The 72,089-nt window shown below is 38.7% G+C and overlaps 1 protein-coding gene, 1 long non-coding RNA gene and 1 pseudogene across 2 annotated transcripts; 1 reads left to right on the top strand and 2 right to left on the bottom strand.

The window, feature by feature from the left end:
• Positions 1 to 3,721: 3,721 nt before the first annotated feature.
• LOC144318223 (adenylyl cyclase-associated protein 1 pseudogene) lies at positions 3,722 to 5,435 on the bottom strand (annotated as a pseudogene).
• Positions 5,436 to 14,136: 8,701 nt separating this feature from the next.
• On the bottom strand, positions 14,137 to 44,823 carry ACADM (acyl-CoA dehydrogenase medium chain). The gene is made up of 12 exons (XM_077905069.1): positions 44,691 to 44,823; positions 40,692 to 40,779; positions 37,744 to 37,841; positions 37,558 to 37,627; positions 36,698 to 36,798; positions 35,714 to 35,794; positions 27,822 to 27,952; positions 25,622 to 25,730; positions 20,963 to 21,103; positions 20,251 to 20,346; positions 16,094 to 16,342; positions 14,137 to 15,147 (listed from the first exon to the last, which is right to left on the bottom strand). The coding sequence occupies exons 1-12, from the start codon at positions 44,718 to 44,720 to the stop codon at positions 15,076 to 15,078; spliced, it is 1,266 nt and encodes a 421-aa protein (XP_077761195.1). The 5' UTR covers positions 44,721 to 44,823; the 3' UTR covers positions 14,137 to 15,075.
• A 1,120-nt stretch (positions 44,824 to 45,943) lies between these two features.
• On the top strand, positions 45,944 to 60,656 carry LOC144318287 (uncharacterized). Its single transcript, XR_013384134.1, has 2 exons — positions 45,944 to 46,095; positions 60,413 to 60,656. It is a non-coding gene; the product is annotated as an uncharacterized LOC144318287 (long non-coding RNA).
• Positions 60,657 to 72,089: the final 11,433 nt, after the last annotated feature.

Genomic DNA, 72,089 nt, shown 5'->3' with positions numbered 1-72,089 from the left:
TCAAAGACTTAGTAGGATAAATAAAGTAAAATATCTCATTAACAATTTAAATAGTATTGATTGTTGAAATAATATTTGGGCATATTGGGATAAATAAAACTAAATTATTAATTTCATCTATTCCTTTTTACTTTTTTCTCTCTTTTCATTTCTTTTTTTGTTCTGTTTTCTTTTTTTTTTTTTTTTTTTTTTTAGTAATCTCTACACCTTATGTGGGGCTCAAACTCACAACCCTGAGATGCAGGGTTATGGGAGCTGTAGCTGCATCTGCTTTGTTCACCATTACATATTATATAAATGAAAAAAAGTTTCTCTTTACCTATAATTTTGTTCAAAGCCCATATTGTGACTATGAACACAATTTCATCACCATTCAGCATCTAAACTGTTTCCAGTCTGTTCTAGCATCATTAAAATGTCACAGAATAGAATTTCCAAGGGACAAACAATACCATATTTTACCTAAGATGCCATCGATTATAAGATATATCCCAATTGCAAAGATAAAAAGTTTGGAAAAAAAACAACCGATGGCTAGTAACATAAAACCTTATCCAGATTTTGAGATGTTAAATATGAAAAAATGTGCACTTTGCAATCAATGAAATATAGTAATTGAGTCATTCTGAAATAGCAAATGTAGAAGTAGAATATTACTTGCTCCATACCCCATATCCCACTTCCAAAATTATATTACTTTCTATATATTGTATGATGTTTCTGGTATCTCTGCTCTTCCATTTTCTGATTCAGTTTAAGCAAATGACATCTTGTCTAGTCTTAGAATTACATGTCTTCATAACTAAGTACTACCAATAGTAAAAGGAACTGGATAGGTAAGGTGCAGGTATAGAAGAAATAGAATTAGAAAACCATTTATTTTTTAAAGATTTTATTTATTTATTTATTTGTTTATTTATTTATTTATTTATTTGAGAGAGAGCAAGTAGGCGGAGGAGCAGAGGGAGAGGAACAAGGAGACTCCACGCTGAGCTCAGAGCCAACTCAGGGCTCAATGTCATGACCCTGAGATCACAACCTGAACAGAAATCAAGAGTCAAATGCTTCTTTTAGGTGGAAAACAATAACTTTATTTGTAACAAGAGCTGATATTTGTCCAGGATACATTATAATTTACTCTATTTTGTAGTGAATTGCCATTTCCTGTTCACTTGTGTTTTTCTCTTGGTAATTGAGTCTATGACACTGTGGTATATATATGCTATTATCAAAGCCTACTAAGACAGCTCAGTTATATGTATGGTTTATATTTTTGTGATATGTGATTTTATGCACTAATACTTATGTATTATAATCTATTAAAAATATGGCCAATTAATTTTCTTTCTTAAAGCTCTATACATTAAAATATGTATGTCCTTTAAAAAAAAAAAAAAGTCCATGCTTAAGTGGCTGAGCCACCCAGGTGCCCCTGAATCCATTTAGAAGAAACTTTTTAAGTAAAGTTGGAGATAAAAAACATTTAATACTATAAAATCCTGAGGTGGGAGGGAATGGGTTTTTAGGCGATGGGTGTTAAGGAGAGTACTTGTGATGAGCACTGGGTGTTGTATGTAAGTGATGAATCACTAAATTCTGCACCTGAAACTGATATTATACTGTTTTTTTCACTAACTGGAATTTAAATAAAAACTTGAAACTAAATAAATAAGAATAAAAATATACGATTCTATCCTTTAATTATAAACTGTTAAAAAGTCGTTTAGTTGTTCAATTTATGAGGCATCAAGGTTTTAAGGTTTAAATTGGTTTTAATGTCATATTGGTTCCCTCTGAGATTAATGACTTAAAATGTTTCACATGTAATTCTATATTTATATGCATCACTTTTTACCATTCTGAAAATTATAATTTATCAGTTTTAGAAATCATCTATTTAGATAGTCAAGTATATCAACAGAAAGGGCCAAGCATCTGCATTGGGCTCCCTGCTCAGCAGGGAGTCTGCTTCTCCCTCTGCTCCTCCCCCTGCTTGTGATCTCTCTTTCAAATAAATAAAATCTCTAAAAATGTATGTATAAACATGGCCAAAATTGTGTGCTTTATACAAAGAACCTGGAGATTTGCCAATGTTGTGTTCCTCAGGGGAAATAATGGTTAAATTCTCGTGAAACAGTTAAGTACTGTGCTTTCACTGAGATTTTTTTTTTTTTTTACTTCTATTCTATTATTGGGTCTAGTAATTACCTATAACCTTCAATCATAGTCATTACAATGGAGTGAATATTTCCATCCCCCCCAAATTTATACATTGAAATCCTAGTCCCCAATGTGACGGTATTAGCAAATGAAGGCTTTGGGAAGTAATTGAGTCACATAAAAGTGGATGGGATTAGTGCCCTGTAAAAAGGGACCCCAGAGAGCGCTCTGACCCTATTTCTGCCATGTGAGGATATAAGAAGTCAACAGTCTATCACACAGAAGTGGGCAGGTGCTCTGATAATGGACTTTCCAGCCTCCAGAACTTTGAGAATTCAGACATTGGTGGTGTAGGCCAGCCTATTGTTTTGTCATTGCATCCTGAACTAACACAGTCATCTAAGGATAGTTTCTGTTTTACTCTGATGCCAGCTCGAAGGCTCTACTCTAAGCTACAGGCCAAAGCTTGTGCTTTCAGGGATAGTCTCAAAGTCTCAGGGGCAGGATCAGATACTTTGAACTATTGATAGATACTTCAGTAGTCTGTACTTTTGGGTACAGACTTCCAAGTGGACATAACTTAGACAAATTTCTCAGCACACCATTATACTAAGTCAGGATTTCCAGAACTATTTAGTCTGGAAGAGAAGCTTCTTCTTCTTTCTTCTTCTTTCTTCTTCTTCTTCTTTCTTCTTTCTTCTTCTTTCTTCTTCTTTCTTCTTCTTCTTCTTCTTCTTCTTCTTCTTCTTCTTCTTCTTCTTCTTCTTCTTCTTCTTCTTCTTCTTCTTCTTCTTCTTCTTCTTCTTCTTCTTCTCCTTCTTCTCCTTCTCCTTCTCCTTCTCCTTCTTCTCCTTCTTCTTCTTCTTCTTTTTGGTATTAATTTTTTTCTATTTTCTGTATAACTTTAAGTACATAAAGGTTTATTTCCACAGACCTCAGGAAATGGGTAGAAGTCAACAGGACAATCTCTCTTCCCACCAAAAAAATTGCATATTTTGGGAAGTGTCTTAGAGAGAAAAACTAATTTACATCAGCAGTGCTGTGCAAGATTCTTACATAAGACCTAAAACCAGGTTGCGGTGGAGACTTTAGTCCTTTGATCAGGTGCCTGGACAGAAACCCAAAGCAGTTGAGCATGACAGGGCAAAGGAGGCAATGAAGGTGGACAGGCACCTAGCATGGAAGGAGGAAGGAATTCCAGATTCCTCGGAATGGTGTGTTTTCCTCTTTTTTTTTTTTTTTTTTTTTCTTGTCTAAGTTGTCTCTATAGGAAGGTGCTGGGCAGGGACCCCAGTGAAAGGAAGGGGCCAAGACTCAGGCCCACGCAGGATGGAATGCAGATGAAAAGGAATGCTTAGAGGAAACAATGTTGCTGGGAATGCTAGATGGCCAAGCTTCAGCCTTTGGTCCAGGGCAACCCCTGCCTCACTGGTCAGCCGTGAAAAATTAGTTTGGTTAGAAGAACTGGCTAGAATCACACCAGCCTCTGCGACCTTCATGCTCAGTGTTAGAAAAAGATGAACTTGCGTGAACATTCTGATGTGTTCATCCCTGGGGACTGCTTTATTCTTTCGGAAAGACTATTTGTTGGTCAAATAACCCCCAAAGGCTGAAAGCTAAAACACACTGGTCCTGGGGTGTGGTTCCCTAAGAATGGACTGGCGGTGTGGTTGGGGTGATAGGGAAAAGCCGTACCTTCCTACAGAAGATCAGCTGACCTGCTCTCCTGCCCCAAATCTCAGTGAAGGCAGGTAGCTGGGCTTCTCAGAGCAGAGAAGCAGTTTAAGAGAAGAAAGGTAAAGGAAATCTAGAAAAGAACCATCCTGATGCAGATTTATCCCATGGTGTGAGGGGGAGGACAAAGAACCCAGCGGCGCTTCGCTTATCCAGCAATTTCTGTCACTGTGGTGACCAACTTCTCCCCATTCCATAGGGTCCTGGGAATTCATTACAGTCACCGCCTTCGGTAGGAATGAGGACATTCATCTCAGATTTGGCGCTGACTATCTCGCAATCCAGGGAATTCTTGCTCAGGTCAACATGGCAGCCATGTGTTTTGTTGATGGAAATGGTTGGCACTTTACCCATTACCTGAACTTTGACATCCCTCCTATTGATTATCTCCACGATGCCCACCACGTCATCGAACACCAGACCGAGTTTCTTACAGCTATCTACCGTAATGGAGTTTATTTTGCCCTTGATTTGCAATGTTGTGTTGACACATTTGTATGTGCAAGCCACCTGCTTCAGCTCTGTGTCATCAATCACCAGGTTGGAAACATTTCCCTGATTTTCCACTCCCCACTTCTTGCCCTCCAGCTCAAGTACAGCTGGCTCCCTCTTTGTGGTTGGCTTGGGGGATGGGCTGACTCCTGGTTTAGGTGCAGGCAAGGGTCTGGGGCCGCTTCGTACTGGGCCACTCTGGGCCTTCAGGGTGGGGTTCTTGTGAGTCTTCATGTCATCAGATACACGTTTCGGGGCACGCGTGATGTCTCCCCCTGATTAATCTGTGCAAACAGTGCTGAGTGGGAAGCAGACTCATCTGAGCCTGCACTGGTGGGGACTGCTGTGGGGGGGCCTGGTGGGGGACGAGGGGGACCCAATCCAGCAGAGGGGCCCGATGGCGATCCACTCAATTCTTGTGCCACAGGCCCCGTTTGGCCCCAGGCCAGTCCGGTGGTGTGGAACTCCTTACTGGAAGCCTGTAGCTCTGTCCATAAACTCAAGTAAGCTTTGACCCAATCCACATGCTTCTGCCCGACGTCTCTGTACTCCTTGGGGACTCGGTCTGCGTGAAACAGGGCAGCACCTTCATTTCTTTCACACAGGGCCCAGGCTTGGGAGCCATAGCCACCCACCCCAGGGCCTGGATACTCTCGCCGACAGCTGACAGGTGACTGAACAACCTGCTGCCTCGGTTCTTGCCCCGGAAGGTTATCGCTTCTTGGATCTGCTCTGAGACGGGCGCCAAGTCGGAGCCTACTGCCTGCCGGCTGCGCACACCGAGAGGCTGGGACCAAGAGGGCTCGCCCCAACCTCAGAGCTGTGTGGGCCACGTCCGCTTGTTCCTGCACACCCCCCGGTCCCGGTACTGACCTCGGGGCACTCTGCCACAGGACCGGCAGGGGTGCGTCAAATGCTTGCACACATGGAGCTGCTCCTGCTTTGGACGCTGTCTCCATCCCACAGGCGTGGCACAGGCTCGGGTCAGTGGCTCCAGGGCCCACTGCCCTCTCTAGTCTTTCCACCAGCTTTTGCACGTCGGCCCCCATGTACCACCTGCTGGGAGTCCCACCTCACCTCCCCTCCTGACTCAGAAGGGAAGCTTCTTGAAAGCAGTTTACTGATTCAAGATCCAGCTGAACAATTACAGAGAACTGGATGAGCCAATGAGGGGAATTTAATCACGGTTACTTATTTAGAATAGTGGTTGGGTTTTTTTTTGTAAGACTTTATTTATTTATTCATAAGACACAGAGAGAGAGAGGCAGAGACACAGGCAGAGGGAGAAGCAGGCTCCATGCAAGGAGCCTGATGTGGGGCTTGATCCCGGGGTGGGGGTGGGGGGCCCACACCCTGAGCCAAAGGCAGACGCTCAACCACTGAGCCACCCAGGCGTCCCTAGAATGTTGTTCATGTAGTTGTAATGTTCTGTTTCTGTGACTATATGAGGAAGCCCTTTTCAATTTTTTTGGCTCTCTTCAATTTACTGGGCTGTGCTTTTGTAAACTGGAAGTCTAAAATGGTGTCTGATTCTCACGGAGTTCCTAGAACTGAGAAACATTTTCTGAATTTCCTTACATTCTATGGCAACATTCAAAATGAATCTGTACTCAGGTTTAACAGGATATAATTGAACAAATTAATTGTGTAACCAAGGCGATACCTGGTGTGTCATATTTGAGGATAATTCTCATCTAATCAGATTTGATAAGCACATTTTTTAAAAAACAAGTTGACTGTGTATGTTGAGTCAATGTTTACAACGTTGTCCTGGTAAAACTGGAATGATACAGGGTTCCAGTTTTATAGGAAGTAAGGAAAGAGCCCTTTTAGGCAAGCCAGGAAACTTGGTAAATTTTGGAGATGCTGAGAAGAGAAATTCACCCAAATTCTTATGTATTACCAGAGAACTTTGGTGCAGAGTTTCTTGGGTTTGGTTCCACAGCCTTGAGATACCAAATTATAGAGGCTTTTAAAAGTCTGATTTGAGTGTCCTTATGAAAACTTACAGACAGAGGTTAATCCTGCAGCTTTAGTAATCGTTCAGCACAGTATGTCTCTGGATTTGCAAAGTAAATTCAAGGAGGCTTACATGGTTAATTAACACTGTGGCAGTAATCTGCCCAAACCTAATGAAACCTATATTTTTGTATCAAGAATAATCTCAGCAGGTTATTTATAATAACAAGGAAGAGGCTGTCAAGAACTTGGAAATGGATAAAAGGAATGACTGAGCGTCCTTTTAGTGGAGAGCGAGGTATTATTTAATGGATCCTGAGGGTATTATCTGAAGGGGTATATACCTGTGATTGTCTTCCTAGAGGCTAGGCTGTTTTACAACTCTGTAAAGTTAGAAGTTAAATTATAGACAATGGATGGTAATGCAAATGAATAATGAACTATAGCTGATTCCTGTGCTCCATGGAAAAGATGAGCCCTTTAGATTTTTTTTTTTTGCTCTGAAAGTTATTAGTTTTATATCTCTTAGCAAATTCTTTTTAAGAATTTCAAACTGCCTGTATGTGTTTTTCAAATTCTCCCTTATATCAGTTTTGACATCTTAATGAGTTCCCTTCTTCATTAATGAGTTAAATGAAATCTTTAACACATTTTTAAAGTTGTTTCCTGTAGGATTTAATCTACAGTCTCCAAAGACCTTTTGTAGTATTTTCATCATGGGTAATGCATTCGAATTAATGGACTTCATTCTAGAGGCCATATAAAGAACCATTTTTTTTTTTAAAAAAAGATTTTATTTATTTATTTGGCAGAGTGAGAGATAGAGAGCACACACAAGCAGGGGGAGTGGCAGGCAGAGGGAGAGGGAGAAGCAGGCTCCCCGCCAAGCAGGAAGCCGGATGCAGGGCTGGATGCAGGGCTCAATCCCAGAACCCTAGGATCATGACCTGAGCCAAAGGTAGATGCTTAACCAACTGAGCCACCCTAAACAGCCATTTTTAAATCTGGAGGAGGGTGGGAACAATCCTTTCTCCCTTTATACAAATTGATGACTGTGGCATATTGCTTAAATATTTACTAAAATTTCCAGAAACATACCAGCTATGTTATAAAACATCAATTCAAATGTAGGTAACTAAGAATTGTTTGTAGTAACTAAATTGTTTGTAGTCTAGGACTCTCCCCAGGCTGGCCGTAATGACCCTAGCCAGTCAGTTTATATAAGTGGCAAGAAATCAAATATATAAATATTCATTCTTAGTCTATCACTGGATCAAAGAAGCAGAGAGAGCTAGGGTACAGGATGAGAAAAAAATGAAACATGACAGAAGTAGAATTGAAAGGTAGAAAAACAGTATTTCATGAATTTTTAAGGACTATTTGGATCCTAGATCCTTCCTAAAACTGACTCCATTCCTATCCTTAGGACCCATGAGGACTTCAAAACACTTAAAATACATTTGCTCGCTCTTTTCATAAAGTAGCTTAAGTTCATTTGTGACTAAAAAGTCTTGATAGTTATTACATAATTGCTTAATACTTATAATCAAGGGTATCTTAATAAATATCTTCATCATCATATAGCTTTGGAATACATTTATATGTCTGGAGGCCTTATGTTTAAAACTTGTATGTAAATTTTTGGAGTTATGTATTGTAAGTCCAAATCTGCATTTTGAATATATTCTATTTTACTTATAATTTCTGTGTAATACTTTGTTTCTCTTTTTGAATTTTCATTTAAATTCTAATTAGTTAATATATAGTGTAATAGTGGTTTTAGGAATAGAATTTAGTGGTTCATCACTTACATACAACACCCAGTGCTCATCATAACAAGTGCCCCTCTTAATACCCATCATCCATTTAACTCACCCCCCATCCATTTCCCTCCAACAACCTTCAGTTTGTTGTCTATCATGAAGAGTCTCTTATGGTTTACTCCCACTGTCTTTTTTTCTTTTACGATAGGTTCATCTGGTTCGTTCCTTAAATTCCACATATGAATGAAATCGTATGGTTGTCTGTCTCTGACTTATTTTGCTTAGTGTAATATACTCTAACTCCAACTACATCCTTGCAAATGGCAAGATTTCATTCTTTTTTGATGGCAAAGTAATATTCCATTATGTGTGTGTATAGTATATTGTCCATATTGTCTGTGTATATATATATCTATACATGTATGTGTGTGTGTGTGTGTGTGTGTGTGTGTCCACCACCTTCTTATCCACTCACTGTCAATGGACACTTGGGCTCATTTCATAGTTTGGCTATTGTTAATAATGCTGCTATAAATACCAGGGTGAATGTAGCCCTTTGAGTCTCTATTTTTTTTTAAAGATTTTTTTTTTATTTATTTGAGAGAATGAGGAGGGAGAGCAGCAGAGGGAGAGGGAGAAATAGACTCCCAGCTAAGCAGGGATCCCATGCAGGGCTCAATCCCAGGACCCCGGAATCCCAACATAAGCCAAAGGCAGATGCCTAACCGACTGAGCCACCCGGCACCCCTTGAATCTCTATTTTTGCATCCTTAGGTAAATAACTAGTAATGTAATTGCTGGGTCATAGGGTGGCTCTATTTTTAACTTGTTGAGGAACCTCCTTGCTGTTCTCCTGAGTGGCTGCCCCAGTGTGCATCCCACCCACAGTGCAAGAGGGTTCCCCTTTCTCTGCATCCTTGCCAGCATTTGTTATTTCTTGTGTCGCTAAGTTTAGCCATTCTGACAGGCGTGCGGCGGTATCTCCTAGTGGTATATTTGCATTTCCCTGATAAGCGATGTTGAGCATCTTTCCATGTGTCTGTTAGCCATCTGGATGTCTTTGGAGAAATGTCTGTTCGTGTTCTCCCCATTTTTAACTGGATTACTTGTTTTTTGGGTGTTGTTTGGGTGTAAGGTTAGGTTGTATATTTGAGACTTTTCTTGTTTCTTGAGGTAGGCTTTATATCACAATGTACTTCTCTCCTAGAACTGCCTTTGCTGCATACCAAAGGTTTTGAACCGTCGTGTTTTCATTTTCGTTTGCTTCCATGTATTTTTAAATTTCTTCTTTAATTTCCTGGTTGACCTATTCATTCTTTAGTAGGATGTTTTTAACCTCCATGTATTTGTGGTCTTTCCAAGTTATTTCCTGTGGTTGACTTCAAGTTTCATAGTGTTGTGGTCTGAAAATATGCAGGGTATGACCTCAATCCTTTTGTAGTTGTTGAAGGCTGATTTGTGATCTAGCACGTGATCTATTCTGGAGAATGTCCCATATGCACTTGGAAAGAATGTGTATTCTGTTGCTTTAGGATGAAATGTTGTATGTATACATTACCTTAAGTCCTTCTGGTCCAGTGTGTCATTCAAAGCCATTGTTTCCTTTTTGATGTTTTTGCCTAGAAGATCTGTCTATTGCTATAAGTGAGGTGTGAAAGTCCCCTACTATTAATGTATTATCAATGAGTTTTTTTGTTATTGTCTATTATCTAGATATCTATCATCTATCATCTATCTAGATCGATAATAGACAATATATTTATATAATTGGGTGCTCCCGTTGGGTGCCTCTTTACAATTGTTAGATCTTTTTGATATATTGACTCATTATGATATAGTGTCCATCTGCATTGCTTGTTATAGTCTTTGGTTTAAAATCTAGTTTGTCGGGGATCCCTGGGTGGCTTGGTGGTCTAGTGCCTGCTTTCAGCCCAGGGCGTGATCCTGGAGTCCCAGGATCGAGTCCCACATCGGGCTCCCTGCATGGAGCCTGCTTCTCCCTCTGCCTGTGTCTCTGCCTCTGTCTGTCTCTCATGAATAAAAAAAATTTAAAAAAAATAAAATCTAGTTTGTCTAATTTAAATATGGCTGCTCTAGCTTTCTTTTGATGTCCATTTACATGATAAATGTTTCTCCATCTGCTTACTTTCAATCTGCAGGTGTCTTTCGGTCTAAAATGAGTCTGTTGTAGGCTGCATTTAGATGGGTCTTGTTTTTTTTATCTTGTGATATCCTATTTGAAGCATTTAGTCAACTTATATTCAGAGTGATTATTGATTGATAGGAGTTTAGTGCCATTGTGCTACCTATAAAGTTGGGGTTTCTGGTGGTGTTCTCTGTTCCTTTCTTATCTTTGTTACTTTTAGTCTTTTTTCCTCAAAGAGTCCCTTTTAATATTTCTTGCAGGGCTGGTTTAGTGGTCATGAACTTCTCTAGTTTTTGTCTGTCTGGGAAACTATTTATCTTTCTATTCTGAATGACAGCCTTGCTGGATAAAGTATTATTGACTGCATAATTTTTTTCCATTCAGCACTTTGAATACATCCTGCCATTCTCTTCTGGCCTGCCAAGTTCTGTGGACAGACCTGCTGTGTGCCTACTCTGTCTTCCCTTGAAGGTTAGGGGTTTCTTTTCCCTTTCTGCTTTCAGGATTGTTTCCTCGTCTATGCATTGTGTGAAGCTGTCTATATGTCTCAGTGATGGCTGCCTTTTGTTGCACTTAATGGAGCTCTCTCTGCTTCTTGGATATCTGTTTCCTTCCCCATATTGGGGAAGTTTTCAACTATAACTTGCTCAAATAAATCTTTTGGCCCATTTTCTCTCTCTCCTTCTTCTGGGACCCCTATGATAGGAATGTTATGCTTTAAGAAGTTGCTGAGTTTCCTAAGTCAACATTTGTGATCCAATACCTTTCTTTTCCTCTTCTTTTTGGCTTCATTATTTTCCATAATTTTATCTTCTATATTACTAATTCATTCATCCTTGTCATTGCCTCCAGTTGGTTATGCATGCTGATTATAGAACTTTTTGTTTCAGTCTATTTTTTAATTCTTTTATCTCTGCATTAAGGGATTCTCTAGCATCTTGTTTTCCTCAAGCCCTGCTAGTACCCTTGAAATTGTTGTTTTAAATTCTGGTTCAGGCACCTTACTTCTATCTGTATTGATTAAATCTCTAGCTGTGACTTCTTTCTGTTCTATCTTTTGGAGTGAATTCCTGTGTCTTTTTTTTTTTTTAGGTCACTGTTTTTGTGTTTAAGAATGTGTGCTAGGCTATTGTGTTTTGGTTGTTCCTCCCCTCAGGTCGGTCCTCTGCAAAAGCTAGATCCTATTTCTCCTAGACCTAGCTGAAGCTATGCAGCATTCTATGATCATCAGTAGACTTGTACACATGAGGGGTTTGTGCTGGTCTCCTAGGGCAGGGGCCTGCATGGCCAATTGTCAGGTAGACTTGTTTTAGGGGAGATGCACCTGCAGGATGCAGGGGAGCAGGGCTTGGTGTGAGTGGCTCCAGCCTCCACTGCGGGGTGCTGTGTTGCTCATTGAAGTTGGTCGGTGCTGATGAGTGGGGATGAGAGGGTGGGGTAGGCACTCTTCCCCAGAGTCTGTGCCTTCTACCTTCGGGAATCCCTCACAGAAGAGCAAATAATCACTTGTGTCCCCCCAGCTTCCACCAAATCCCTGCCTTCAACCTGTGTCCAAGCTGATAGGTGGCACAGTAGTCCTATGTTTTATCTCAAGTGTGCAGCTGGCTTTCAAAACTCCAAATTTTGGGTGGTGTGGGCCCACCGTGGTCCTCTGGCGGAGGGCCGCAGTGCACTGTGGCTGGTGCTGGCTTGTCTTGGAAAACAGCGGCATGACCATATGGCAGCTCAGAGTTTATGGTAATTCACAGCAAAAAGCCAGCACCAAAGTTTGCTGTCCCCAAGCAGGGTTTTTGTTCCTGTGCTAGTGAATAGGGCAACACATTGGCGCCACCAGTTTTTTGTCCCCCGAGAGGCTGTGCCACTCCAAGAAGGGGAACTGTTTCTCCCTGTGCAACCCGGGGATCCTCGGGCCACGTTGCCCACTCCCAGGTCTGCACCTTCCCTCCTCACCAGAGCACCACTCAGCCCACCAGGGACGATGCTGGCGATGGCCTAGACTTCTAAAACTTCAGACTTTGAGCTCTGCTTCTTTAAAAACTTGCAATAGCCAGCCTCTCTCATTTTCCCAGTCAGTGGTTTTGGGGAAGAGTTTTTCTCATGCAGTTCCCTATGTGCTGCTTTCACTCTTTCCGTGATTAGGGCTCCTTCCCCTCCAGTTCTTTTCTCCCCCAAATCAACTCTGCAGCTCCTGCCTTCCATGAGGTGGCCATTTTTCTATGTGTGGATGTGCAGTTTGCTCTCTTGGTCCTCATTACTTGGGTGTTTAGAACGATCGGATACTTACCTAGCAGTGTTCGAGGGACGAGGCAAATTTCGGGTCTCCATTCTCCTCCAGCATCTAAACTCCCATCTGTGTGATACTCAATTTATCTTTTTTTTTTTTTTTAATTTTTTTTTGTGATACTCAATTTAATTAGGAAGTCTCTAAAACTCCTTACCGATCTCTAGCTGTGCCATTAAAGTACAATTTCATAATTAAGCATGAAAAGGAAGTCTTTTAAATATATTTTGTAAAAGATTAGATTTTTTGTTTTAAGATTTTATTTATTTGACAGAAAAGAGAGAGAGAGCATGAGCAGGAGGGATGACAGGCAGACAGAGGGAGAAGCAGGCTCCCAGCTGAGCAGGGAACCTGACGCAGGGCTCAATTTCAGGACCTGAGCTGAAGGCAGATTCCTGACTGAGCCACCCAGGTGCCCCTAGGTTTTCATCTTCTTAAATGTAGCAAAAGAAGAAATGTATTTGGCCTTTGTCCCCAGTCCCTGGCTCTGAGCTCCTCAAACCCCTGGAATTTTCCGAGTGTCTGTTGTTATTTATAACCAAACCTTTCCAGAGATGATATGAGTTAATGCCAATGAGGTGACTTAGGGGTGGGGCCCCTAGTTGGGAATTTAGGATGGGGCTGATGACCAAAGACTAAGTATTTAGGTGGTGGTGTTACAGACTGAACGGTGTTCCCACAAAATTCGGTGGTTGAAGTCTTAATCTTTCCCCATGTGACTGTATTTGGATATGGGCTGAGAGAGAGATGATTATGGTTAAATGAGGTCATAAAGGTAGGGCCCTAATCTAATAAGACTGGTGTTCTTATATGAAGAGAAAAACACCAGAGCTTTCTCTCTTCCTACGTATGTGCACAGACGAGAGCCGTGTGAGAACACAGTGAGAAGCTGGAACTCTACAACCCAGGAAGAGACCTCACCAGAAACCAACCTAGACAGCACCTTGATCTTGGACTTCTAGCCTCCAGAACTGTAAGAAACTAAATTTCTGTTTAAGTCACCCAGCCTGCAACATTTTGCTATGGCAGCTATAGCCCACTAATACAGGTGGAAACTCTCAGCTCCATACTTGACCTCTAAGAAGGAGATAAGGGCTGAAGACCCTCCATAAAAACTCTTGAATACGAAGAGGTCCAGGAGTTTCCAAATTGGAAAACACACTGAGGTACTAGGAGGGTGGTGCATTGGGAGGAGGTATGAAAACTCAGTGTCTTCCCCTATACCTCACCCTATACATCTATCTCTTCCATTGGCTGTTCTTCAGTGTGTCCTTTATAAGCCAGTAAAGTATGTCAAGTGTTTCTCCTGAGTTCTGTGCACCATTCTAGCAAATTATTGAATCTAAGGGTGGGTCATGGGAATACCCAAATCTGTAGCCCAATTAGACAGAAATGTAGATAGCCTGGGGACCCAGGACTTGTGACTGGTACCTGAAGTGAGTGTAGTCTGGCAGGACTGAGCCCTGAAGCTAACTATCTATTTGGAGTTTGCATCAGAATAGGACTGAATTATAGAAGATTCCCAGTTGGTGTCAGCAACACCATGTAGCATAACATATTTTAGCAGTATCTGATGTTAACTATTACAAAGAGACATCAAATTCACAAACTTTCTTACATTATTTAATATTTATATCTTTTGAGATGCCCATAATACCATCTGGTGAAACATGAGCGGGTAACTTTATGCAGTTCAAAATCAGAACAGGACTTTTTTTCAACACAGTAAATATATCAAGCATACATTATTACACAAAGTAATGAAACTTCCTGAGAGAATACAGATATATGAATAAGCACTCAACAATTTTATTTGTTTCTTTCCATAATGTATGCATGTGAAATGAGATTGTATACAATAGACCAAAGCCTACCCAGGTACCAGGAATCATATAAAAATATTTTAAGGCAAATTTTATGAACTTATTTCTAAATAAGGCAAGTGAAATGTAGATTCGGAATTAAACAAGATTTTCAATAACTTCTGGTCATTGTATGGTGAGAATATGAACATTAAATTTTTTACTATTACAAAACTGAAAATGAATGCTTCCCAAATTGTAGCAAAATGAACTCCCCTAATTAATTCCACCAAGTCTAAAAAGACACTAATAAGTTATTTAATGGCATCCAAATCCTATAATACTTTCTCAATGTAAATTTTGGAACATTCTGAATACTTTTATAAGCCCACTTTTCAAAAATGTCCTTGGAAAAATATTGAAATCCAAAGAACTTCTGTTACTTTAAGTGGTTAACATAAGAAAATAAATGTACTTTTCTAGGTTAATACAAGTACAATAGTACTAAAGATAACACATAATTTTAATGAAACCAAATCTTTTTGAGAAAAAGTAAGTCATAAAGTTAAACAAAAGTGGAAAACTGATACTAGAATCAACTGCATAGATTTAGTTTGAGTGCTTATTTTAAAGTTTTACCAGAAAAAAAATCTTAAAGCTCTTTCTCTTCTTCCAAGATTAAAACAGTAGATTGTGTTCTAATAATTCAGCATTAATCACATTTCTATAGCCATCTCTTTATTTTTTATACCTGCCAATGTGTTCACGGGCTATAATAAGTCTTTGAATTTGTGCCGTTCCTTCATAAATCTGCAAGAGAAAAGGATACATATAGGTGAAATATCTTTAGTACATAAATACTTTGATTACTAAATATTTTGGACAGTACTATAAACCCCATTGCAATAACAAATTGAATCAAACCACATATGGGGTCTGTAATCTATAGAGATTCCGAAACCTGATTTTGTGAAGCCCATGAAAATATATTCTCTAAAGATTAAATTATAAAATGTCATTTACCAAAATTTTGGGAGAGTCTTAAAAACATTCCTAGTAGCCAGCCCTTACTTCCAGTTTAAACCTCTAACCCTAGCAATTTGTTATATATAGTTTTCTCAGATGAACTTCTATCAAATGATTAATACCACTTTATCACTGTCTCTTCATGTTGTTTTACTCCCAAATATGCTTTCAGTTAATTCAATAGTTGTCAAGCAAGAATAAAAATAATTTATCTTAAATGATACACATACTTTCAGGAGAGCAAAGGGTGGATTACGATTAGCTAGGATGTTAAGACTCAAAGATGGGTGATCCAGACACATATGTACATGTCTGTACCATTTACTTTTAGCCTATTCTCTCTTAAGGCATATACTTAAAGGTAACATTCTTCAGTGTTAATTAGTTTTAAAAACTTCAGTTTACAGCCATCTATGATAGTTCATTATTTTTAAAAAAGATTTTATTTATTTAAGAGTATGTTAGTGGGAGGGGCAAAGGGAGAGGGAGAAAGAGAATCCCAATGTGGGGCTCGATCCCACGACCATGATCTGAGCTGAAATCAAGAGTCAGACACTTTTTTTTATTTATTATTTTTTTTTAAGAGTCAGACACTTAACTGACTGACCCACCCAGGTGCTCCATGATAGTTTATTATTTTTAATGGCATAAAATCCCTAAATAATCAGAAATTTGTCATCCATGAGTATTCGTTTACCTAAAAAACAACAAAAATCATTTTTAACCTTACCTGATAGATTTTAGCATCCCTCATTAGTTTTTCTACAGGATATTCTGTATTAAATCCATTGCCTCCAAAAACCTGCACAGCATCAGTAGCTAACTGATTTGCAATATCTGCAGCATATGCCTTTGCTATAGAGGCAAAGTAGGTGTTTCGGCGACCAGTATCAACTTCCCAAGCTGCTCTCTGGTAACTCATTCTAGCTAGTTCAACTTTCATTGCCATTTCAGCCAGCAAAAATGATATTCCTTGGTGCTAGAATTAAAAAGGAAAAAAATTAAGGGTATCTATCCAGTAAGTTTTTCTCCTGGAACTTTTTTTTTTTTAACTTTAAAACTAATTCTGACTTAAAAAGTTATACTCCGCTTCCTCCAATGTTAACATATTACATAACAATAGTATAATGATCAAGAATAGGACATTACCACAGTATTACCAACTAAACCATAGACTTTATTCAAATTTGGCCAAGTTTTCAACTAATGTCCTTTTTCTGTTCAAAGATCCCATCCAAGATTTCAACTGTTACTGAAATAACAGGCTGTTAGGATTCCTCAGTTTCTCCTTATCTGTCATGACCTCGACACTTCTGAAGAATAGGAAGTGGTTATTTTTTTTGTAGAATGTCCCTCAAGTTGGATTTATTTGATGCTTTCTCTGAGCCGGAATGAAGTTAAGCATTTTTGGCAAAAATACCATAAGAATTTTATGTATCCTCCTGGGTATCTGCTGAGACCTTTTCTTTTTTTAAAAAATGTATGTACATATGTATGTATTTTAAAGTAAACTTTATACCCAACGTGGGGCTTGAACTCACAACCTCAAGATTAAGAGTCACATTCTCTACTAAGTCAGCCAGATGCTCCTGTGAGGACTATTTAAATAAAAGATGCTTCTTACCCTCCCTTTAGAAGTTCATCATCCAAGAGGAGACATAAGACAAACACCTTCAATAAAAGACAGTAAGTCTTCTATCAGTTGTATGGCCAAAATGTTATATGATAGAAATATGTTTGCCATCCATTGCTAAGTGAAAAATTCAAATATATAGTGTGATTATAGCTTTGGAAAAATTTATGCATAGAAAATAATAATACAGAGCAAAATGGTCACTGTAATTATCTCTGGACAATGGGATCATGTAGTAGTTTTATTACTTAATTTTGCTTATACTGTATCATAAATTATTCTACAATGAACATGGAATGGAACATATGCTTTTTAAAAATAATACACATTAAAAGAAAGCCTATAGGCATTCAGAAACAAGAATACTAAAATTATTAAAAAGATGATTTGTTGTGGGCAACATCAAAATGGGTTTTGAAGACTAAGAGGTTATAAAAACCACACAAATTATGACTATATACAGACTAATATGTACCAAAGGTCACGTAAAACAAAAAACTGAGCTGTTCAATTTCATATATTTACCGTAGAGATGGTAAAGCACACTCGACTTTAGAATGACAAGTTGCTTGAGATTAGCATGGTAATTGAGTCTTAAGGAGAGGCAATTATTAACCAATATAATTAATCCCTATATGGAGCAAGGAGAGTAATATCCTCCTGTATTTCTTCCTGCCTGATTATGCCCATTATTTTAAGCCAATGATTCTTTCAAGTTGTTTTTAGTTTTCACTCTATTTTTTGAATAGGTAATAGAACCACCAGTTTGAAGCTCAAACTTTCCTCCTTCTTCTATCATCCCTGCCCTCCCCAATGCCACTTAATTCCCCCTTAATTCCTGGAGGTAACCAAGTTAACTGTTTTTCATCTTCTCAGAGATGTTGTATATACAGATAAGCAAATACATTTACAGTCTTTCCCTTTTTTACATATATGGTGGTCTACTACGTTGCTGGTTCTCATTTTGCTTTGCTTATAAATAAATCTGATGCTTTCTATAGTGGTTCCGTATAAAGGAACTTCTTTATACTTTTTTTATAGCTGTAAAATATTCCACTGTATGGATGATCAACATTTTGGTTGTTTCTACATTTGGTTGTTTCTACACAATGCTGAAACAAGCTATAGATAGGTCATATTGCACATATGGGAGTAAACCAGAAAGATACATATGAAATACCAGTACAGAATAACCACTGCATACTGGCCCTTTTTCTGATACGTCATCGCAAATATCTTCTCCCATTCTGTAGGCTGCCTTTTAGTTTTGTTGACTGTTTCCTTTACTGTGCGGAAGAAGCTTTTTATCTTGATGAAGCCCCAATAGTTCATTTTTGCTTTTGTTTCCCTTGCCTTCACAGATGTGTCTTGCAAGAAGTTGCTGTGGCCAGCAATTGTACTACTTGGTATTTACCCCAATGATACAGACGTAGTGAAATGACAGGACACCTGCACCCCAATGTTCATAGCAGCAATGTCCAATAGCCAAACTGTTGGCATTTGTGGAAGGAGCCACAATGTCCTTCGACAGATGAACGGATAAAGAACATGTGGTATATATACACAATGGAATATTACTCAGCATCAGAAAAGATGAATACCTAACATTTACATCAACATGGATAGAACTCGAGGGTATTACGCTGAGTGAAATAAGTCAGTCGGAGAAAGACCATTATCATATAGTTTTAATATATGAAATATAAGAAATAGTGAAAGGGACTCTAAGGGAAGGGGGAGAACTAAGTGGTGAAAAATTAGAGAGGAAGATAAACCATAAGGGACTCTTAATTCTGAGAAACAAATACAAAGTTGTAGAAGGGGAGGTGGGTGGGTAGATGAGGTAACTACTAGGTGATGGACACTCAGGAGGGCACATGACGAGATGAGCACTGGGTGTTATACTATATGCCGGCAAATTGAATTTAAATAAAGCATTAAAAAAAAAAAAAAAAGAATAACCACTGCAGTGTGGGGCAAAAGATAGGTACTTTTGATATATATATTTCCAAAATGTGGTTCATAAGTTATATCGAATTATAGTCCCACTGGTAATAAACAGAAGCACTTATATCACCACAGCTTGGGCAACCTGGTATAAGATGCCTATGTTTCTCTTGTGAGATTTTGATGAAAAAAATCCCAATGTGTCTCATTTAGTTTCTTTTTAGCCCATGCTTTGAGAAATCCTGTTCTAACATAGCTCAGAATCCTGTAATGTCTCTGGCCCACCCGTGACAGTTTCTCCTTTTGGTTTCTGTCTATAGCTCTCATTTAGGGACCTAATTTTTCTTACACTGCTCTACAGTATTTCTCAATATTTGTCTTAAGATTTGTATCCTATTTCCAAAGTAAAGTTAAAGATTCCTGAGTACAGAGGCTATGCCAAACTTCTTTTCTATTCCTGGAAATAACACATGTAGTGTGTAAAAAGACAGACTCTAAGTGACTACCTGGGTTCAAATCTTGGTTCCATTACGTATTAGGTAGACCTAATGTTTTACATGCAATAAATATAAATAAATAAATCTCCACAGTACTGTGAAGATTAAATAAGTTAACACATGTAAAACCCTGAGAGCAGTGTCTGGAACAGAGAAAGCATCCGATTATTAGTATTTTAATATAGTAGGTAGGTGTTCAGTTACTATTTGTTGAATGGATGCAAGAGTTCACAATGGAAACGTATTTAAATGCCAGGAGTATAAGGGTTACCAAAACAGGAATTCACAGCCTGTACGGTGCTTACATTCAAATGGGACAGTAAGGAGAGACAAGAACCAAACACATACATGATGTAATGCTGAGCGGTGTTAGAAACTATGGAAAAAAACCCAAGTGGGATTAGTATATAGAATGTTGGAGGTGTTATTTTACATTGAGTGACTAAGGGAGATTCATTAGTGAAATGAATGAGGAGGTGGCTATTGTGGGGGCAGGGGAGAAAAGGTAAAAACAGCAAAAGGCCAGCGTGGCTGACAGAAGTGCGCAGTAAAGACTCTGGATTTTAGGGATGCCTGGGGGGCTCAGTGATTGTGCGTCTCCCTTCGGCCCAGGGCGTGATCCTCGAGTCTCGGGATCAAGTCCCGCATCGGGCCCCCTGCATGGAGCCTGCTTCTCCCTCTGCCTGTGTCTCTGCCTCTCTCTCTGCGTGTCTCTCATGAGTATATAAAAAAAATCTTTATAAAAAAAAAAAGACTCTGGATTATAGTCTGAGTGTGATTTGAACATAACAAATACAGTCTTAAAATTACCTCTACAAGCAGCTTTCCAAAAGTCTTCCTCTCCAGGGCGTATTTGGTAGCTTCATCCAAAGCTCTCTGTCCTAGTCCCACAGCACCAGCTGCGACCTAGTATTTTAACATTTTACAAAGCATAAATTCATGCTGTTTTTAAAACACAGTACAATGACTATTTGCCTAAAATTCTAAGTTAAGGATTATACAAAGAGAAGGAATTTGTTGCCAATTCCTTCAGGCAACAAAAGAAGGGGTGGGGGAGAACAAACATTTAAATTTATATTTTTTATGAATTAAAGGCATTTGTGAGGCACAGGATCATAGCCTAGAGAGTAGACACTTCTTCCGTTTAACAAGGGAAAGCTTCTTAGGGGAAATATTCCTAATGAGTAAAGGAAGAGGAAATGAGCACATATCAGCAGGAATGATTAAGTATGGACTGCCTCTCTGTAAATCTAGCAGTGACTACAGTAATTTTTGTATTTGCTAAAATAATTTCTGTAACAGTCAGCAAGCCAGCTGAAGAATTCTAAAAAATAAAGAATAATGACAGTATCTCTCCATCTTTAATAAAAGAAGTAGATATTAAAAAGGGAATACACACACACACACATGCAAAAAGAAAGAAACACATACCAAATATTCCATGTCAAAATAAAAATAAAACTACTCAATGTAATAAAATAAAAAATCCTATAAGGATTGTCAAGTCACTGATATTACTTACTGGAGGTCTGGTTTTGTCAAAAGCTCCCATAGCAATTTTGAAACCAGCTCCCTCACCAATTAAAACATTTTCTTTAGGCACTTTCACATCCTCAAAGACAATTCCTCTTGTATCTGAACATCGCTGACCCATATTTAGTTCCTAATAAGGAAAACAATATATGTTAAGGAACACGTTTTGAGCTAAGATGAGGTTTTGCTTTAACCGTTTTAGGATTTTTTGCAATTACCTAAAACGGGTTGACAATCAATGGCTTCTAATGCCCGTTTTGTAAAAAGAAAATTTTATTAGAATAGAGTCAATACCTATTTGTTTACGTATCATCTATGGCAACTTTCTTGTTACAATAGCAGAACATTAGTTATGGGACAGTAACTTTGTGGCCCTCAAAACCTGAAAATATTTATAATCTGGATCTTTAGGAAAAAGGTTGGTCAAATCCTAGTCTAAAACAATGTTTCACAAACTTTGAATCCAAAACTAGTCTAATGGTCTACATGTACGTAATACACTACAACGACAAATTTCATGTCTGAAGACTACCTTTTTTTACTATGAATGTCAGCTTAATGGAGCTAGCAAAGTAATGTACCAACTCTTTCTTAAATTTCAGCACCCCCAAATTTCCTTGTGCCCCTTTTAATTCCCTTTACTCCCAACCTGAAGCAACCAATGATCTAACTTCTGCCCGTGTAATTTTTCCTTTTCTAGAATGTCATGTAAGTAGAATGACAACAGTAAGTGCCTTCTATGTCTAACTTTTCACTTAGCAGAGCGCTTTTGAGATCTACCTATGTTGCTGCCACTCAGTAATTTATTTCTTTTATTGCTGAGGAGTATTTCACTATGTGAGTGTACCATATATCCACTATTTATTCACCATTGATAGACATTCCTCTTTCACTCCAGTTTTTAGCAATTCTATAAAGTCACTATAAACATTTGTGCATACCCCTTTGTCTTTCATTTCTCTTGGATAAGTATCTAGGAGTGCTGGGTATGTGGTTAAGTGCATATTTAATTTTATAAGGAATTGCCAAAGTAGCTATATTCCTTCAACTTTTTATTTTGAAAAATTTCAAACCAACAGAAGAGCTGTAAGAGTAATATAACAAATACCTACATATGCTTTACTTCAATTCACCAATTATCATTTTGTCACATTTGTGAGTGTAACTATTAGTACTATTTGCTGAATTATTTGAGAGGAAGTTGCAGATACAGTGACTCTTCTTAAGGAAAACAATTTTAATCTCTTTTAATGAACTGTGAGAAGCAGAGGAAATGGGAACACAGAGCTGTAAGCAAACTCTTTAATTTGCTTAGTTTAATATTAATAGTCTGCTTCTAGGCTCGAAGAAATGGTAACAATAGAATATATAGTTTTACCAAGAAAGAAACCAACATCTCTTTTTTTGGTCTGTAAGTCAATAAACTCTAGTGCCTTAGACCCTCACTCAATATAATGAGAAAACACTGTTTACAAAAATGCTTTACTCTAACCTGTTTCCCAGACTCACCCCAAACACTAGAACATTTTTTTAAAGATTTATTTTAAAAAGTGAGCCTGTGCTTGTGTGAGCAGGGAGAGAGGGAGAGAGAGACTCCCCACTGAGCTTGGAGCTGGTGGGACTCAATCCCACAATCCTGAGATCATGATGGACCCTGAGATCATGACCTGAGATGAAACCAAGAGTCTGACGCTCAACTGACTGAGGCACCCAGACACCCTCAAGCTCTAAATTATTGTAAACAAAAATATTTCCCGTACTCCTGTCAAGCCAGATGACTTCTAAAACACAAAACAATTTTAAAAATATCAAAATTTCACAAATTTGTCAAATGCTCATATATTTCAAATACAGATTCAAAAAAGTTTAAATATATACAATATAATTATCTGTCTCTCTCAGTAGAAAGTAAGCTCCCCAAGGGCAGGAATTTTTGTCTGTTTTGATCCATATGGTATCCCCAATACCAGAATAGTACCTAGTGTATGGGATGAACTCAATAATAAATATTTATTGAATCAGAAATATTTTTTAAGTGAGAAATTGAGAAAAAAGAGACTAGAAATACCATGATAAAATCACAAATGGGTTTACTACTGAAAAAAGTATAAGCTTTTAGGTCCTTCATATTTTCTAGAAATGGCCATAAATTTGGCCCTAAGTTTTCTAGCAACCATCCCTAAAAAGGAAATATGAATAAATATAAATGAAAGCAAACAAGGGCACTCAGTGGCTCAGTAGTTGAGCGTTTGCCTCAGGCTGAGATCGTGATCCCCAGGGTCCTGGGATCTAGTCCCACATCGGGCTCCCTATGGGAAGCCTGCTTCTCCCTCTATCTCTATGTCTCTCATGAATAAATAAATAAGATCTTTAAAAGTAAATTAAAAAAATTTGCTTGGAAGAAGTATATCCATTCTTACAACTTATATTTTTTTATATATACCAACCTTACTAGAATTTCACTGATTAAGTAGTCTACCTTTAATATCTATATTGGGTAAGTCCCTAGGACACTTTAGTAGCGATCTCAACTCTCCCTATACGTATGTAACACTGCGTAACTAATCTACTTGGATCTCACTTTTACATTCAGTAAACACACTGAAATAATGTGTATATCTTCCACCTTTAATACTCAATAACCTAAAAGAGAAGTAACCCTGCTTACATACTCTAGTAAATGCTTCCATTTTCAAGAGGCTTGAGTAAAACAGATTCTGATGGCTTTTAATAAAATAGGATCATATGAATCACATGACTGGTTTAGAAGTTTGCATACATTTGTTAATTCATTTTTTTTAAATCTTTCACACCCTGGGCTGAAGGTGGCGCTAAACCGCTGCGCCACCAGGGCTGCCCACATTTGTCAATTCAAATTAGCATTTCCAGGTCAGGTTATGCCACCCTTAGTCTAGTTATCTCACATCTCACCAGATAATCTGTCTCATTCTCCATCTGGGAGGAAGAAAATACAGTCATAGCCTTCAGTAACTCTTAAGAAACTTCCATATTTCTCCTTTCCCTTCATTTTTCTTTTTTAAAGATTTTTATTTATTTATTCATGAGAGCCACAGAGAGGGAGAAGCAGAGACACAGGCAGAAGGAGAAACAAGCCCATGCAGGGAGCCCGAAGTGGGACCTGATCCCGGGTCTCCAGGATCAGGCCCTGAGCCTGAAGGCAGACACTCAACCGCAGAGCCACCCAGGTGTCCCATCTCCTTTTCCTTCAGTATAGACATCATTTGGTCATTAATAGGTATTTTTAAAAATTCATTTTGCAAATAAGAGTTTTACAGTTGTGAAATTGAGTTTCCTCTTCCTATTCTCAGTTATAATCTTAATCCTATTTCCTTTGCTCTCACTAGAATGACTTCATTTCCTTCTTTGATTTAAATTTTAAACTCTTCTCTTTAGTCTACTTTAAATACTACTGCTAAATTATCTTCACACATTCAAATTACAACTATTCTCAAATTTGTTACCTTTTCTTATTTAAATAAAATTTCTCACCTTCCCACATTCAAGGCACTTTACCATTTCCATACTTTCCCCAGGCACAGATTTTTCTCTTAGCTTTGTTTTTTTTTTTTTTTTTAAATTTTAAAGTTTTTTTTTTTAAATTTTTATTTATTTATGATAGTCACACAGAGAGAGAGAGAGAGAGGCAGAGACACAGGCAGAGGGAGAAGCAGGCTCCATGTACTGGGAGCCCAACGTGGGATTCGATCCCGGGTCTCCAGGATCGCGCCCTGGGCCAAAGTCAGGCGCTAAACTGCTGCGCCACCCAGGGATCCCTTCTCTTAGCTTTGTTATCGGATCTGGGGTATTATTTTAATCAGTACAAAGGGCATAATGCCAGTTATCCTACCTGAAAGGCTACTGTGAGGAAGGAAAAAGAGTGGAAAAGTCTTCTGAAATATCTAAAACTCTATTATTGGGGAGGCCACATAAATGACAGTTTCATTGATTTCTGTTTCATTATCCCTCAATTCAAATCAGCATTTCCAGGTCAAGTTATGCCACCCTTAGTCTATTAACAGGTGTTATTAGCATTCTTTATAGTCTGGTACCATGAATGAACAGCCCCTTTTTCAAATAATGAATCAGAAGGATTATTCTCAATAAAATCTTCAACTTAAAAAACAGACTATTTCACCTGATAACATCAAAACATAGCTCTATTTTTAGGGACAGGTTATAGAGGTGATGGGGATTAAGGAATGCACTTGTCCTTGGGACGCCTGGGTCGCTCCAGGCATGATCCTGGGGTTCCGGGATCGAGTCCCACATCGGGCTCCCTGCATGGAGCCTGCTTCTCCCTCTGCCTTTGTCTCTGCCTCTCTCTCTCTCTCTCTGTGTTTCTCATGAATAAATAAAATCTAAAAAAAAAAAGGAATGCACTTTTCCTGATGAGCACATGAGCAGAGTGATGTGTGGAAGTACTGCATCACCGTATTGTACACCTGAAACTAAAAACACTGTATGTTAACTGGAATTAAAATAAAAACTTAAAAAAGAAAAAAAGTTTTATTTTTATACTTACTACAAATAAAATGTTTTTTCAATAACAGAAACTGGAACAGTAATTTTGAAATGTGTACTTAAAATAGTTTTTGAGGCCTTAATCACTGATAAACATACACTTTACCTTTCTTCCAATCTGCACTCCTGGGGTATCTGCTTCCACAATAAATCCAGTGAAGGCTTTACCAGCAGGAGTCTTTGGATCAGGATCAGAACGAGCCAATAAGAAATACCTAATATATATATATATATATATAATATAGACATGATGACAAAGATAATGACATCAAAAGGTAAAACATGGTGATGGCTATCCCATTTTGCAGGTGAGGAAATGAACGATCGGAGAGGCTCAAGAGCTTGCCCAAGTCGCATACTTAGGATACGGCGGAGCTAGTGTTTTAGCCCAGGTCAACTTCTTAACTAATATGGTCTTTAACTGCTGGTTAGTAGTAGTTGTTAAGTAAACATTCCTTGTATCAAGATTACACAACATAAAAGGAAAGGATGTGCCATTGGAAATGACAATTGTTCTTTCCCAAAACTAACTGGATTCTTTAAGGGATAAGTTATCTGAAAAAGGACAACAATTAGGGCTGCCTGTGAAAGGAATAATGTATGAGACAAAGGCCCCTATATTCTACATACTGTCCTCTTTTTGCAGTAAAATTAGTGTTTTTTTTTTTGTTATAGCTAGATTATTATGAATATTTGCTAGGTTTTCACTCCAGAATTTTTCCCAGAGAGATTTTTAAATGAAACATGAGATATGCAAAAACATCTAAATGGAACCCATGTTCTAAGTAGCCTGATACAGGAGGAGTTTTTAAAAATTCCTTAAGCAATTTATTTTCTATTCTTAACACTAATAAATTGTCATTCACTCTATAATCTTACTTGACAATAGTAAAAAAAATAGTAAAAACTGTTTTCTAGTTTCATGTTACCTAATTTGTCTTACTACATGTGGAGTTATGCTTAACGAGTTCTTAAAATCATGAAAACTCCTAATTGCACTGTTCGATTTCTCTCAACTTGTTAAATAGTTCCTTCATTTTTCTCTTACTTTCTGATATTATTACTTAAAGATATGATCTAGCCCTCCTTAATACTAGACAGTCATAAAGGGGTTGCTAGGTATGTTTAAAATATACAATTTCCAGGTAGGCTCAATCTCAGAAATAATACTTTAATTGCCAGAAAAACTGGACTGCAGAGCACACAAATGGATATGGAATCAGAATTTTTGCAGACAATGAAAGATAGCCCATGCAGTTCATCATCCAATCACCAGACAGTCCTTATTACTTATATGATGAGTACATATATTATTTTCCATGACAACTTAACACACGTTGGACAGCACTGTCGTTGGAAAGCTTAACCTTATGCTGAACTATAGTCTACATTTTTCTAACTTTGACCCGTTAATTCTGAACTGGCTTCCTGATGCAAAGGTACAAGCCTGCTCTTCTGTGTGACTTTTTTCAAAACTTTCAAAATTCTTCCAAAATAACCAAACTTAATTCCTTTACTCTTCACAGGCCTCCAGACTCTTTCTAATGAAGGATACTTACTTGTTTCTGAATTTATTCCATTTTGTCAATGTATGTCTTAGAACTATTACGATTCTTCCTCCATTTGTGCTATTTTCATTTCAGCAAGAAATTACAGTAGCTTCTTAAAGACAATACGTCACCCGGTTGATTACTGCTGAATCTACAGGTATCCCTTTTATTTTCTCCATCTTTTTTTCTACAAATGATGGTATATATGGATTCTTCAACATTTTACATTCATGAAGGTTATTTTATGGTCCTTTGTCAAACTTCATGTCATTATTTTGGGATTTATATCTAACGGTTTGGACCTTTAGATTTTACTAAAATAATATTCTGTCTTTTTTCTAAAAGATAATCTGAGTTTTAAGACTGTCTTGGCTTATTGTTTAGACTCAGAGCAGTGTACTCTACCAAGAGTTTTCCTTTTTCCTCAGTCTTTGGAGAACAGTTCTAAGCAGGTGCTGGTCTGAGGATATAGACAGCAGAGACAGTGAGCCAAGTAGTGGAGCTCTGGCTTTCCTAATCACATTCAACCACAGCAAGTGTTTTTGTTCTATTTTCTTTTACAAATTAGACTTCTGAAGATTCAGTCTGAAGAAATAATTCAGAGCTTAATAAGTTTCTAAAAATAACTATTTATGATCTCTCATGCACATTCCAGTTCCATGAATAGAACTTACCTTAAGTCTGGTGCTTTAACAAAGGAGAGAAGGAGATGAAATAATTAACAAGCACGACACAGAGATGTTTTAAACAACATACCAATTAGCTTTTCCTCCATTGGTTATCCACATCTTCTGACCATTAATAATATACTCATCTCCTTTCTTTTCTGCTTTGGTCTTTATACCAGCTACATCAGAGCCAGCTCCAGGTTCTGTTACACAGTAAGCCTTAAATATATGGAAACAATACAAATAATTTAAATTTTATTACTAAATTATGAATGTTTAGAACCAGGAATGTGTTTTATTTTTTAAGCCAGTATTTTAAATATTTTTAAGTATCTAAAAATAAAATGTTCTCAGAGAATCAAATAAACTGTTTAAATGTAGAAACATTAAATATATAAAACTAGATGTAGGGGGCACTTGGGTGGCTCAGTCGGTTAAGTGTCTGCCTTTGGCACAGACCATGATCCTGGGGTCCAGCCTCACATCCTCGTTGGGCTTTCCTGCTCACTGGGGAATCTGCTTCTCCCTCTCCCTCTGCCTCCTCCTCACTGCTCATGTTCTCTCTTTCTCAAATAAATAAAATCTTAAAAATAAATAAATAAAACTAGATGTAGGATATCAATAAACCATAGCAATTAAAATGTCAGCTATCTTCAACTAAGTAAAAATCATTCATAAGTTTATTTAGTATCTACTATGTACCAGGTTATGAACCAGCAGATGGAAAAAAAGCTAAAAGACATCCTACCTTCAAGAATTCCACAACAGTGGAGATGAATACTAACTATACTGTAATTATATATCTAAGTACTAAGGTCTTACACAATGATCTTGCAAAACTAGTTTAGCTTTAGGGTGTCAGGAAAAGCTTCCTGAAGGTGATGATCAAATCAAGTCTCAAAAAGGAAAAGGAATTCTTTGGGGATAAAGAAGGAATGTGTATTCCAGGCAGAGTAACATTTGCAAATGACACTGAGATAAATGTAAGGTTACATAGCAGTTGTAATTCCAAAGCAGCAGAGCTCCATAACGTGTAAACTGTATGCAAGGAAGGGATAAGATAGGAAATGAGTCTGGAAAGAAAGGGAGGAAATAAATGACAAATAACTCTTTTTTTAAAAAATTAAATTATTTTTTGAGAGAGAGCCTTCTTTTTTTTTATTTTTTTTAATTAAATTATTTTTGAGAGGGAGCCCAAGCACACAAATGAGGGAGGGGGCAGAGGGAAAAAATCTTAAGCAGGCTCCATGCTGAGCTGAGCTGGACACAGGGCTCGATTTCACAACCCTGAGATCATGACCTGAGCCAAAATCAAGAGTCAGAGGCTTAGCCAATTCAGCCACTCAGGCACCCCACCAAAGAACTCTTTATATCATGCTAAGAAGTTAAAATTTTATGTAGTAGAAAGTGGGGAGCTTCTTAAAGCCCTTAAACAGAGGAGTGACAAGATGTAAGCAGTGATGTATAAAGGGGGTGGTGGAAGGCAAAAGGTAGTTCATTCAAGTTTAATGAGTGACAGGCACTAATTGATAAAAAAGGCCTTAAAGATACAAGTTCCTTGTCCTTAAGGTACTCATAGTCCAAGGAAGAGAGAAATCCTAACAGTTAATTTTAACTCAAAGTAGTAAGGGTACATAGATACATTAGAAATGATTACTTGGGCCTGTAGGTAGGTGAGAGGTGATGAGTGGTGAAGAGGGAAAAGAGGAGGAATAAGTAAAACTTACTGGAAAAGATAAATGTTAAAGGATAAAGAGAGGCAAGCAGATCTAAGGCACAGAAGAATGCAACAACTGTTGTATAGGAGAAACTACTAACAGTTCCATACTGGAATGTAAAGTGTGAAACAGCTCGTTTCATGGTTTTGAGTTGGGCGTGGAGCCTACTTAAAAAAAAAAAAAAGAAAAAAGGGGGCAACTGTCTGGCTCAACCAGTTGAGCCTGCAACTCTTGATCCTGAGGTCTTGAGTTCAAGTTCCATGTTGAGCATGGAGTCTACTAAAAAAAAATAATAAAAGTGTGAAATTGAAAGCCATGGAAAGAGGCTAAAAAGGCAGGAAAGGACCTAGTGATGGAGGCTGATGTGTATGCCATGCTGAGAGAGTATACTTTTATGTACTCAACAAAAACACACTGAACACTTTCTATTGTGCAATGGAACCTCTTTAATGAATCAAATACATGGGTTTCAGGGGACTCCAGAATGCCCTAGGGCACACAGGTGAGGAGTATATGTATGTTTCTGGGCAAGTCAGATTCTAACATGGTTCACAAACTAAAAAACTATATAAGACATTACTGCTATTAATGAAATGGAATCACTGAATGTTTCTTTAAATACAGGAGTGTGATAGTTACACATTTACATTTTAGATAGTTTATTATTAAGAAACTTTTATATAACAGGTGGATTTAAGGGGGACTACAAAAGACTGGAGTTAGGGACACCGATTAGGAGGCTTTGCAATAGCACAGGCAGGAAATAAAGAAACCTTAAACTAAGACAGAAGATGAGCAAAAATGGAGTTGAGAACTGTGGTGTGAAATCCATAGGACATGAAGACTAAACAGGATCTTGGGGAGCTAGAGAGGATGTTACGATGACTCATTTTTTTTTTTTTTTTATTTTAGGCAACTTCCAATTGGGGATAACCTAGAAAAGAAGCAGTTCTAAAGAGTGGAGAGAAAATAATTTGGTTTGCAACACATTTAGTTTAAGCTATTTAAGTCTAAAGAAAACATGTCTTAATAGGCAAGTGCATAGAGAAGGGTAAAGCTAAAGGGAGAAGTCAAGGCTAAAATGGGAGTTAAAAGACTACCCAATGGGGATCCCTGGGTGGCGCAGCGGTTTGGCGCCTGCCTTTGGCCCAGGGCGCGATCCTGGAGACCCGGGATCGAATCCCACATCGGGCTCCCGGTGCATGGAGCCTGCTTCTCCCTCTGCCTGTGTCTCTGCCTCTCTCTCTCTCTCTGTAACTATCATAAATAAATAAAAAAAAATTAAAAAAAAAAAAACAAAAAAAAAAGACTACCCAATGAATATACTAAACCTTAATACCAGATGAGAAAAAGGTTACGTCATTTAAGTCAAGAGTAAGCTTTATATAATAAGTGAATAGTGGTAATGGTATAAGCTATGTTTACAAAAGTATAGAATCTAAAATAAGAGTGATGGAACTCTTACTCTATACGCATCGGTTCATGCTGGGGTACCAGATTGAGCTCTGTATTTCAGAGTGTGGTTACTCAGGTTATGGGACTTTACTGTATGAAGAAAAATGAAAAAGATTGGGGATAAATAGTTTAGAAAAGATAAGATCCACATGATAGCTATATTCAAATATTTCAAGGGCTATATAGCCAAGGGAGAGAATTTGAAATGATAGAACTACAGTGAAATCATTGAAACTTTTATTGAGTACCTACTATGGTGAGAAACGGCAAAGTTATAAAAGAAATGTCAGAACCTTTTTCTTCAGGGCCATGTAATCTAGCAGAGCTTTCTAATGGTCAGAGATGTTCCCAAATGGAGCTACTTGAGGAGGGTGTGACTCTCAAGCATGAAAACATGAGTTAGATGGCCTTTCGACAGGGGTACTATAGAGGTGATTCAGGTGTCACATGAGTTAACTAGATTACTCTCCTATCTACTGATTTAAAGATATTTTTAGCATTATAACAACAAAAAAAGGTATTGTACAAATGAACTGTCTAGAAAAGATAACTCTGTAAAATTTTATTTTAACCACCTCAGGGAATTTTCTTTTCTGAAATACGCTATTAGACATTTCCTACTTTATAATTAGGTGAAGTGTTTGTTTTAATTTTTTTTAAAGATTTTTTTTTTACTTGACAGAGAGAGAAAGAGACAGTGTGCACAAGCAGGGGGAGCAGGAGAGAAAGAGAGAAGTAGCCTCCGCCGAGCAGGGAGCCCAATGTGGGGCTCAATCCCAGGACTCTGGGATCATGACCCAACCCGAAGGCAGACGCTTAATCAACTGAGCCACTCGGGTGCCCCCTAAGCAAAGTTTTTAGAGCTGTTTCTATACAAGATGCCTTATCACAGATAGTTTCTCAGTTGGTCTTGTCTTCTTGTTTGTTTCCTAGTAATTAAAATTAGCATTATAAATGCTCTTTCAGCAGAAACCTTTTTTGCTTCCACTGCAGCTTGTTTTCTTCTTTATCACACCATACGTATTATATACAGTACTACTGTCGTTCATGTGTTTCTCCCTTACGCTGTATCAGAGCTTCCTGAGGGCAGGAATGAGATGTACTCCATTTGGTATCCCTAGTGCCTATCAGTGTTTAAGAAAACAATCAATGTTTCTGGCATTTGTCATCTTCGGTATTCTAACTAGTTTGACTTACAACATCTAAATGTTTCCATGCAAACTAGAAAATCAAGTAAATTAGTAACATTTTAATGCATAATCACTTATTTATGAATAATTTACTTATTTACATACCTCTATGCATAGTAAGTTAATACTTTGTGGGTGAGGATCTGAGAGTCTATCAGATTGTTAACTTCTTGTAAGAAGGATCTCAGTTTTATTCACTATTTTATTCCCTGGTACACAGTATTCAAATATTTGAAATAATGAGCATAGTATATACTAGTGATAATACCACCACTTTACATTTGTATAGTTTGTAAAGAAGCTCTCCATTATGTTCTAGTAAAAAAAATTTTTTGCCCTTATATCTAAAGTGATGTGAGATAGTTTATATAATACATGTTGTTTAAAAAATCAGGGTTAGGGATGCCTGGGTGGCTCAGTGGTTGAGCATCCGCCTTTGGCTCAGGGAATGATCCCTGAGTCCCAGGATCGAGTCCCACATCAGGCTCCCCACATGAAGCCTGCTTCTCCCTCTGCCTGTGTCTCTGCATCTCTCTCTCTCTCTCATGAATAAATACATAAAAATTTTAAAATAAAAATTAGGGTGAAGTGAAAATAAAGATAAAACCAGAAAAAAAAATATACAACACATGCTTTGAGGTTCAAATAATTAATACTGGACTGTAAAACTGGCTCTATGCTTTCAACTTATGCCTTCAACTTACCAAAACAAAAAAATAATAGTTATAAGTACAACTTATAGGTGTGAAGTGCCTATAAGCTCAAGTCTGGTATAGAACAGGCAGCTTACATATTGAATGAATGAATGAGTAACAGTTAAAGAGAAACAAAGTTTCTCCTGGTCATTAGGTAGGAGAGAAATTTGTTGGTGAAGAGGACACTATGTGATGATATTCTTTAGAAAAAAAATAAGCATTTTGCTTTACCTTTACTATATCCCTGTTAGCTATTATACTCCCTATTTTCAGAAGAGCTTTTAAAGGTAAGTGACTATGAGATCACACTGCTATCATATGGCTGAGCCAAGACTTGAAAGCTAGGATCAGTGTTGTTTCAGTTAATTCCAGCTACCTTGTAGCTCCACGGGAAAGGCATTGTTTTATGATAAGAGTTTTCTTCATCATTATTAGCCTTTTTACAGAGACTTTTTTTTTTTTTAAGATTTTATTTATTTATTTATTCATGAGAGACAGAGAGAGAGAGAGAGAGAGAGACAGACACAGGCAGAGGCAGAGGGAGGAGCAGGCTCCATGCACGGAGACCAATGTGGGACTCGATCCCAGGTCTCCAGGATCAGGCCCTGGGCTGAAGGCAGCACTAAACCACTGAGCCACCAGGGCTGCCCAGACTTCGGGGTTTTAAGACCATGTTTAGACAAATAAGTATACTAAAGTCTTGCCCATAACAAGCTTGCCCAAAAACTCTAATGCTTGTTCCTGTCTGACACTGCATATATTTTAGGTATATATTTAAAAGATTTAGTTCAATTTTTAAAAAAGACATATGATTTCTAATGCGTTATTTTAATATTTTATATAATATATACACAAAAACATAATTAGTTTTGATTTTTGGAAACTTTTCTTGTATTACATAGTACTTTTTTAATTTATTTATTTTTATATTACATAGTATTAAAAAATAATTACAGTGCCCTTATTTATCTCCGTTCTCACTTCCTCAGCATACTTGAGGATGTATATCCAGAGTGTATCTGCATGATCAGGCAAGAGATCACATCTTACAAATATGCAATGACAGTGTGTCTGTACTGCAAAGTTAAATCTAACACCTTCTTTCTTTTTAAGATCAAGATCTGAGCTAAGATCAAGAGTGGACACTTAACCAACTGGGACAGTCAGGCGCCCCAAATCCGAAACCTTGTATCAACTTTTCGCAATAATTTTTACCATGAGATTATCTTTAAAAGCAAAAACCTAAGGAATTTAAGTATCTAACAATAGATAATAGTGAAATAATTTATTGCACAGTATTCCATTAGATAACATATTATGTAATAATATCATAATAAAATTTATTTTTTAAAATATTGCAGTATTTAAAAAAGTGTGTAAGAAAACGGTCATGTTACAAAAGATATAAAACTGCATATATAATATGACTCTGTTAAAAACACATTTATATGTATTAAAAAATCTGACAGTGTGGTTCATGCCCACCTAAGGTCACACACATACAAAATCTGACAGCAAAGGTAGTAAAACAGTTAGTAAAATCAGTTAACTTCATATCTGAGGGATTATATAGATGTTTTTACAATCAGAAAAATTAAAAATATCATTTTTTTAAAGTTTAAATAAAACACTATATGTAGTATGATTTTATAAGTATTTATTGGAGTTAAGTAAAACTGTAAATTAATCAAGACAAATATATCTATTGAATGTTTTCATTTTCATCCCTGACTTCATATTTTGGGTACATTTACTACTATTATGCACTAGAAGGGAGAAAATATATAGTAAACCTTTATTAATTCACAAGTTAGAATAACTTAGGGACTACAGTAAATTTATTTTTATATATACTGAAGGTACTGATAACACGAAACAGTCAAAAATGTTTAAAATACTTGAACTATTTTAAAAGACTTTTATCTTAGAAATACATACTTCGAAGCAATAATTATAGATATTCTTTTCAGTGCATTAAGGTAGGTTCTCCTAAGAATCTCTAAGCTAAAATTTTTTAGCCTATTTTCAGTATTATACAAGCTATAGGAAAACAATCTAAATGTGTCACATAATTCTTAGACAATATTGAGAATTAACCTACTAAACAAATTTGTTGAAAAGTGACCATTAACAAAGAAATCTATATAAATGTTTTTATTAAGCAGTTTGCCTAAAATTTCAGTACCTGAAATAAGAAATGTTATTTTTAACTATTACCTTCTATTTTTGCAGACCAATTTTCACAATTAGCTCAAAACTAACAATTTACTATATTTTGGTATCACAATCACACCCCAAATTGAAATCTGTTCAACTCATAAACAAAAGAAGTCAAAGTCTTTATGTAAAAACACTTTGAGAACATGTGTTTGTATATATTATAATTATCTTTTTTCCTTTTTTAAATAGGTTCCATGCCCAACATGGGACTTAAACTCATGACCCTGAGATCAAGAGTCACATGCTCTACTGACTGCCAGGCAGGAGCCCATATAAATATTTTTTTAAATCCAATTTAAACTTTTGTTGAGTAGTGCTCAGGAAATTAAATAAATAAATTCTATAAATATTCTTCCCAAGTCATTCAGTCATTCAACAAATAAAATAACTTTTCAGTCACATTAATTTCTTATTAGTTCAAAAGACTAGTAGTTCAAAGACTATTGTCATACATTCAATCTGAACTTCCTGACACAATCATGCAGTTCCTGAACTGCCTGCAGAGTGCTCCATTAAGCAGATATTTCTTTCCTGGAAATAAGCTAGGAGATTATTAAGACACTTACCTGGTAACCCAGAAACATCATCATACCTAAATATATTGCTAACTTTTGTCTTAATATGTCACAGCCCAGTGTACACATTTGTATTGGAAAGGAGAAAAAGCATCCTTCTTTCCAAGCAGCAGCCGCACATACTCACACACATCAATGGCTCCTCGGTCAGTCTCCCCAAATACTTCTTTTGTTGTTGATCATTTCCAGCAATAATTAGAGGCATTTGCTACCAAAAAGAAAAGCGACATTGAAAAAAGGCAAGATATTTTTATTAGGTATGTAAATTCAGAGATACTATAATTCAAACAAAACAAGAGAACTACTCCCCCCACTCCCAAAGACTAAGTCCAAAGAACTGGCCTTTACTCTTCCTTTAAGAGAGCTAAAACCATGAGGAAATAAATCTGTGAACCCAGTATTTTCAAAAATTAAGTTATATATAGGACTATTTGGTAATATAATACGTAAAAATCCACTGCAGTAATATGCACTAAAAATTAAATTTAGGATAAATGATGTGGTATATATGATCAAACCTCTTAAGAACTGCTCAATAAATTCAGCATTGCCAGCAGTGGCAGCAAGCCATCCCGATCCTTCTTTCCTGAATGCTAGTTTTTGGCCTTGCCTATACCTAAGAAATGCCACTAAAGCAGCAGCCAAAGTATAGTGTCCCTACAAGGCTAGCTAGAACTCCAATTACTGGAGACAACAGGGCCAGAATGATCAACTCAGGCAATAAGAAGAGCTCTAGGCTTCAATGCAGAATCTCGTGTTTTTTTCTTTTTTTGTATCTATCTACTTACCCATTTACTTTTTAAGATTTTATTTATTTACTTGACACACAGAGAGAGAGAGAGAGAGTGTTCACAAGCACAAGCAGGGGGAGTGGGAGAGGAAGAAGCAGGCTGCCCACTGAGCAGGGAGCCTGATGGACTCAATCCCAGGACTTTGGAATCATGACCTGAGCTGAGGGCAGACACTTAGCCAACTGTGACACCCAGGCCACCCCCTCTTTATTCCTTTTAAAGAAAATTGTGTTGCACCAACTTAACCTAATCTACTATCCCATTAACGGCTCAGTTAACTATTAATTTTCTAATAACTAATTATTTTCTAAAAAACTTACCCCCAAAGAATTTGCTTCAATAGCTGTCTGAACCCCAGTGCATCCATAAGCCAATTCTTCAGTAATTAAACAAGCATCAAAAGTTCCAAGTCCAAGACCTCCTATAGTATCAAAATATTTTAAGATCCATTATAATATGTAGTATATCTTGTCAGAAATAAAGGTGAACTATTTTAACTAATAAGAAACTAAAAAAGTGTTCTGGTTAGCACAGTAACAAATTATACTTCTCTAATATAAGTTTTAAATATTTCAAAAATGTTTTTTTTTTTTAAATTTTATTTATTTATTCATGAACGACAAAGAGAAAGAAAGGCAAAGACACAGGCAGAGGGAGAACCAGGCTCCATACAGGGAGCCCGACATGGGACTCAATCCTGGAATTCCAGGATCACGCCCTGAGCCGAAGGCAGACGCTCAACCACTGAGCCATCCAGGCGTCCTTCAAAAATGTTTCTATTTGTAATCTGAACCTGTCTTCCTGTTTCAACTTGATATTGTAAAAATTTGATTCAACTTTGACTTTTTTCACCTGAAGAAGTGACAATGTCACAGAAAAAAAAGTCTTAATAAAATGCAAAATCAAAGGTAGAATCAAAATGTAACAAACTGACCAAAGAGAAATTAACAATGTCTAAGATGAAGTTAAGGTTGAAACCAGTTAAAATGAAAAATGCTCTAAGTGTTAATACAATGTTTCTAAAAGTAGGCAACTACTGAAGTCTGAACAGGAAAATAAAAGTAGAGGCCCTAAATCATAAGTGAAATATAAATGGCATCCAATATTTGAAAGAATGAATAGTCTTACCATTTTCCCTGTTCATACTTATTCTAGGATTAAAAATGTCATGAAAGCTTACCACAACTCTCTGGAATATGTGTATTCATTAAACCAAGTTCCCATGCTCTTTTAATTAGGGGGACAGGGTACTAAAAGAAAAAGTTAAAAACAAAAAAACAAGTTATATTAAAATCTACATAGTTTGATTATATAATCTTATAAAAAATGTAAAAAACTTTTTCTCCTTTAATATGCATACACCTACCTCGCCAGTTTTATCATATTCTGCAGCAACGGGGATTATTTCTTCCCTGGCAAATTTACGAGCAGTAGCTTGAAACTCTTTTTGCTGTTCAGTGAACTCTAAGAGAAAGTCATTTAGAAAACATTAAAACAAGACAATGAGCTGAAGATGAAGAGTAAAGTCCCATGAACTCAATATGTGAAAATTTATAATGGAGTCTTTGACTCTTGATTAATCAGAAAGTCCACGAAGTGTACTTTCTGCAAAGTGCAAAGACCGCAACACACTTTTGGACTAGCAAGATTCCACTGTACAAATATAAGTAAACCCATGTCAATACAAGTACAAGAAGGAGGTAGGGAAGATTTCTAGCTTTTACAAGTGAGTAACAGATATAAACTTGTTTTTCTCTTCCAACTGATGAGAGTAAAAAAAATTTGTTTTTACTTGTTACTAGTTCCTATACAGATTTATCAAATGTTTACTAATACTGAAATGAAACTAATGTATAAGACATTCCCTGACCTCAAGAATCAGTCTAACTAGGGAGATGAGACATGCTTAATGACCATAAACCAATAAAACCTGCTCCAAAATATCATGTAAGAATACCAATACAATTACACTCTTCCTTTAAACTCAGATTTAAAGGGTATAAATTAATACTTTAAGGTTATATATTAGCACAAAGCAAATGGTAAAAGTGGTGGGAGGGTTTCTCAAAAGTTAACTATAACATAAAACTAATTCAATTACATAAAATATGAGGTTCTGTTGTTATAACACTAATGAAATGAATATGCTGGCTGGCCTGAGGACAGGAGCTGATCGCTTGGATTTTTTCAAATCCACACTACCTCAAGGTTTAAATGTGGTTGTGTACAACGTCCAAGGATATGTAAGATTTTAAAAGAGATAAAGGCTGGGCGGCCCAGGTGGCTCAGCAGTTTAGCGCCACCTTCAGCCCAGGGCCTGATCCCGGAGACGCGGGATCGAGTCCCACAACAGGCTCCCTGCATGGAGCCTGCCTTTCTCTCTCTCCCTCTCTCTCTCTCTCTAATAAATAAATAAAATCTTTAAAAAAAAAACAGAGAGAGAGAGAGAGACATAGGGTATTCTGGGCAAGAAAAATAAGAGCAAAAGCAAAGAGACAAGAATGAGCAAGCATACTGATGACTATAATAATTACTTGTATGGGGATGTAAGAAAATGTAAAAGACATGAGAATTTTGGTTTTGAATCAAACAGCCTAAAATCCAATCTCCCATTTTATTGATAAGGAAACAAGAGCCCAGAATGAGAAAATGATAGTCTTAAAATGAATTAACACTGTATACTTTTTTTTTTAAATTTTTTTATTTATTTATGATAGTCACACAGAGAGAGAGAGAGAGAGGCAGAGACACAGGCAGAGGGAGAAGCAGGCTCCATGCAGGGAGCCCGATGTGGGACTCAATCCAGGACTCTGGGGTCACGCCCAGAGCCAAAAGCAGATACTCAAGCACCGAGCCACCCAGGCGTCCCTAACATTATATACTTACATATATTTAAGAGTCTTAGTCATGGTTCACTACATCAGAATTTACTTCTAATATTGGGACCAGCAGATACCAAGGTTGTGGGTGAGTAAAGGACAGGGAAGGCAGGTACCTGGTTTGTACTATTTATTGAGAAACTATTTAAATCCAGCCACTGTATACTAAGGACTTTACATACGTCATTATTCTTCAAATAAATCCTATGTGGCAGATATTATCTTCATTTTAGAAAAAGAGCAATATACAACTGCTCAGAGATGTTACTTCTTCTAGTCCTTTTAAGCTTTACAACCTCCCTCCTCAACACTTGTATCTAGATCATCTTGTTACTCAGCAAACTAGCACAGATTTCTCCTGCTGGCTTTTATTTTTTTTATTTTTTATTTTTTTTAAAGATTTGATCTATTCATGAGAGAGACAGGCAGCAGGAGAAGCAGACTCCCTGTAGGGAGCCTGTTATAGGGCTCCATCCCAGGACCCCGGGATCAGGGACGATCAGGGACGGAGCCAAAGGCAGTTGCTCAACCACTGAGCCACAAGGTGTCCCTCTCCTGCTGGTTTCCTACTATTATGAATCTGTATGTGGGCAAACCGAAACTAAATAGCAATTGTACCTAACCTATATTAATAAGAGAAAATCCAATGCCCCAAACTGCTATCCTTATATGGCCTAAAATTTTTCATTTAATTCTCTTTAAAAAACTGTAAGGAAACTAACAATCTTAAAAAAATAAAATAAAAAACAAAAATGATAACCTGTTATTTGTATCTGGGTACGAGTTAATTATCTGAGCTCCCTTGTAACTATTTTCTGAGACCAAGAAACCAGAGAAAATGGATTTGTAACTAAAGGAAAGGTAATAATTTTGAAGCAAGAAGCATTTTAGGAGGCAAGGATGCTAAAAATAGGAATTATTATTATTATTTTTGCTCAGGATCTTCATTTTAGAGACCAAAGGGGAAGGGAGATCTTATTCCTTTTCCTTCCAATACCACATGACTCCCCAATCCCAAAACGTTAAACTATTCATTAGCATCAAAACTGCAGTTCAGATATATCAGGGCCCAAATAGGCTTTGGCTTATTAGCAGGTACCTAGCACTGTGTACCTAAGTGTTCAAAACATGTTTTTTACACTCAAATTTCTAACTTGAAGACTGTACCTAATAGTACATTTGTTATCTATTTAGGGCTACATACTTAGAAAAAAAGGCACAGGTATTTATGTTTGCTGCTAACACAGATCTCCACGTAGGATATTACACTGAAAAAAAAAAAAAGAGATCAAGAAAATTGTGTATGACTGAACAATCTGTGGATGGTAACTGGTTCTAATCATTGACAGACATTACTAAGACGATTTACAAATACATTCCAGACATATATATATATCAAATATGTTTAAAGTCAAAGACAGAACAAAACACATACCAAAATTAAACCCCAATCTTGGTTCATGCTTTAGGGCAGGTTTTGTATGTTGTAGTCTCCAGTCAAAACGAGAAAGGCTTTTCAGGACCTGTAAGGGACAATTTTACAAAAATAAATTTGACAAATTAAACATCAAATAAGAGAATACTGGCAATTACAAGTAAGTACAGCAACTTGTTTGGCTATACTCAACAGCACAGTTTTTTAAGCCATTACTTAAATGCCTTCAACCGTAATTTGATTTCTATATTAAATAAGCCAAGTACCAGATGTGTGAACACTTAATACAAAGAAAAAAACTTTTTAAAGCAATGAAAATAACAGTAGTATTTGTACTACTTGAGTGTCTACAAGACAAACAATAGTCAGGGATTGAGAAGCAAAAACAGGATGGTATAGTGCTGCATTCAAGAGTCCCCTAGTCTGTCAACTTTGATACCCTGTCCCTGTGAGCTTCACAGGTATGCCTCTGGGAATCTTCCCCGTGGAGGATTCCATTTTCTAAGATACTTCACTTTATTTAACAAGTTAGCCTAAAACTATGTTCTAGATCTCCAGCTGTTGTCTACAAGCATTCCTAGAATACTCTAAAACAGTAATCAGCACACACTAAGGCAGCCATCAGTTTTTGTTTGCTTTTTGCTTGTTTGTTTGCAGCTACCAGTTTAATAAATACAATTTTACTGGTACACCATATTGTCAATTGCTGCTTTTCCAGTTGCCAGAAACCAGATAGTCCACAAAGCTGAAATTATTTACTCTCCCTTTACAAAAATATTTGTGAACCCTCTTCTAAATAAATTACAGATGTGGGCAGCCCAGGTGGCTCAGCGGTTTAACACCGCCTTCAGCCTAGGGCGTGATCCTGGAGATCTGGAATTGAGCCCCATGTCAGGTTCCCTGTGTGGAGCCTGCTTCTCCCTCTGCCTGTGTCTCTGCCTCTCTCTCTGTGTCTCTCATGAATAAATAAATAAACTTCTGCTTTTGAGCGCATGCACACAAGGAGGGGGATGGGGAGAGGGAGAAGAGAGTCTCCACTGAGCAGGGAGCCTGATGTAGGGCTCAATCCCAGGACTGTGACCTGAGCTGAAAGGCAGACGCTTAGCTGACTGAGCCACCCAGGCGCCTGAACCACCTACACTTAAAGTGACGGTATGGATTGTCAAATATCTTTATTTTATTTATCTATTCATGAGAGACACAAGAGAGAGAGGCAGAGACATAGCCAAAGGGAGAAGCAGGCTCCATGCAGGGAGCCCGATGTGGGATTCAATCCCAGGACTCTGGGATCACGCCCTGAGCCAAAAGCAATGTTCAACCAATGAGCCACCCAGGCAACTCTGTCAAATATTTTAAATAACTCTTTCTAAATAACACTTTATACAATCTTGAAAAAAATAACTACTAATTTTGTAGTTTTGTAGTTTGTACTCTGTACTAACTACAGAGTACAAAAATTCATATCTTCTTTGCAATTTTCATTAAATTAGTTTGGAAATAAAACATGGTTTCTCTAGCCCTTATTGTTCAGTCATCATAGACCAAACATACTTGTTCAGGGTCACATTCTACACGCCAATTCACTTAATCTCCAAGTCAAGCCTAGGATTAAGGCACTATTTTTATCCTTACTTTGCATACGAAGAAACTGAGGCTCGGCAAGTTCAAGTGAAACTGGCCAAGGTCACTCTGCTGTTAGGTAGTGTAACCAGGATTCTAACTGTAACATTAAGTGTAGAGAATCTATACCATTAACCACCTTGCTTTACTGCTCTTTCAGTTTAGGTCTCCTAATTGGTTACTACATCCAATAAAAAAAAAAAAAAAAAAAAAAAAAATCCCACAAAAACCAGACCAAAAAAACCTTGTTCTTCTAGTGGTTTAGACACCACTGCACAACATCAGACCTCATAAAACAGGTAAAACAGTCTGCTGTGACTTTAAATAGGGAATTATTAGTGGACTTAAAATAATTTGTAAAAAGTTTACATATTACTCTTCAGGAAAATGTCACATAAAACAAAATACGGAAGTAGCTACAGCCAGGAAACAATCCCCATCAATCTGCTAATGATATATAATGCTAGCCATTTCGAGAGGTGGCCCAATGCACACAGAATATAGAATTAGTAGATTATTTAGACTTAGAATGGCTTGAGTCTAGACGCCCCCAAGTGTTTTTGAGACCTTGGGCCAATTACCAACTTGCCGTAGCTTCTCTTCAAATCTAGAAAGTGAAGCTCTTTTTTTTTTGCTGGATGATTTGTTGAGAGGATTTAAAACAAGAAAACGTCTTGGACGCATCATGCCAAATAAATGCTGACTTTTATCACTCTGGGCTCTCTACCCAGAACAACCAGATTCCAAATCTCCAAAAGACAAAGGATACAGGAGAGATTGGCTCTGGTCTCACAGAGTCAAAGAAGGAAATCTGGACAAAGGGAAGTGAGTAAAGCGATAGAAGTTTATTAAGCAAAGGTGCAGAGAAGGCTCTCAGGAGTGAGAGGGGTCCGGACAGGGTCGCCACTGAGGACTTGCGGGGTTGGTCTTTTATTAAAAGCCAACAGGGGAGCCTCAATCCTTTAAACATCTCTATCGGTATCACCATAGAGTAAGGACTAGTGATAATATCTTCAAAGGCTTACTTCCTTTTTAGGTAATTCTTTATTGGTCAGAAGCAGCTGTTGTAACAAGGCCTCACCTGTGGCACCTGGGATTGGATGGTCTGGTTTATTCACCTCTGGTCTGGCAAGCCGCTTTTGTCCCTAACTCAACAGCATCTTCCATCAAACCTCAAGTCTGCAACCACAGTACAACTATAATGAAACACTTTTGTGTATATCTTAGGAATATAAGAACCTGGACAGCTTGGGGGGCTCAGCCGTTTAGCACCTGCCTTTGCCCCAGGGCGTGACCCTGGAGACCTGGGATCGAGTCCCACGTGGGGTCCCTGCGTGGAGCCTGCTTCTCTCCCTGTCCCTCTCTCTCTGTGTCTCATGAATAAATAAATAATAATATTTAAAATTAAAAAAAAAAAAGGAATCTAAGAACCTTAAATTTTATGGGAGTGTCAAAGAACAGATACAGGGGTGTAAGTTTTCTGGATCAGGGTTTTCTATATTTTCCCTTGGAGAGACTGAGAAATTAATCTTTTTCTGGTTGAGAAATTAGCCTCTTTTTTCTTTTTTGGTTGTCAGAGTTCATCATCATTTTAAAAAAAGTTGTCTTTAAATTGGCGTTCAATTTGTAATCATCATTTTTTAAATTCCCGGTCCATTACCTCGCAGAGCCATCACGAATACTGGGCAACTAGAATTTTCATAGATCCTAAAATTCCTACTCTTTTTGGCCGAGAACATGAATCTCTTAATCACAGATGACGTCAGGATGGCCGTCTTAATGTGCCAGTAATATCTAAGATAAAGGGTAACCAAGTGGCAGAGACGGCGTCGGATCCGGATCCGTGAGCCACGACCCCAGGATACCCGGACCGGCTTCCAGCAAATTCTGCGGCAGCTTCTTCCCTCTTCCAGGCCGCGGCGGGCGGGACGAGCAGAGACCTACGGGCTGGGGCAGCCCCGCCGCCGCCGCCGCCGCCGCTGCACGGTCGTCCCCGGAGGGCCCGGCCCCCGCGCTTTCGGGCGCCCCGACTGGCTCCCGGGCTGGCGGCAGACGCCCCGCGGGCTCCCCTCAAAGGCCAAGGCCGTGAGAGCAGGCCCCGCCGCCCGAGGCCAAGGCCGGGTCACGGTCGGGGGAAGGTCGCGGCGAGCCCGGGGCGGCCGGAGGGCGAGGCCAGGGCGGGGGGCGCGGGGGGCGCGGGGGCCGCGGGGTCACGGGGGGCGCGGGACAGCGACGCACGGGCCCCGCCGCCGCCTCGGGCCCCCGCCCCGCCCGCCCGCCCGCCCGCGCCCCGGCCGCCGCCACCCAGCGCAGCGCCGGCGTCGCCCCGCGCCCCCCCGCCCCCGCCCCGAGCGCCGCGGCCCCCGTGTCCGCGCTCACCCCGCAGCTGCGCCTGAGCACCGCGGCCATGGCCGCCCCGCGCCGCTCCTCCGCGCTCCGCCGCCGCGCTCGGCCTCCCCGCCGCCAGCCGGGGTCCTCCCGCGCGCAGGGCCCGGAGCCGCCTGGCCACGCCCCCGCAGGCCTGGCCACGCCCCCGCACGGCCTGGCCACGCCCCCCGGCGTGGACGCGGGACGGAGGGAGGAAGGGAGGGGAGCATGTACCGCCGCCGCGGGAGGGCGCTTCAGCCGCGGCCGCGAGTCCCCGGCCGGGTGGGGAGGGGAGGGGAGGGGAGGGGGGAGGGGGAGCGTGTTCCACGAAACCGGACGGCGCTCCCGCCGCGCGCGTTTGACCCCGGGTGGGTGGGGTGGGGAGGGGAGGGAGGGAGGGAGGAAGGGAGGGAAGAAGAGGGGAGGAGGGGAGGGGAAGAGACGAGAGGGGAGGAGGGGAGGCGGGGCGTGTTCGCGGAAACGGGAGGGCGCTCCCGCCGCGCGCCCCCGGGCGGGGAGGGCGGTCGAGCGCCCCGAGGCGGGTCCGCGTCCGGGGGAGGCTGCAGCCCGGGCGCGGGGCGGGGCGGGGCCGCCGGGAGTGCGGGCGCGGGGGCGGGCGCGGGGGCGGGGGCGGCGGGGCGAGGGCGCAGGCCGGAGGCCGGCCGCCCGCCCCTTTCCCGGGAAGCGCGCCCGCGGGGCCGGGTGACGCCGACCTTCCGTGACCTTGCCCGGCGCTCCCGGGCCCCTCGGCCGCCGCCGTCCCGCGGAGCTGCCCCGCGCGCCCTCGGCCTGCCCTCGGCCTGCCCCGGGTCGGGCCGCTGCTGCGGGGCCTGCGGCGCGGGGTCGCGGCTTCCCGCCCAGGCAGCCGCCCGCCTCCCGTAGTGCGCGGGACTTGCCTTTTTAATCGCCACCGCCCCGGGTTGGGGTGGATCCCTCCCCGCTACATCTTGTTAACTTGCTAAACAATCTTTTTTTTTTTTTTCCCTGCAAATGCCCTGCAGGCCAACCGCAATCCCATTTTTTTAATCCGGTGCGTTGCTCCGCCAGGCCTGCGGGTTGCACCGCTTTTGCGGAGGCCAGGCACGAGGAAGAAGCGGAAGAAGCGTAGTTTAGGGCCAAATTCCAAGTTACAAGCACCGGGGAAACTCGGAAAAGGGAGAACTCGGTTTGTCCAGGAATCCCCCAAGAAAGCCTTCAAAGACCTGGGCAAAGCAGAGGACTGTTAAAGAAGGGTAGGATGGGGGGGTGGGGGGGAGATGGGTATAATAGGACTAATGCACCTCTGAGTTCTATTATTCTGAACATTTTTCGAGACGATGAAGATGCACAAGAAGATACAAAATCACCCTTGTGCTCATCACCTGGATTTAAAAACTGTTCCTGTCCACGCGCATGTGGAATTTAGGAAGCAAAACAGGTGAACACGGGGAAAAATAGTTGTTACTTTTGTCATGATTGTTTTATTTATGTGAGTATTTGGTGTCATTTTGTTTTTGTCAGAATCCTAAATTGAAACATTAAGATACTTCACTTATAAACAGACTTTAGGGCAGCCGCGGTGGTTCAGCGGATTAGGGCCTCCTTCGGCCCAGGGCGTGACCCTGGAGACCTGGGATCGAGTCCCACCTGGGGCTTCCTGCATGGAGCCTGCTTCTCCCTCTGCCTGTGTCTCTGTCTCTCTCTCTCTCTGAATAAATCAATAGATCTTAAAAAAAAAAGTAATCTTTACACTCCCCTGCAATAAAGGATTTTTTTTCTTTAAGAAACAAAGCCAATTATCCTGAAGAATACCTATTTCTGAGTTGTCTGATTGTATTCATTTTTGCTCCTAAACCTTGTATCTTCTATAAACAGCAAGTTCCTGGAGGCTTCGGTAGCTTGCATCTAACATTTCACAAGGAATTTTTTTTTTTTTTTTTTTTTTTATGATAGAGAGAGAGGCAGAGACATAGGCAGAGGGAGAAGCAGGCTCCATGCAGGCAGCCCAACGTGGGATTCGATCCCGGGTCTCCAGGATCGCACCCTGGGCCAAAGGCAGGCGCTAAACCGCTGCGCCACCCAGGGATCCCCACAAGGATGTTTTTTAGGTCCACTGTGTGATGTCAGGTTTATCTCACTGTTAGTAACAATAAGTTTGATCATTTGATTTTTTAGAAAAGATTTCTTTATTCATGAGACACACAGAGAGAGAAGCAGGCTCCCTACAGGGAGCCTGGTGTGGGACTCAATCCTGGAACTTGATCCTGGGAATCCATCCTGGGGCTCAATCCTGGGACTTCCAGGATCATGCCCTGAGCCAAAGGCAGAGCTTAACCACAGAGCCACCCAGGCACCCCTGGTCATTTGATTAACACGCTGACAGCTCTGTTGTAAAGGCATGTTGTTCTCTTTGCAATTAAGTAATCTACGTATTTCTATTCAATATCATGCCAAATAGTATTTCTAAATATTGCTCACATGGTGGACATGGAATCAGCTCTCAAGAAACACTTTTTAAATTGGACACTGTTCACAAAACTTTGACTATATTTTTAGGTGAAATGATTCAAATAGCCTGCCAATGTTACTTCATCCCTTGCCATCGCTTCCTAACTAATGGGAATATGACTTTAACCTGGTGGTTAGGTGGTTCTTAACCTGGGACCCTTGAATGAGCTTTAGGTAAAAGAATCCTTTGGAGGTAAGTGGAAAATTTGATATGTATGCATACATTTCTGAGGAGAAAATGCTCACAGAGGAGAGTAAGAGTATATGAGATGCTGATAGTGTAGTCGATGTGATGGAGAGAGTTGTTGGAGGTTTTCTTCACATTGTTTTTGTTGCCCAATGAAATCAGAAAAAAGGTTATCAGAGAGTGAGGAAATGTTGGAAATTTGAAAAGTGGAAAGAATGAAAAATTATAATAGTACGGACACTCTTTCGTCAGACTTTCCGGATCCAAGGTCAAGAGTCAGACACTCAACTGAAGTGAGCCATCCAGGCACCCTAGAAAAGGAATTTATAATAATAATACCTCTGCCAGGCCTTTGGGAGTCCTTTAAGGCTTTATCAACCTTCACATTGAAAAACCAGTTTCCCTTCCCATGACCCTTGTTTTCAGAGCAAAGATCACACTTAAAAATTGCTGATCCCACTTTAAACACTAGATGTAGCTATTTGGCTTAGATCCCAGGAACTAATATTTTATGGTGAGTTTTTTCTCCTAAAGACCTCTTTTACACGTGAAAGATTAATCTGTATATTCCTGGGTTTTGTTTTTGTTTTTTTAACCTGCCGGCTCAGAAATTTAAAATGATCAATTTTTGCCAAATAAGAACAGGATGTAAATTCAGATTCTCATTTGGACCACAATAGGTAAAGGAGCTAAGATTCACCAAAAGGTAAAACCAGTCTTTACTTCCTAGTGTATATTCCTCAAGCCAGAAAATAAAAACATGTAAAGGGACAGGGTAGGATTTCTTGGGTCCTCGGAACTGATAGAAGGATGAAGAGAATGCTTGTAAGACCAGATTAGGTGCACAGTGCTTAGTAAATGTTACCTTCCCAGGGAAATCAAGGAGTGGAGCACAGTCCAGAGCTAGAGGGAGAGGACTATCATTGACAGATTTCTTTTCTTTTCTTTCTTTTCTTGTCTTTTTCTTTTCTTTTCTTTTCTTTTCTTTTCTTTTCTTTTCTTTTCTTTTCTTTTCTTTTTTTAGGATTTCATTTATTTATTTGACAGAGAGGCAGAGAGCTGCGGGAATGACAGGCAGAAGGAGGGGAGAAGCTGCCTCGAGGAGCAGGGAGCCTGATGTAGGGCTCATCCCAGGACCTTGGGATTATGACCTGAGCCACTCAGGTGTCCCTATCCTTGGCAGATTTAAAAAAGAAGCTGAATATACCTCAGCCTGAGCAGCAGTCCTAATGGAATTCTTACTTAGGCCAGAAGTCAGAGCAGCATGGTCACAAAAGGTGATCACATGTAAGGTGACTATCAGCAAGGGCCACTTGTACATACTTGGTTTGTGAGCTAATTTCAGCAGGAAATTAGTCTACTAGAGATGTCAAGTACTGGCTTCTGTCCTAATACCATCCCTTTTTTTGGAAGTCTGCCCTGCCCGCAGTTTGTGTTTGCAAAACAGTTGTGTTCTGCTTTGAATGTGTGGACCTTCCTGCCTCTTGACCACAGTCGTTTGGACCAAAAGATGGGCAGTCTGACGTTAAAGGAAGTCAGTTCATGAGCTGATCAGTTTATCAATGGCCTGGTACAAAAAGATGAATTTAGCTAGTCGGGTTGCCTGTCTGGGGAATTTGAATCAAACAGAGAAAGAGGTATTTGTTGGTAGTGGGCCAATGGGCAATCCAATTAGCTCATTATGTTCATGTGCAAGTTAAAAGTTCTAGAAGAACACAAACCCTGAGCGTTGGAAACCAATGGGTAGAGGAAAATGGAATTCCCATGAAAGGGAGGCAAATAAAAATATCACGTCTTCAGGGCACCTTAGTGGCACAAAGTGTCCAACTCTTGGTTTTGGTTCAGGTCTGATCTCAGGGTCATGAGACAGAGCCCAAGTTGAGCCCTGTGTTGGACTCAGCTCAGAGTCCATTTGAGTTTCTCCCTTTCCCTCTGCCCTTATCTTCGTGTGAGTGCACAGACATTCCCTCTCAAAAAAATAAATCTTAAATAAAAAGATCAGATAGCCAACCTCAGACCTTCAGATAGACATTATTAGACTAGTTCTTTCCAGCACCTGCCTTCCAGTGCAGTTGTCATTAGGTCCTATGGTACTTAGGTGCCTTGTCCAGGTTCCATAAAATCCAGTGTATTTGTATAGGAAAATTCCTTAAAATCGGCTAAGCAGGTCTTATACTTCCTTATAACCAGAAAAACCAGAAACCATTTCTCTTTTTCCAGAGAGCTATGCTAATCAAGCTAAATTGTACTTATCTATATTCTTGTTATATAAACTCCTTTGTTGCTATATTTTGGGGCTCTTATTTAGCAGCTTTATTAAGGTATAATTGATGTACAATTAATTCACATTTAAATTGTACAAGTTGATGAGTTGATGACATATTTATACATCTATGAAACCATCACCACAGTCAAGATAGCAAACATTTTCATCACTCCAAAGTTTCCTTATGCCCCTTTGTAATCCATCTTCCTCTTTATTCCTGTTCCCAGGCAACCACTGATCTATTTTCTGATACTGTATATCAGTTTATATTATTTTACAGAATTTCATATAAATGGAATCATATATTATGTACTCTTTTCTGGCCAGCTTTCATTTACCACAGATTTGAGAGTCTTTTTTTTTAAAGGGTTTACTTTTTTAAAAAAAATATTTTTTTATTTACTCATAAGAGACAGAGAGAGAGAGGCAGAGACACAGGCAGAGGAAGAAGCAGGCTCCTTGAGGGGAGCCTGATGTGGGACTTGATCCCAGGACCCCCGGATCACACCCTGAGCCACCCAGGCATTCCCACAACCCTTGGGATTCATTCATATTTAGAGTATCACTAATTTGGTTTTGGTTTTGTTTTTTGCTGAGTAGTATTTCTTTGGATATAGCACAGTTTATTGATAGACATTTAGGTTGTTTCCAATCTGGTACTGTTATAAATAAAACCACTGTAAATATGTGTCTGCAGAACCAGACACTAATGTAATAGAAAATAAGTGGTTGAATCAACAAAATCAAAATCTGACTCTTGAAAAAAATAGTAAAATAGATGTGCCTTTAGCAAGACTGATAAATGTTTAAACCATTTTAGAAATTATAGGCGATAATTATGGATTTAGGAAGATTAAAAAATGATTTTTAGTAGAGATTTTAAAATATCACAAGAAAATGCTTATAATGAGTTTTATGCCTCCTTTCTGGGCTCCCGCTTGCCATGGTGGCAACCTTGATATGCAGAATGATGGCCGTGAGCTTATGTACTTGTACCTCCCCCAGCAACCGTATCATCAGCTCAGAGGACCACCCATCCAGCCAGATAAGCATGGCTGAAGTTGACAAGGTGACAGGCAAGTTCAATGGCCAGTTTCAAGTCTCCACTATCTAGGAGGGGCCATTCCCAGGACGGGTGAGTCATATGTCTCCATTCTCTGACTGGTCGGGGCCAAGGCATTGTTTCAAAGAACTTTTGACTGGAGAGGATCACGGATGTGAGATAGTTGTCACAAATTAATAATAACCCCACCCCCAAAGAGTTTTATGCCAATGCATTTAGAAACAGACAAAACATACCTTTCTAGAACTATGCAGATATCAAGAAGAAAAAAATTATACCAAGAGGAAAGAAATAAAAACCTGGAATAGAACATTATCCACCCTCTGAACTATCCTACCTCCAGATGGTTTGTAATAATTCTTTGCTATGTAAATATTTTGAATCTGTAATTCAACATATGGTTCCCATAAGTTTAGCTTTTCTAAATATGATATATTTTTCAAAAAAATTTTTTTATTAGAGACACCTGGGTGGCTCAGGGGTTGATCATCTGCCTTCAGCCCAGGTGTGATCCTGGAGACCCGGGATCGAGTCCTGCATCAGGCTCCCTGCAGGGAGCCTGCTTCTCCCTCCACCTGTGTCTCTGCCTCTCTCTGTGTGTCTCTCATGAATAAATAAATAAATAAAATCTTAAAAAGTATTTTTTTTATTAAAATAGTTCTTAGAGTCTCAGCATTTACTTTTATCTAATATTTTACCTAATCTAAGGAGCAAGGATCCAAAGTGATAGCAGCAGCCTCCTGGAGAACGAATTAGGGCAAGGCCAGCTGGATTTGGGTGGACTATTGCCTTTAGTTTGGAATATGCGGCTTATAGAGTCCACAGCTGAGCCGGGTTGTTATGGAAGGTTGATATTTGTCAAAGAGATTACCTGTCAAGGGGATTATCAGTGAGTGAATTATATATCGCTGACAGGACAATTATAAAAGGATAGCCAGAGTCTTCAACTGAGAATCAGTTTTACTTCCCAGAGAGCTGTGTATATTTGGTTATAGAGATGAAGAGTCATTGACTGTAACCAGGGAGATCTCATGGATTCAGAAACTCTAAGAGTAAGGTTATAAGTGCCTGAGCCACTGGTATGTCAAAATCATAGTGCAAACAAACCTTATCAAGATCAAAGGACTAACAAAGGCAAGTTTAGGTGAAGGCAAAGTACTAAGAACAAGGAAGATAGTGGAACCGGCACGATGGCCAGTTGTTTTGACAAAGTCTAAATCGACTTATTTTCAAAATAAGAAAGATTCATCTGATTATACGTACTTACTAATTATTTAAAAATCTCACAAAGGTAAGTATAAGGAAGAAAATAAGCAATGGTTAAAGTTAATATTTTGGTGTGTGGCTTTTAGGTTTTTCTCTGTGCATAGAACACATATATACTCCTAATCTTTTCTTTTACAAAGTTGGATTTTATTACGTATATAATTTTGTACCTACATTTTAGAAATGCAATGGGAGAGGCAAGATGGTGGAAGAGTAGGGGTCTTTGTTTCACCTGGTCGCCTTAATTTAGCTAGAAAACTATCAAATCATCCTGAACACCTAGAAATTCAACCTAAGGTGTAAGGAAAGCACAGCTGGAATGCTGCAAATAGAAAAGTGACCACTTTTTTGCAAGGTAGAAGTGCAGAGAAGAGAAACGGAGGGGGTATATCAGAAGTTAAATGAGTGGGGGAGGGAGCCTTGGTAATACAGTCCTGGGGATCAAAATGAGGACTTTTTAGAAATCAGCTGCTGTGAACAACTTCCCTGCCTGAAAGGTGCTCAGGGGTGAAGCAGGTCAGAGTCACAGGTGGGGCAGTGGGTGGGGAGGGGTCAGTATTCCCAGAGGCACAGGAAGGACAGAGGTGCCTCAGCTGGCACAGTTCCCAAGCTTGGGGCGAGGAAACAGGTTTAGATCAGTGAGCTCAGGAAAACATTCAGCTTGTTCTTTTTTTTTTTTTTTTAAGATTTATTTATTCATGAGAGACAGAGACGCAGGCAGAGGGAGAAGCAAGCTCCCCACACGGAGCCCGATGTGGGACTCAATCCAGGATCCTGGACCGCCACCAACTCACCCCCGCCCCCCACCCTGCCCCGAGCCAGAGGCAGACGTTGAGCCACCCAGGCGTGCCAGGTTCAGCTTGTTGCCATAAAGCTTGAAACTTGGCCAGATTGGGTAACTGCTCTCCGTGTTGGGTCCCTGCAAAGGACTGGATTGCAGCAACCCTCTGCCTTCCTCTGGGAGAGGCAGAGGGGGTGCTCATTAGGCCCGGTGAACACTCTCCAAGCCAGGGGCCTATAATGGACAGAAGTGGGGCGACCCTCTGCTTCCTCCAAGAAGGGCAGAGAGGGGGTGCACCTGAGCAGGCAAAGGCTCTCCCTGCTGGAGGCCTACAAATGGCACAAATCAGTGTCTCTGCCTGCGCCTGGGGGGGGGGGGGGCGGGGGATCTGAGTGGCCTGGCCCCATAGGAGTCTGTGAGCTTGGGTGCTCACCAAGATCTCTCGGCTCCAGACCTGCAGATCCAGACACGGTCATGTTTTTTTTTCCTTTCACCCTCAAAAGAAGTGCTGAAAGATTTCAGGGAACAAAAACCTCATGCAACAAACAGCTTATACTGAGCCTTGCCCCCTGGCCAGAGGTGGTGCAACTCCACCCAGGCACAGACCCATAAGAATTAGCACAGCAGGCCCCTCCCCAAGAGGACCAGCTGGACGAACAGGAGAACAGCAAAGTTTAATGACCAAACAGGACTGGAAAACCAGGACTAGAGGAAAATAGTATATAGAAGTTGAGGGTTTTTTCTTATGATTCATTTATTTTTCAACTTAAAAATTTTTAAATTTTTCCTGTCTCAGCTAGTTTATTTTATCAACTTTTTGTCTTTAAGCCTTTTCTTTTTTAACTTTCATATTTTACAATTACATGTTATAGATATATTCTTCATTTTTGGCTTCCTTTCACTGTATTCAATTTTATTTTTGCATATATATGTATATATTTTGCATATATATGTATATATGCAAAAATATTACATATATTTAATATTTGCTTTCTTTATAGTTTTGGAATTTAGCATCTTCTAACACACAGATCAAAATGCACTCAGGACCAAGTGGATAACCCTGTTTTGCACACTCTGTGAGATTATATTCTCTCTCTCCTCCCCCTTCCCCAACTTTTTTTGTTTCTCTTTTTTAAAATTTCTTTTTATTTTTCTTTGTCTTTTTTCTTTTATTTATTAGTTCCTGATCTCTTTGGAATAGTCTAGTGTATATTTTGCTTGGGTCGTGGTTAATATTTTTGACTGCTTGTTCGTACAACCATTCTGCACTGGCCAAAATGACTAGAAAGAGGAATTGACAACAAAAGAATGAACTGAGGTTAATACTCTCTGCTACAAATCTAATAGATATGGATTTAAGTAAAATGTCAGAGATGGAGTTAGGATTACAATTATAAAGTTACTAGTTGGGATTGAAAAAAGAATAAAAGACTCTAGAGATTCTCCTGGTGCAGAAATGAGATCTAATCAGGCCGAAGCTAAAAATATTCTGAGATACAGTCTAAACTGGATACTCTAACAGCTAGTGTAAATGAGGCAGAAGAGATAATAAGTGACATAGGAAGGGTGCCTGGGTGGGTCAGTGGTTGAGCATCTGCCTTCAGCTCAGGGCGTGATCCTGGCATCCTGGGATCGAGTCTCACATCAGGTTCCCCACAGGGAGCCTGCTTCTCCATGTACCTATGTCTCTGCCTCTCTCTCTGTGTCTCTCATGAATAAATACGTAAAATCTTAAAAAAAAAAAAAGTGACATAGGAGACAAGTTGATGGAAAGGAAAGAAGCTAAGTAAAAGAGAGAAAAACAACTAAAACCCCCTAAGGAGAAGCTCTGAGAAATAAGTGATAGTTTGAGAAAAAAGAAAAATAACATCCAAATTATTGGAATTCCTGAGGGTGTAGAGAGAGACAGGACCAGAAGATAATTTGAACAAGTCATAGCCAAGAACTTCACTAATCTGGGGAAGGAAACAGGCATTCATATCCAAGAAGTAGAGAGGACCCCTCCCAAAATCAATAAAAGTAGATCAACACCCTGACATATAATAGTGAAGCTTGCACATTTCAGAGATAAAGAAGGAGAAAATCCTGAAAGCAGCTCAAGACAAGAGATTCCTAACATACAGAGAAACAAATAATCAGATTAACAGCAGACCTATTCACAGAGACCTGGCAGGCCAGAAAGGGCTTGGATGATATATACAGGGAACTAAATGGGAAAAACATGCAGCCAAGAATACTTTATCCAGCAAGGCTGTTGTTCAGAATAAGAGAGAGAAAAAGCTTCCAGGATAGGCAGAAACAAAGAATATGTGACCACCAAGCCAGCCCTACAGAAAATATTAAGGGGCACCCTGTAAGTGGAGAGGGAACCCAGAAAAACAGGCAATCTGCAGAAACAGGGACTGCACAAGTAATACCATGGCATTAAATTAATATCTTTCAACAGTTATTCTGAACATGAGTGGGCTAAATGCTCTAGTCAAGAGACATAGGGTATCAGATTGGATAAAAAAGCAAGACCCATCCATAAGCAATCTACAAAAGACTCATTTTAGATCTAAAGACTCCTTCAGACTGAAAATGAGGGGGTGGAGAACAATTTACCATGCAAATGGTCCTCAAAAGAAAGCAGGGGTAGCAATCCTCATATCAGATAAATTAGATTTTAAACCAAAGACTGTAGTAAGAGATGAAGAGGGACACTATATCATACTTAAAGGGTCTATCCAACAAGAAGACCTAACAATTATGAATATTTATGCCCCTAATGTGGGAGCAGCCAATTATATCAACCAATTAATAACCAAAGTAAAGAAACACATAGATAATAATACCTTAATAGTAGGAGATTTCAACACTCCACTCTCAGCAAAGGACAGATCATCTAAGCAAAAGTTCAACAAAGAAACAATGTTCTTGAATGACACACTGGACTAGATGGACTTCACAGATACATACAGAACATTCCATCGTAATGCAGTGACATACACGTTCTTCTCAAGTACACATGGAGCTTTCTCCAGAATAAACCACACACTGGGTCGCAAATCAGAGCTCAACCGATACCAAAAGATTGGTATTCCCTGCACATTTTTGGGCCACAATGTTTGCTTTGAAATTTGAACTCAAGAGGAAATTTGGAAGGAACTCAAATGTTTGGAGGTTAAAGAGCTTCCCACTAAGGAATGAATGGGGTCTACCAGGAAATTAGAGAAGAATTAAAAAGATTTTTGCAAACTAATGAAAATAAAGGCACAACTGTTCAAAACCTTTGGGATACAGCAAAGGTGGTCTGGAGATGGAAGTTCATTTCAATACAAGCCTGTCTCAAAAAATTTAGAAAAATCTCAAATCCACAAGCTAACGTTACACCTAAAAGAGATTGAGAAAGAACAGCAAATAAAGCCTAAACCGAGCAGGAGAAGAGAAATAATAAAGATTAGAACAGAACTCAGTGAAATAGAGGAGAAGAATAGTAGAACAGATTAACAAAACTAGGAGCTGATTTTTTTGAAAGAATTAATGAGATAGATAAACCCCTAGCCAGACTTATTAAAAAGAAAAAAGACTCGGACACCTGGGTGGCTCAGCAGTTAAGCATCTGTCTTTGGCTCAGAGCATGATCCTGGAATCCTGAGGTTGAGTCCCACATGGGGCTCTGTGCATGGAGCCTGCTTCTCCTTCTGCCTATGTCTCTGCCCCCTCCCTCTCTCTCTGTGTTTCTCATGAATAAATAAATAAAATAAGAAAAAGAAAAAAAGACTCCATAAAATCATGAATGAAAAAGGAGAGATCATGACAAACACCAAGGAAATACAAATGGTTTTAAGAACGTATTATGAGCAATATATACCAACAAATTAGGCAATCTGGAGGAAATGGATGCATTCCTGGAAACTTATAAACTACCAAAACTGAAGCATTATGAAATAAGAAACCTGAACAGACAAATAACCAGCAAGGAAATTGAAGCAGTCATCAAAAACCTCCCAGGAAACGAATCCAGGGCCAGAATTCCCAGGAGAATTCTACCAAACATTTAAAAAAGAAATAATACCTATTCTACTGAAGCTGTTTCAAAAGAGAAATGGAAGGGAAACTTCCAAACTCCATTCTATGAGGCCAGCATTACCTTGATCCCCAAAAAGACAAAGACCCCTTCAAAAATAATTACAAACCAATATCCCTGACAAAAATGGATGTCAAAATACTCACCGATAGGATCCAACACTAGATTAAAGGATTATTCACTACCACTAAGTGTAATTTATTCCTGGGCTGTAAGAGTGGTTCAACATTTGCAAATCAATCAGTGTGATAGATCACATAGAAAAGAAAAGAAAAGAAGAAAAGAAAAGAAAAGAAAAGAAAAGAGAAAAGAAAAGAAAAGAAAAGAGCCATATGATCCTCTCAATTGATGCAGAAAAGGCATTTGACAAAATATAGCACCCTTTCTTGGTTAAAACTCTCAAAGTGTAGGGATAGAGGGAACATACCTCAATATCATAAAAGCCATCTATGAAAAGTTCACAGTGAATATCATTCTCAATGGGGGAAAAACTGAGAGCTTTTCCCTCAAGATCAAGAACACAACAGGGATGCCCACTCTCAGCACTGTTCATCATAGTGCTAGAAGTCATAGCCTCAGCAATTAGATAACAAAAAGAAATAAAAGGCTTTCAAATTGGCAAAGAAGTCAAACTCACTCTTTGTAGATGACATGACACTGTATATGGAGAACCCAAAAGATTCCACCCCCAAATTTTTAGAAGTCCTACAGCAATTCAGCATCGTGGTAAGATACAAAATCAATGCACAGAAATCAGTGGCATTTCTATACACTGATAATGAAACTGAAGAAAGAGAAAATAAAGAATCAATCCCATTTAACTTGCACCAAAAACCATAAGATACCTAGGAATAAACCTAATGAAAGAGGTAAAGGATCTATACTCTAAAAACTACAGAACACTGATGAGTGAAATTGAGAAAGACACAAAGAGATGGAAAAACATTCCATGCTCATGGATTGGAAGAATAAATATTGTGAAAACATCTGTGCTACCCAGAACAATCTACACATTCAATGCAATCGCTATCAAAATACCATGGACTTTTTCACAGAGTTGGAGCAAACAATCCTCTAAGATTTGTATGAAAACAGAAAAGACCCTGAATAGCCAGAGGAATGTTGAAAAAGAAAACCAAAGCTGGGGGCATCAAAATGCCTGACTTCAAGCTATATTACAAAGCTATGATCATCAAGACAGCATGGTACTGGCACAAAAACAGCACATAGATCAGTGGAACAGAACAGAGAACCCAGAAATGGACCCTCAACTTTATGGTCAACTAATCTTTGACAAAGCAGAAAAGACTATCCACTGGAAACAGGACAGTCTCTTCCATAAATGGTGCTGGGAAAATTGGACAGCCACATGCAGAAGAATGAAACTGGACCAATCTTTTACACCAGACACAAAGATAAACTCAAAATGATTGAAAGATCTAAATGTGAGACAAGAATCCATCAAAATTCTAGAGGAGAACATAGGCAACAACCTTTTTGACCTCAGCCACAGCAACTCTTGCAAGACATGTCTCTAAAGGCAAGAGAAACAAAAGCAAAGATGAACTATAGGGACTTCATCAAGATAAAAAGCTTCTGCACAGAGAAGGAAACAACCAACAAAACTAAAAGACAACCTACAGAGTGGGAGAAGATACTTGCAAATGATGTATCAGATAAAGGGCTAGTGTCCAAAATCTATAAAGGACATATAAAACTCAATACCCCAAACTCAAAAAATCCAGTCATGAAATGGGCAGAAGTCATGAACAGAAGACCTACATATGGCAAACAGGCACATAAAAAAATGCTCCGTATCACTTGTCACATGGGAAATACAAATAAAAACCACAATGAGATACTACTTTACACTGTTGAGAATAGCTAAAATTAAGAAGATAGGAAACAACAAATATTGGCAGGGATGTGGAGAAAAGGGAACCCTTTTATACCTTTGGTGGGAACGCAGACTGGCGTAGCCACTCTGGAAAACAGTATGGAGGTTCCTCAAGAAGTTAAAAATAGAGCCACCCTATGACGCAGCAATTGCTCCACTGGGTATTTACCTCAAAGATACCGATGTAGTGTAATGACGGGACACCTGCACCCCAAGGTCCATAGCAGCAATGTCCAATAGCCAAACTGTGGGAGGAGCCACGATGTCCTTTGACAGATGAATGGATAAAGATGTGCTATATGTATACAGTGGAATATTAGCATCAGAGAGGATGAATACCTACCATTTACATCAATGTGGATAGAACTCAAAGATATTATGCTAAGTGAAATAAGTCAGTTGGAGAAAGGCAATTATCATATGGTTTCACTAGTGTGGAATATGAGAAATAGAGCAAGGGACCATAGGAGAAGGAGGGGAAACTGAACGGGGAAAAATCAGAGAGAAAAACAAACCATGAAAGATTTAACTCTGGGAAACAAACTGAGGGTCGCAGAAGGAGAGGTGGCTGGAGGATGGGGTGGCTGGGTGATGGGCATTAAGGAGGGCACGTGATGTGATGAGCACTGGGTATTATATGTTAGCAAATTTAATGAAAAAATTTTAATACAAAAAATGTAATAGATCATGAATATTTTTATATGAATATATAATTGTTATCATTTATAGTGTTTCCATCACTTATATGCTACCTATAACTTTTTAAAAAAGTAATTTATTTATTTGAGAGAAAGAGTGAGTAAGAGAGAGCAAGCAAGCAAGAGTCCTAGCAGGAGGAATGAGCAGAGGGAGAGGGAGAAGCTGACTCCTCACTGAGCAGGAAGCTTGATATGGGGCCTGATCCCAGGACCCTGGGATCATGATTTGAGCTGAAGGCAGATATTTAGCTGACTCTGCCACTCAAGCGCCCCTGTTAAATATAACTTAATTTTCTAATTCCATATTGTTGTACATGTAGATTAATGTTTTCACTCATATAAGCACTGGCATAATAGCAATTTTAAACTGGCATCACTGTGTACTTGTCCAATTACTTCCTTAGTGTGTATTCCTGAGAGTCATGTACTTCCTCAGTAAAGAGAATAATAAACATTTTAAAGAATTTTGATATAATTTCTTTTTTTTTAAAGATTTTATTTATTTATTCATGAGAGGCACAGAGAGAGAGAGAGGCAGAGACACAGGCAGAGGGAGAACAGGCTCCCTGTGGGGAGCCCGATGGGGGACTTGATCCCAGGCCCCTGGGATCACACCCTGAGCCAAAGGCAGATGCTCAACTGCTGAGCCACCCAGGCATCCCTAATTTCTTATATATATAATGTTTGGTCAGTTTACATTCCCACTAGCCTTGTCAAAACCAAAAATAATATTATTGAGAGTAATAATAGCAAACATCTATTAAATAATTACCAAGTGCCAACCACATGTCAAATAATTTGTTACTAACTTTAATCAATAGCAATTTCTTCCCAGCCTTGCTTATTTTTAGTCTTTGACAAATTAATAGATGAAAATTTGTAGCTAATTCTAGTTTGCACGTTTTGATTAATGATTATATTGGATATCTATATGTATTAATTAATCTGTTTAACCTTTTGATATTTTTCCATTGGAGTAATATCTTTCTTTTGATATTTCTGTTCTTTTTTTCCCAGGCATATATTTGGAAACCCTTTACGTGGCCTACTCTTCAGTTTTCAGAAAAGTGGCAAGACAATAGGACTTTCATGATAAAATCATAGAAGATTATCAAGTTAAAACAGAAGGGACCTTTTATTAGTTTGTCATTAGCTATGTTTATTTTAATTTTTTTATTAGTTATGTTTAAAAAAGTTCCATTATTATACACATTATTTTCTGTATGTACATATTAAAAATGTGATCAGTTTTCTGTTACCATATTATGTGAAAAAAACTGGTCAGATTCTCACCAGAATTTGAAAGTATGTCTGGAATAGTCAGGCTAAACTTATAGAATTGGTAGCAAACATAAAATTTATTTAAGGTATCCTGGGGAGCACCATAAAGATATAAGCTGAGTCATCCTCCAGAAAAGCTGTAGCTGAGATATAATAAGAAGCTTATGTAATTGCCAATTGAGAAACATTCCACATGTACTAGATGCTGTGGACAGCAACTAGAAGTTCAAAAGAAAAGGAAAACAAGGTATTTTATCAATCCAGTAGAAGAGAAAAAGAAAAAGAGAAAAGGTTGGTAAATGGGACATGAGAGTAATATGACAGAAATGAGATAAATCTTTCACTAATCACAAAATCACCTTCTAGATAATTTCAGATTTGTTACTCGCAAGAGACATATATAAGACAAAACCATACAAAAGAATAAAAATAAAGAAACGAGAAATACTTGAACATATTTAGCAATAGAGCCCACATTTACAAAGGGCAAAAATAATAGATATATTATAAAACTGACAAATCTGTAATCTCACTAGGAAATTTTAATGTGCTACCATGAGAAATTTTTAAAAGACTTATTTATTTTATGGAGAAAGCACATGCAAAAGTGAGTGGGGGAAGAGGGAGTGGGTGAGGGAGAGAGAATCTCCAGTAGACTGTCTGCTGAGCATGTCTCCTGATATGGTACTCTATCTCATGACCCTGAGATCATGACCTGAGCTGAAACCAAGAATTGGCTGCGTAAGTCAGCCCTGAGTGACCCAGGTGCCCCTTCACCATTAGAAATTAGTAGCTAAATCAGAAAATCATGAATAAAATAGATTAACAACAAAATTAACAAGTATGATCGTATATACCATTGTGTACAACAAATTATATTCTCTTAAATAGGTATGCTTCTAGCAAGACTGAGGAAGAGAAAGTGCATAAACAGTGTTAGAAATAACAAAAGGGATAACTACAGATTTAGTTGGTTTTGAAAAATTAGAGAATGCATGAGAAATTTTATAAGGTTAGAAACAGATAAAACAGAAATCTGTAAGCCACCAAAATTGTATTGAGAAGAAAGTAAACCTGAATAAACTATTCCCCATCCACCCAACCACATTGCTTTAAGACACCAGCTCCAGATATAGGTACATATTTCAAGACACAGCTAATTCCTATCATGTACAAACTATTTCAAAGAATAGAAAAAGAAACCTACTCAACTCATTTTTATTAAGGTAATATTACCTCAATACTAAAGCTAGATGAGTAATATAGGAAAAGGGTATCACTATTATGAATGGAAAATTAAATTCAGTAGCATATAAAAAATATGTCATGATGAAGTAGTCTCTGTAATACAAAGATGATTCAAAATCCAAAACTCCATTGTTAAAAGATACTACGTAATTAAAGGCAGAAGAACCAATAATATGCATTTCAATAGATACAGAAAAATAATAATTTAATGTCCATTCATGTTAAAAAACTCTTTTTTAAAAAGATTTTATTTATTTCTTCATGAGAGACACACACAGAGAGGCAGAGAGATAGAGGTAGGCTCCCCGCATGGAGCCCAGTGTGGGACTCGTTCCACGGACCGGGATCATGCCCTGAGCTGAAGGCTGACGCTCAACCGCTGAGCCACCCAGGTGTCCCATCATGTTAAAAACTCTTAGCAGACTAAGAAAAGAAACAAACTTGCTAAAATTTGTTGAAGAGAACTAAAAACCAATATCAAATACCAAATGATGCTGAAACATTAGAAACATTTCCATTAAGATAGAAACAAGATAAAGTTACCTACTGTTAATTCCATTATTCAGTACTAGAGATCTGAGACTATGTAATGTAATAAGAAAAAGAAATAAGAAATTTAGGAATTGGAAAGAAAAGCTAACACTGTCATTTGCAGATGATGCCATTTCTTACAAAGGAATACTATTAAACAGTCATTGTTCATTTACTGCATGCAAAGCACTAAATATGCTTCAAAATCAACAAAAAAAAATTGATACCTTTTCTACAAACCAACAATAAGCCATTACAAAACATAACAGAAAAGAAGATACTACTCACGGTAGCACCAAAAAACATAACACAGAAGTAATATAACAAAATAAGTACAAGTTTATTAGGAAGAAAATTACAAAATTGTTTTCCTTAAAGAAACACAAACTTAACCAGGGCCCAAGAATCTTATTGTACAAAAAACTATCTTGGAAAATTGAAAATTTGGGGCCACACTTCCCTGTTGTTGAGGAGAACTTGTGTTGGATCATCACTGATAGAGTGTTTTTCAATGAATTCCCAGAAAGCTGTGTCTGCACAGGATTTGTTACTGCCCAGAAAGTTTTTGGGATTGGGTTATAAACTGGTACAATACATACACGTATAATATATAGATTCATTTTCTTAGTCATTACCCCCCTCCATTTCTTTTCCTTTAATTCCCCGATTTAGGTAGTCTGCTGATTTATGTAAAGACAGTACTGCATTATAGCATGTTCTGGCCTATTTTTCAGTCCCGTAAAGCCTCTTCTACTCATGAAAATTGTTCTGATACTGAACTTGACTTTCAGAAACATATGAAGAATGAATGTGTGTAGGCCTTCTGACATCCTCTCAGGAGTACATTCCCAGATTCTTCAGTCTGTCCTGATGGATGTATAGATTTATGGCCACATTTACATTTTCTATACCATTCTGATTATTTTGGTTTTGTTTTGTTTCTGAATGGTCTGTATCATTATCCCCCACTTCCCTGAATTCTGACCCAGCTACCCTTAAGATATCTGCCAGATGTCTGACTCAATCTTGTCCAGGACTTGAAGTAATGAAAACAGCCTAGGGCACCCAGGTGGCTCAGTCTGTTATGTGTCTGTCTTTGGCTCAGGTCATGATCTCAGGCTCTGTGCTCACCAGGGAATCTGCTTCTCCCTCTCCCTCTGCCTCTCCACCCCCCAACAGATGTTCTCTTTCTTTCTCAAATAAATAAATGAAATCTTTTTAAAAAATGGGCACAGGGGTGCCTCAGTGGCTCAGTGGTTGAGTGTCTGCCTTTGGCTTGGGTCATGATCCCAGGGTCCTGGGATCAAGTCCCACATTGGGATCCCCACAATGAGCCTGCTTCTCCCTCTGCCTGTGTCTCTGCCTCTCTCTCTGTGCCTCTCATGAACAAATACATAAAATCTTAAAAAAAAAAAAAACCTGAGAACAAACCTTAGAGATATATTTGGAGTTTCCCCTCTGCCTGATTGTGGAGGCTAAAGTAATCTGTCTGTACCTTGTCTCTGAATGTCTAGAAGTTGGCATTGAAATATAACCTCCTAATTGCTTTCATTGTGTATGGGTAAAAATCCTATCTAACTTGTCCTCCTCTGTGTCTGGAGCTGAACATTTCACTTTTGCTTGAATCTGTAGTGTTTGACCATCTCCTCAGCATTTGTTCCCTGAGAAAACCAGAGACCAATTCTAATCCTTAGATAGATGACAATATGCAGTTTTAGCTCAGGCCACTATAACAAAATACCACAGACTGAGTGGCTTATTTTCTCATAGTTCTGGAGCCTAGAAAGTCTGAGATCAGGGTGTCAGCACAGTTGGGTTTTGGTGACACCTCCTCACTTGCAGACAACCACCTTTTTATTATGTACCAGCATGACCATCTCTCTCTCTCTCTCTTTTTAAAAAAGATTTGTTTATTTATTTTAGAGAGAGAGAAAGAGAGTGCATGTGCATACACATGTGAGGGGAGGGGCAGAGAATCTCAAGCAGATGCCCCCCACTGACCATGGAGCTCAACTCAGGGCTTAATCCCATGACCTGAGCTGAAATCAAGAGTCAGATGCTTAACCAACTGAGCCACCCAGGTGCCCCCTTTTCTTCTCTTTTTATGAGGACACTAATCCCATTATGGGGGTCCTAGGACCTCATCTAAATCTAATTATTTCCCAAAGGTCCTACCTCCATACTATTGGTTGTGATCCCAATGAACGAATTATTCTTTGCAAAAATGCCTCTAGCTAAAGGTGAGTCTAGAGGTTAAAATCCAGTCTGGGTTCTGCTAGTTAAGATCTGCATCCTGATGCAGGGAAGGAAAGGGCCTCCCCGCCCTTTGCCCCTTTTTTGTAATTTGCATAAACATACTCTATGGGTTAACAAAAACTTGATTGTCCTGGTATCTTCTTATCAGATTACTCTTGTTTAATTAAACCAGTGTCCTCTAAATGTTCTTGAGAACACAAAATAAATATTTTCTATTTTCTAAGATTTTCTTTTGTTTTTGGCAGAAAAGTAGTCGTGTGAAATTTTATCCTCTTCTTAGTCATAAGAACATTGTTCTCATCTCTTGCTGTACATTTGTATATAAGTTCGTTGGTGTGTGTGTATTTTTTTTTTTTTTTTACTGTTTACTGAGGTGTGGCATAGATCCTTTCTCTCATCTCTGAATGTGGAGGGTGAGGTGATTTGTAGAGAGTTTAGGAAATATCCTGGTATGTTTGAGCTTCTATTTCTGTTCTCAAGTCGGTGAAGAAACTGCTTGAGCAGTTAAGGCTGAGTGTCAACAAAAGGGTGTGTGTGTGTGTGTGTGTGTGTGTGTGTGTGTGTGTCTTGGGGGGTGTGGGGAATATAGTGGAGAAGATTTATAATGACTTTGAGATTCTGAAAGCAAGAGAGTTAGAGAAACTTTCTTTATTCATATTGACAAGATTGCCCAAATATTGTCTTCCAGGGATTAAAGGATTCCTTACCTATCTCTGCCACCACCTCCTAAATTGGGGCAGCAAGGATGGTTTGACATAGGATCTCATTTTTGTCCTACATTGGATGAGGCTATCTAGTTAAAGGTGAGAAACTCTAGGGGCTGCCCTAGGAGAGAGGTAGAGTAGCAGGTCTTAGAGCAAAGTCTGTTGGATTATACATGCAAAGCCAGATGGGAAACTAGATATAGAGAGAATAGACCATAAGCAGGTAATCAATTCAGTGCCCTAAGGTATAGAGAATCCAACTACCAGGCTTGGGATTCAAAAAGGAGACTCAGGAAAGATTAAGGACTGGGATATCAATAGAAATGAAAAGATCTTTAAATATTTTATTTATTTGGGAGAAAGAGGGGGGGAGAGAGAGAATGGGGGGGAGGGGCAAAGGGAGAGGGAGAGAATCTCAAGCAGACTCCCCACTGAGCATGGAGCCAGATGAATGTTGGGCTTGATCTATTGACCCTGAGATCATGACCTGAGCTGAAATCAAGAGTAAGATGCTCCAATGGACTGAGACACCCTGCTGCCCCAATAGAAATGAAATTTAAGGAATCATCACCTGATTAACAGTATTTTACCTGCCAGTGTGTGAGCCCTCAAGAGAAAACAGAGGAACAAATTGGATTGGACATTTAACAGTTGGTTAGGGGTCGGACTCTTGGTTTTGGCTCAGATCATAATCTCAGGTGTGCTGGGATCAAGTCCTGCACTGAGCTCTGTGCTCAGTGTGAAGTCTGCTTGGGATTCTCTCTCTCTCTCTTCCTGCCTGTTCCACTTATGCTGTGTGTGTCTCTTTCTCTAAAATAAATTCATAAATCTTTTTAAAAAAGATTATGCTTAAGACCTTATACTTCTATATTGGTCTTTTTCTTTGTAGAAAGTTAAATGTTCTTTCATCTATAGAAAGATAAATAAGAAAGTTTGGAAAAAGTCTATCAAAAGGCTCCTAGGAGGGGTGCCTCGGTGGCTCAGCTAGTTGTGTCTGCCATTCGCTTGGGTTATGATCCCAGGGTCCCTGGATCGAGCCACACATCAGGCTCTCTGCTCAGTGGGAAGTCTATTTCTCCCTCTCCTTTTGCCCCTCCCCCTGCTTCTGCTCTGTGTCAAATAAATATATAAAATATTTTTTAAAAAAGGCTTCTAGGATTCAGAATTCTTGCTATGTAAGTCTCCCCATAGAATATGACTAAAGACAGTTAATAGCTTTCTTTCTTTTTTTATTAGCCCCAGTGCTACTTCCCCAATATAGCTTACTATCTCTTACCTGGACTACGAAAATAACTTACCTAAAAAGTTTTTTTTTAATAATTCCTATTAGGTAATTCTGTTGTTGCCTCAATGGGACTATAATATGTTTGGCAGAGAAATGACAAAAGACAGAGGATTCAAAGTTTCACCAATGCCCAAGTATATAAAGCCATTATCCAAAGTCAGAGACAATCATGATGTTTCCAGGCTTTTGGAGGGACTTCTGTCTGGAAGCATGCTTGTTTATCTTATGCTTTTTGGAAATATCTCCATATACCCTCATATTCCATCTTTTGGTGATGACCATTGAGTCTTTCCGTCAGTTACATCACATTTTCTTTGTGATAATCATACAATAATACATTCACATGGTAAAAAAACAACAACAAAAAACTTCAAACAATACAAGAGAAAAAGTAATTCTTCCATCTATTTAAGCACTTGCTTCCGTTCCCCCAAAGCAGCCACAGTAACCACCAGTTTCTTGTGTATCCTTTCAGATATTCAACACATATCTGTTTCTAAGTATCCTGATCTGAGAAAATGGAGTTTGGAGTTAGTATTTTTTTGGGAGGGTGCACAAATGAAGGCACCCAGACACAAAGGGTTGTGTCTGATGGTGTCTCTTGGAATGTGTGGCTTGCACCCATTGGTTATATAATTGTGTACATGATATTGGTTTTTGAGAGTGTCTGACAATTTAGAATATAATATAGGATATAAAATTCCTCTGAAAATTTGAACAGTTTTTACTTTAAGGTAACATTAGCTTATCTTTCCAGAGCTTGCCTTATATAGACAAAGAATTTCTGTTTAAAAGGGAGAACCTTATATAATTCCTTAAGTATTTACCCTGTATTTCTGTTTTTTTTTTTACAAGGCATTGAATATATTCCTTATGTGAGGAACATAGATCCCATGAACATTTTTATTGCAACAGCTGCAGGATTCATCTTTTGGCAGGAGAAAATACAGACCAATGAGAAAATTTCAGATTACTTCTAAAATATATTTAAAGTTTTAGTTTAGGCACCTGAATGCGATCTATGTGTAAACGTTTAGATGGTCCTTGAGGTTTATCCTGCCTTAATAGTTGTTTCTTGAGTTAGAATTGCAATTTAAACAAGGTTTTGTCACTAGTTGAGCCTATCAGGTAGTATATTCAACTATCAGGTAGTATATTCAAATGTTTTGTGATGTTTTCTCCACTTGGTCCTACTATTGTGGGTGCTTTCATTTAACAGGAAGACAAAAGTTCTGATGGTGGACATATGCACCCCCAAGGTGCCTTCTGTGAAATGTCAAGTCCATCTTGCCATGCATGAGATAGTATTGAGATAACCAATATCCTTTTCTCTTCTATGGTGAAAGAATCATAGTTTTATTTGCATAAATCATTACGAGTTCATTAAATCAGATTGGGCAGCTATCTTTCATATGCTAGTAGTGTACAAATCACATCAGTGTCAGCTGTTGGTTTCACAGAGTAGTAGCTTAGGTCATAACCTTTAGCTTAAAAATTATCTCGTGTGTGAACTTCAAACATAACAAGCTGAGATTCCCTTCAGATGTTGGATCGACTCTAATAACATTAATTTATTTTTCATTTTTGAATGGGATTTCTGAGTTTATTTCAATGACCTGCTAAAATCATAAACAACTTGAAGGCATATTTACTAGTATAGATACTAACTATTAAAACTTTATTAAACATAGACCTTTATAAATTCTAAGTTATGAGCTATCACCAAAAGTACCATATCTTTGGGGAAACATCAGTAGAGTCAGAGAGACATCACATACTTGGATTTTTAAAAACTGCTAGTCATGAGATTTACCTTTTTCACAACAGGAAAATTAAGTAGCTGTATTTAGATTTGGACAGGATTTGTCAGTTATGAGGGAAGTAGACAAAAAAAAATTTTAAGTAGTAATTTGGCTGGCTAACAAATGTTGAATATGGTTTAGAGTGAAAAGGCTTCTCTCACAAGAGACCCCTAAGGGGGAGAGGTTAATTTAGAACATCTGTAGAGGCTTCAATTAAATTAAATGCCTCTGCAACAACATGTAAATAAGGTGGATAATTCTTAGCTATACAGTCCAGGGAAATGCTCGGGTATGTAATGTGCCTATAATGAATTCCTAATTTCTGAAAAAGTATCCCTAAAGCACAACCACGTCTTTAGGTACAGAGTTTAGCATAGTGAGGAGTGCTTAAATGCTCAGGGGCTATATATTTAAGAATGGTAAATGTCTTGTTGGCACCTGTCTCCCAAGAAAGGGTGTCTGAGCCATTTGTTATAGTTATTACATCATAGTGACTGAGCTAATTAAAATATGGCAAATGTAATGAATTATTTTAACACCATTTCTTTTATATGGTGAAAGAACAAATTTTAGTGTTATCAATGACTGTCTGGGAGACATCAAAGATATGTGAGGTATAAAAGACATCTTGACAGTTTTATTGTTTCCAGTTTGTGGTTTGAATTTGGCAACAAAAAGCTACATGTAAAAGGGTTGTCAAAGAAATTTTGATTATACTAAGAGGTGTGTGTAGGGCATATATCCCTAAAGACAAGAAATAGTCTTGACTTAAAGCAGGAATTCTCTTGGGTCCTAGATCTTTTGTGGCAACTCAATGAAGTTTCCAGACCTTTTCTAACAAGGATATGTTTAAATGCATACATGAAATTCATGGAATTTCAAAGAAAACCAATTATATTGAACTTTCCTTCTGGAATTTGACAATTGTCTCATGTGTTGTCTTGTGTATTCTGTGCTTTCCTGAAATAATGGTTCTCATTTCTGATAGCATTCACTTACTTATATAATTATTTAAAAAATTTGTAACATTCTCACAACTAAAAATCCATAAGCACTATTTGCATAATATACAACATGTGTGTCCCTTGTGAAATTAAATAATATAGACATAATATAAAAGAAGAGTAAAAAAATCCCACGAAAAACAAAAGAAAGAACCTCTGCTATAGGATTTAATTGATAAAAAAGACTTACAAAAGCCACAGATGTTACTTAGTATTGAGCTTTACTAAATAATTTCAAGGATACAGGCAATCTAGAGGTTCAGAAGGAGCAGAGAGATTTGGGGACCCTAAGGCTCCCCAAGGTTCCCCATGTCTTTCCCTCCTACTCAAAACATGCACCTCTTCCTCTGAATAGAGGGGGACCCAAATGAGGTTCTGGGGTTTCTCATGGTTAGTGTTTCAACTTTGAAGCATCTCTATTTTATATATTAGAGAGTTTTATAGTTTATGTGACATTCTCCAGGAAGACAGGCCTCATAGATCTTAATGCTATTTACTTTGGGCCTTATCAGGACCAGTCTGCTAAGGACAGGTTCTCTTCCTTTTAGCAAATATCATTTATCTATTGACCTGGAGGGTCAGTTGACAGATTAGATTGTATCACCAGCCTTCTTTTATATCTCCCAGGGGTCTCCATTCCCTATCCTCTTCTTGAAGAAAGTGAATGGAAGGCTGACTAGCTGCTTTAACACCTTCCTCCCACTTATTCATAGAAATTCAAAACCTTGTATGACTTATGGCACTGGACAGTCTCTTACCAATAATAAAATTTAATTCTAGGTAATAAATAGAAATAACAACACTTAAAAAAATTACCTCACCTGTCAAATGTGTTCAGACTTGTCTAGTCTTCCATATTGGCTGCACACCCATTATTTCTACATAAAAACCATGGTGTTTTAGGGATTAGGGATTGCTTAAGGATCACTCATTTGAACTTCCCATCTTTGCAAAGTAGTATCATTTTATGTCATTTGTCAATAAGCAATTATAGAGATATCAGGGTCACCATTGTAAAACATATGATTTCACCATTTTGCTGCTGAGCAAGTACTAGCCATAGAGTTGCCCAATAGATTTCAGTAATATCACAGGGACATTTTGACAGAAGGACTACAATCAACTTCAGGTCTACGCCTGATCTTAGCCAAAAAGCCAAGAAGTAATATAACTTCAGGTCTAATAACCATTGTACTTTCAAAGTAGCATGAAACTAAGAGATATTTCAAGCTTTCTCCAATAACTTAATATGTTATAAAATATCTATAATTACTATTTAAGACAACATGACAGGCACTGCAAATCTTATAGTGTTATTGATTGATTGATGCATTTGCCTATGTCCAAAAGTTAAAGATACATTGAGTTTCAGATTTCTTAAAACCCTCAGATTGGAGTAAAGGTATTCAAAGCAAGTAACAGAAATTGTTAGAAACATTAGCTTCCTCAGAGGTGAATTTTTGTTTAAGAGTCATTCAGGTAGGTGATAAAAGCACAGGAAATCAAGGGACAGCCTTTAAAGAAGGCAACAGAGGAAGTTTGGAATTCTCCTCATCTCACAGACATGCTGAATGAACAGCTACCTGTGGAGCAATTACCTCAGAGAAATCCAGAAACTAGCAAAGTGATTCCCACACTTCAGGCTAATAAAAAAATACCCACATCAAAACAGGTAGGAAAGACTGAGCCACACTCTCCAGAAAGCCTACCGCTGGCACAGTGCCGTACATTAGGAGGGAAGTCCTAGTTTCTCCCTGAAGAGTAAAGGGTTGGAACCCCACATCTAGCACCCCAACTTTTAAGACTCCCTCAAGCATAGAGGTTGCAAAAAAGTTGAATCCAAAGAGAACCACACTGAGACACATTAAAAAAAAAAAAGATTTATTTATTCATGAGAGATACAGAAAGAGAGAGAGGCAGAGACATAGGCAGAGGGAGAAGCAGGCTCTGTTCAGGGAGCCTGATGTGGGACTCGATCCCGGGACTCCAGGATCATGCCCTTGGCAGAAGGCAGGCACCAAACCGCTGAGCCACCCTGGGATCCAACACATTATAATTGTCAAAAACAAAAAATAGAGAGTGTTAGAAATAGTGAGAGGAAAACAACTTGTTACATACAAGGGAATTCTCAAGACTATCAATAAATTTTTTGGCTGTAACTTTGCAGGCCTTAAAGAAGTGGCATAACATATTCAAAGTGTTAAGAAAAGAAACCAAACTGCCAACCAAAAATACTCTATCTGGCAAAGTTGTCCTTCAAAACTGAAGGAGAAGAAAATAAGTTTCTAGATACACAAAAACTGAAGGAATTCATCACCACTTACCAGCCTCATAAAAATGTTAAAGTGAGTTTTCAAGCTGAGATGAAAGGATGCTAATTAGTAACAGGAAAACATTTGAAAGTATAAAACTAGAGGTAAATATATACTTAAATTTAGAGGTAAATATATACTTAAATTTAGAATACTTCAATGTACTCACGGTGGGTAAATGATTTATAACTTTAGAATGAAGGTTAAAACACAAAAGCATTAAAAATAACTATAACTACAATAATCTGTTAATAGATTCACAAGGGAAAAA

Source organism: Canis aureus, chromosome 8 (assembly GCF_053574225.1).
Source record: "Canis aureus isolate CA01 chromosome 8, VMU_Caureus_v.1.0, whole genome shotgun sequence".
In the NCBI taxonomy this organism is placed as follows: Eukaryota; Metazoa; Chordata; class Mammalia; order Carnivora; family Canidae; genus Canis; species Canis aureus.
The sequence above is the reverse complement of the archived record's forward strand: the minus strand, read 5'-3'. Positions and strand labels throughout refer to the sequence as shown.

What these genes read in the sequence shown, in the direction of transcription:
- ACADM (XM_077905069.1), bottom strand. Translation starts at nt 44,720, where the DNA reads ATGGCCGCGGTGCTCAGGCGCAGCTGCGGG. An exon ending in AAGATTGGGGTTTAATTTTG is followed by an intron (nt 37,842 to 40,691) that starts GTATGTGTTTTG and finishes ACTTTCTCTTAG; the next exon opens with AGTTCACTGAACAGCAAAAA. An exon ending in GGGATGCTAAAATCTATCAG is followed by an intron (nt 15,148 to 16,093) that starts GTAAGGTTAAAA and finishes TTTCTCTTGCAG; the next exon opens with ATTTATGAAGGAACGGCACA.